The sequence below is a fragment of the Chenopodium quinoa genome, unplaced genomic scaffold, assembly GCF_001683475.1.
Source record: "Chenopodium quinoa cultivar QQ74 unplaced genomic scaffold, ASM168347v1, whole genome shotgun sequence".
Taxonomy (NCBI): Eukaryota; Viridiplantae; Streptophyta; class Magnoliopsida; order Caryophyllales; family Amaranthaceae; genus Chenopodium; species Chenopodium quinoa.
The window spans coordinates 1210781-1275441 of record NW_018744093.1 but is presented as its reverse complement, the minus strand read 5'-3'; the positions used below and the strand labels follow the sequence as shown (position 1 = coordinate 1275441).

Below are 64661 nucleotides of genomic sequence, written 5' to 3'. Positions count from 1 at the left end.
TTTTCAGGCCTCAAACAATGAGGCAGAATATGAAGCTTTACTAGCCGGAATCCGCATGTGCAAGGCGGCAGGGGCAAGAAAAATAGACGCCTGTTCCGATTCACAATTGATAGTGAGTCAGTACAATGGCGAATACGAAGCAACCCATCCGGCCATGATCAAGTATTTACAGGCGGTCCGACAAGCAGTCGGCTCCCTTGAGGATTTCCATCTGACCCAAGTGCCGAGATCAGAAAACAACCAGGCGGATGCACTTTCAAAATTATCATCATCCGCCTCTTGTGATACTCCTCGAACTGTTTTTTGGGAAGTAATGGAGAGGAGAAGCATTGAGGAAGAACCTATTGGAATCTTAGACAGAAGCTCAACCTGGATGGATCCAATCAGGGCATATCTGACAAATGGTACCCTGCCGGATGATCATCAACAGGCGGCAGCACTGAAAAAACGAGCAACCAGTTTTGAAATAATAAAGGGAGAACTTCACAAAAGGGGGTACCTTCAACCCTTCTTAAAGTGTGTTACTCCAGAAAAGGGGCGAGAGATACTGGACGATCTTTACTCTGGTTACTGTGCTTCCCATATAGGCAGTAGGACGCTTGCTCAACGGGCAAGGCGGCAGGGCTACTTTTGGCCTACTTTAGAAGCAGATGCGATGGTGATGGTGAAAAAATGTGACAAGTGCCAAAGGTTTGGCAAACTAATTCACCGTCCGGCTACTGACCTCACTACCATTCATAGCCCACTACCGTTTGCTAAGTGGGGCATGGATATTCTGGGTCCATATACGCCTGCTACAGGCGGAAGGAGGTACATACTTGTTGCCGTCGACTACTTCACTAAATGGGTAGAGGCGGAGGCTGTAAAGGGAATCAAGACGAAGGATGTAATTTCATTCATTTGGAAAAATGTCATCACTTGGTTTGGGGTTCCCATGTCTATGGTTTTTGATAATGGTCCCCAATTTGAGACGCCTGTTCTCAAAAGCTGGTTGGGTGACCAAGGAATTGCACACTACTTTGCATCTGTCGGTCGTCCACAAGCAAACGGCCAGGTAGAAGCCTTTAATAAAATCATCTCAAACGGTCTCAAGAAAAAGATTGAACGAGCAGGCGGCCTATGGGCGGATGAATTACCACATGTTCTCTGGGCCATTAGGACGACTGAAAAAGGGGCGACTGGAGAAACTCCATTCCTCCTAACTTATGGTGCGGAAGCTGTTCTTCCAATAGAACACTACGAGCCGACTCTTCGAGTAATGCTATATGATGAAGAGGCAAACTGGGAAGCCATGCGCCTGGCATTAGACTCACTTCGTGAAAGGAGGGGCAATGCCGTCTTGCGCCATGAAATTTACCGCCTGAGAATGACTAGATCATACAACAAAAAAGTACACAGGCGTCCACTCAAAGTGGGGGACTTTGTACTTAGAAAAATGGAAGCAGTTGGTAGGGCTAATGAGTCTGGCAAACTAACTCCCAAATAGGAAGGACCCTACCGAATCTGTGAAGAGGTCAGGGACGGTACCTACCGTCTGGGAACACCAGACGGACAACCGTTGCCTCGAACTTGGAATGTAGATAATCTTAAGAAATATTTCTTTTGAATGATGTAAATAGTCAAGGGCTACTTAATAAAAGTTTGCATACTTAATATTCAATTTTGTACTAAGAGGGGCACGCCTACTAACAAACAGTCGACTACTCTCCATACTCAGTTTTTATTCTTACTTAAGAGGGGCATGCCTGATGACAAACAGTCGGCTACTCTCCATGTTTAATTTTTATTCTTACTTAAGAGGGGCAGGCCGCCTATACATTTACAGTCGGCTACTCTCCATTGAGTATTTTACTCTATCTTCAGAGGGGCATGCCGCCTGTACCTTTACAGTCGGCTACTCTCCATTGAATATTTTACTCTATCACCATAGGGGCATGCCGTCTGGACATATAGTCGGCTACTCTCCATAGAAGAGGGCTGACTGGTTCCAAACACACAGCCACCCCCCTTATACTTAACTAAAAATGATCAGGGCCTGGCCGACTCTGTGCCTAAACAGGCGGCTACCCTCCTTTTACTTAGCACCTACGTTCACCAAGAACTAACCAAGGCCACAGGCCGAATGATCAGACCAGGCGCCAAGCCACCTGATCCAATCTTCAAAACTAATACGACCTGTCCCAACATCATAGCAGGCGTCCGGCGGCATCCCTCCGGATGAAAGTCGTTGTAGAGAGCAGCTCCCTTTTGGGTGGAACATTGCTCTATAAACTAATTACACGGCACCTATACGACTGCCCCCAAGGGCAACCACGTAGCCGTTTTTGAGACAAGGATAACTCTATCACTAACCAAACCAGTGGTAGCAGTTGACATCTGAGTCAGATGACCGCCTGTATTACTTGGGATAAATGCAGGGGGTACCTCTTGAGTTAATAGCCAACAAACATTGACGAATCAAAAGGTTCAGCCGGCCTCCGCCGCCTGGTACCTTTACTACTCAAGCAGGAGTGACGACGACTGAGTAACTCCAAAGTTAACTCATAGTCACTCTCTCAAACTTAGTATGGAGCCTAAAAGGTATGAGTCGTCCGCCTGTTTTTAGCAAACAGGGGCTCTCAACCACTACTCCTGCTAGGTTAACAACCTATGAGTTAAAAGCCAACAAACATTGGCGAATAAAGGGGAACAATCGGTACCAACCGCTTGATACCTCTACTACTCATTTGGCGACTAGGTAACAATCATGTTTACTTGGTCAAACCACTTTCCTACTTGGTTAATTTTACAAATGACAGGACCGCCTGCCTAAAGGGGATCCAGTCTTTAAAATGGTTCGAATACCGATTGGATAAATAGCCGACTGATCGTCTAGCCTGGAAACAGACAACCAGTCGTCCAGGGGCATATGTGGCGTGACTAACTATCCGTACCTGTCTGCAACTATCGGCCATGTAAAACAGTCGGTATAGTGTACAATTGGATATCAGAATATTCAATACTTAAACAAATTTGATGCAAAACAAAAAAATTCATTAAAAAGAAGCCGGTCATTAAAGACCGGAAAAATATTCAGAGCCCCGGCCCCCTCCGGGTAATTACAAACAAACGGCACGCAGGCCGTGACAAGAAGACATAAAGCTTAAGAAGGGGGCAGATCATCAATATTAGCAGCTGCCGCCTGGTCAGCACTCTTCTTGCTGGACTCGGCTTCAGCTGCATCCTTCTTTGATGCATTACCCCCAAGCGGCACAAGCGCCACTACCGGCTGCTTCTCCTCCTCCAACGCCTCTTCCTCAGCAGCCGCCAACGCCTCTTCCTCAGCAGCCGCCAGGATCTCCTGATTATATCTATCAGAACACTGGCGGTACGTTTTTTCCCATGAGGCAAAGTCGGCATTGGAGAAGAGGCGGCCCCAAGTCATGCGCTGGATTTGAGCAGAGTCTTCCATCATCTCCCGGACCAGCTCTTTCTTTTCTTGCTCGGCCTTTTCCGAGAGCTCCTGAGTAAGACTCTTCTCCTGGGTCACCAGGTGTACCTTTACGCTCGCCAAGGATTTCTCCAAGGTTTCGTATGAGGACATCTTTAGGCGAAGAGGTCTCAGCTCGGCCTTGAGGTTGTTGATGGTCGCCTCTAGCTCGCTATTCCTCTTCTGGGCCGCCTCTAACTGAGCCCGGATAGCGGCGGTAGCCTGCGCCTGATAATAAAGAATATCAATGGTCAGAACTTCATTTTGGGCAATTTGAAACATTTCCTTATCACAGTTAAAGGCGGTCATAGCTTTTGCAGCCTTTATGACAAGCGCACTTTAAGGCGCGCTTTAGAGCATATTTTAGGATGATTTTGGATGTATTTGGGGCCGCTTTGGCCGATTATTACCTTGTTATGCTTACGTTCCCCATATTACGTGCTTCACGGGTTTTCGGTTTGTTTTTGATGTGTTTTCAGGTAATATCAACCGAGTTTAATCGGATCCCGAGCCCTTGATGCGTAACCGAGCTAGCCTTGATCGGAGTCCGAGGAGTTAAGGAAGTTCAAGTGCCGTGCATTGATTACATAGCACAGGCAACACGGCCGTGTTACCATAAGCACACCCGTGCTGGCCTATAAGCAAGCAACCCCAGGCAAGGCAGCACGGCCGTGCAAGCCAATAGCACGGCCGTGTCAGTATCCACGCACCCGCACGGCCGTGCAGGCCATTAGCACGGTCGTGCTAGATGTTGCCCGTGCCCTTGTCAGCTTCAGTATGAGCCCCGTGCTAGAGAATATTCAGCACGACCATGTCATTTTCAGCACGGCCGTGCCAGGAAGCTGCACGGCCGTGCCATATATAGCACGGCCGTGCCAATTTGAAGAAGAAACCCGGTTTACTTACTGACAAGCTAGCACGGCCGTGCCAAATACAGCACGGCCGTGCTGATCCAGGGTTAACTGCGCGCTTGACTTCTCCGAATTAGAAGACGTATATAAGGCCCAACTTTAAGAGGATTCGAGAGACAGTTTTAGAGATAGTTTTGAGAGCCTTTGTAGAGAGTTATTGAAGAACGTTCTTAGTATTAGAGATTCATTAGTTTTCTTAGAGATATTTCTAGAGATTTTAGTTTTCTTGGATTGATTTGAAGGAAGATTTGCGAAGGTTCTTTGTATTATTCATTGACGACGGATATCAAAGTTCTGAACTTTTCCACTGATTCGCATCAATACAATTGGTATTATTCATTCTTGTTTATTAATCAAGCTTTATTATTCCTTAATCAGAATTCATGTTTATATCTATTATGCTTTTGGAATTCATTATTGCTTTGATTATGAATATGTGTGAGTAGTCTCCTAGCTAGGGTTTCGGGATGAAACCCAGCCTAGGTAATCTATGTAATTGAGGATTGATTTTGATAAACGGATTGTGATTAAATTGATTATATGCGATTGCATGTTAATTCATTATAATAGGAGTAGCTAACCTAGAATCTTGAATTTGATTGCATGATATCCTTGATTTGAACAAGAGATTGTGAATTGAGTATTTCATTATTGAATGTGGTTTGATTATGTATCGAGTAATGTTAAGTGCATGAGAAATCCAAGCTTAGTATTGCCTGTTGTCTTCCTATCACATGATATTGATCAGACATATAGTCTTTGCATATCCCGTTTGTCTCTGTGATTCCTTGTTGCGTAGTTACCGATGGTTTGGTGAATTCCCGTTCTCCCTAGTGTCTTAGTTTATTGATTTATTCCATCTTATTAGTAGTATTTTAGAACACCATTTTCCATTGATTTCGAACTAGCTTAGGTTTAAGATTGATTTGCAATTACTCTCGTTCCTCGTGGACCGAACCTTTATTTGCCATTGTACTTGGTTATAGGGTGTTCGTATAAGTATTGTTTGATTGAGAGTTAGATTGTAGCGACCGATTTAACCCTTGTCAAAATGGCGCCATTGCCGGGGAGCGGTGTTTGTTAATTGCTTTTTGATTTCTTGAGTCTAGTTCATCATAAAAAAGCACAAAAAGATTTTTCCCTTTTGGCTACACTTGTAGCCCTGCTATTTAATTGGTTTGGTTAGTGTGTATGCGCAGGTCTAAACAGAGAGAATTAATACCCTTCGATCTAGAAATCGAAAGAACTTTGAAGAGCAATCGTATATCTCGATTGACGTCATCAAACTCTCAAGGAAAGGAACACAACACACAACAAGTTCCAATGGCAGACATACCGCGCCAACCCAATCGGCCAGCACCACGACCCCTTAAGGAGTTGGGAACTCCTGGGGCGTATAGAGCTTCAAGTGGGATTGCTCCACCCACTACTGAGGCCAATTATTTCGAGATCCGGCCGGCTATGATCACCCTCATCGAGAGAAGGCAGTTTAGTGGTGCCAAGCATGAGAGCCCTTTGGCTCATTTGAACGAATTTGAGAAGTACTGCAATACCATCAAGGTTAATGGGGTGAATCAAGAATTCGTGAGATTGAAGCTTTTCCCCTTTTCACTTATTGGGAGAGCTCTCGAATGGTTAGAGAAGGAGGTGAAGCCGAACTCTATACACACTTGGGATGATGTCACGACAACATTCTTGGGAAGATTTTGTTCCCAAAAGAAGACGGCCGATGCTAGAGCTTTGATCCAGGGATTTCGGCAAAGGAGTGGGGAGTCAATCTACGAAGCATGGGAAAGGTACAAGGAGTATCAAAGAGAGTGCCCACACCACGGAATCCCAACATATCAAGTTTTACAGATTTTCTATGGAGGATTGAGTCCTCAAGGGAAGACCAGTTTGGATGCGGGAGCGGGTGGCCCCATTATGAACAAAACCGAAGAAGAAGTCATTGATATCATAGAAGATGTGGTACGGCACCACATGGATTGGCAAGATGGAGAGCGAGAGGCCATGAGCAAGAGTGGAGGAGCGGTCTATTCGGTAGACCATCTTAATGCAATCGGGAATTTGACATCGCAAATTGTAAATCTAGGTAAGGAAATGTCAATTATCAAAGAGAAGCTCAACGATCCACCGCATCAAAATCTTCCATCCTATTCTAAGGGAGCAGGTATGCACTCTAACTCTAATAATATGCCTGCTGGATGTATATTCTGTGAAAACTGTGGGTCTTATGACCATGATACCTCTGCCTGTAACGTAGATTCCCAATTTCAATCCAACTATAATGATGGTAATGAGTGTGATAATGAACAAGTCAATGCCTTGTCTTATGATAATAGGCCTAGGAATGACAATAACAAATATTTACCACCTAATCAAAGAGGGAACAATTATACTCAACAGGGTAATAATTCTGACTACCAACAGCAAAACCAGTGGGGAAACAGGACCCAAAGGGACCAAAATCCCCAAGGGTCTTATAATCAACATGGTAATTTTGGTAATCAGAATAATTACCAACAAAATGCAGGTAATCAAGGGCAATACAATCAGAACATGAATGCCAATAACAGGGGAAATTGGAATAACAACGGTAACAGGAAAAACTTCCAAAATCAAAATCCCCAACAGTCTAATGCGCGTGGCTCCCGAGCCTCTAATGACAACTACAATGCTCAAGGACCATCGCAAAGGACTAGTTTGGAGGAGATGATGGAAGCACAGACCAAAATGTTCAACACTTTCATGGCCACCAGTGACAAAAAGTTTAATGAAGTGATGACACATAATAAAATGCTTGAAACCCAGATTTCTTAGTTGGCTAGTGCTATAAAGGATGGGGTTGGAGTGTCAAAACTCCCACCTCAAGGTATTGACCCTAAAAACTCTGTAAATGTTATCACCACTAGGAGTGGAAAGACATTGAGGGGGAGCGATGAAGTAGTACCCCCTAGGAGTCAATCTGTGACTACACCTACCACTGATACTGTTATAGAGAGTGAGGAGGAGAGGACCGGAGAGAATGATAAAACTGTAGAGGTCTTAAATGAAAAGGAAGTAACACAAGTCAAAGAGCCCAATCTATTGCAAAAACTTCCTTACCCCCATAAGTTTGTGAGACACAAGTTGGATGTTCAATTCGGTAAGTTTTTAGATACTTTGAAGCAAATTCACCTTTCCATACCATTCACCGACGCTATTAAACAAATGCCTAACTATGCTAGGTTTTTGAAAGATATTTTGAGTGGCAGGAGGAATTGTGATGGGGTGGAAACTGTTAACCTCACCGCGAATTGTAGTGCAATCATCATGAACAAGATGCCTCCCAAATTGGGAGACCCAGGTAATTTCTCAATCCCTTGTGCTATTAATAAAATGAAAATTGATAATGCATTATGTGATCTTGTGGCTAGTGTTAGTCTTATGCCATATTCTGTATATCAAAGATTAGGGGTAGGAGAACTTCTTCCTACCAACATTACCCTACAGTTAGCTGATCGTTCGATCAAATTTCCTAAGGGTAAGGTAGAAGATGTCCCCCTACGAGTTGGGAAATTTGTGATACTTGTGGATTTTGTAGTTTTGGAAATGGATGAAGATAATCATATACCTATTATTCTTGGGCGACCTTTCCTAGCTACCTCTGGTGCTCTCATTGATGTGAAGAGTGCCAAGATTTCTTTAAAGGTAGGAGAGGAGGTCCTTGAATTTGATCTGAACAAAAGCATGCAATATCCTTTGTCTACTTCCGAAAACTGCATGATGATTGACACTATTGATTCGATTGTCTCTAGTATGCATACACTATTGCTTTCTACTAACCATGATCTTGAGCCAAGTGATACCGATGAGAGCAGGTACATAGAGGAGCAAATGCTAGAGGAAGATGATGGTGATAACGGTTTCAAGGAAATTACACCCATGTATGCACTTGCTAAGGCCACCACAAAAGAGGTAAACGAGGCCCCTAAAATAGAATTGAAACCTCTACCATTACATCTAAGGTACGAATTTCTTGGCCCTGATTCAACTTATCCTGTCAATGTGAATTCTTCTTTAGATGCGGATCAAACTCGGAAGTTGTGTGATGTATTGAGAGAGCATCAAAGTGCCATAGGCTATACCATTGATAACCTCAAGGGTATTAGCCCCGCTATATGTATGCATCACATAACTCTCGAGGATGGTGCGAGGCCTTCTATTGAGAGGCAGAGGAAACTCAATCCTCAAATGGGGGAGGTGGTGAAGAAAGAGATCACCAAACTTCTTGATGCAGGTATCATCTTCCCCATTTCAAGCTCTAGATGGGTTTCCCCTGTGCATGTTGTCCCTAAGAAGGGGGGAATGACTGTATTTAAGAATGAGAATGGTGAGCTCATCTCAACTAGAACGGTGACCGGCTGGCGGATGTGCATAGACTATAGACGTCTAAACGCATCTACCAAAAAGGACCATTTTCCCCTCCCTTTTATTGATCAAATGCTCGAAAGACTAACTAGGCACAAGTATTATTGCTTTCTTGACGGTTATTCGGGGTTTTTCCAAATACCTATAAACCCGGATGACCAAGAGAAGACGACTTTAACTTGTCCATATGGTACTTTTGCCTACAGGAGAATGCCTTTTGGACTTTGCAACGCACCGGGCACCTTTCAACGGTGTATGATGAGCATTTTTGGGGACATTTTGGAGGCCGAGATGGAGGTTTTCATGGACGATTTTTCTGTTGGGGGAGCCTCCTTTGATGATTTCCTAGTGAACTTGGGGAAGTGCCTACAACGGTGTGAGAGAGTGAATTTAGTCCTGAACTGGGAGAAGTGTCACTTCATGGTTGAAGAAGGTATTGTCCTCGGTCACAAGATCTCAAATGCAGGCATAGAGGTGGACAAAGCAAAGGTTGAAGTTATAGCAAAGCTACCACCACTGGTCAATGCAAAAGGGGTAAGACAATTCCTAGGGCATGCGGGGTTCTACCGGCGATTCATTAAAGATTTCTCTCTTATAGCCAAGCCTTTGACTGCTTTATTGCAAAAGGAAGTCGACTTCAAGTTCGACAAAGAGTGCCTACAAGCTTTTAACACACTTAAGAAAGCTTTGATTTCGGCACCGATTGTGCAAGGACCACGGTGGGATCTACCTTTTGAGTTGATGTGCGATGCTAGTGATACGACTATTGGAGGTGTTCTTGGGCAACGAGTTGAGAAGAGGGTTCACGTGATCTATTACATGTCCAAGACCTTAAATGAAGCACAAAGGAACTACACCACTACAGAGAAAGTGTTCCTAGCCGTTGTTCATGCATTTGAGAAATTTTGGGACTACCTCATTGGTTCCAAAACGATTGTTTATACCGACCATGTTGCCATTAAGTACCTAATTTCGAAGAAGGAATCCAAACCACGCCTCCTCCGATGGGTCCTCTCTTTACAACAATTTCATGTGGAGATCCGGGACAAGAAGGGAGCCGAGAATGTGGTTGCGGATCACCTTTCGCGCATGGAGAGGGAGCAACAAGAAGATGATGGGCTGCCCATTTGTGATGAGTTGAAGGATGATGTTTTATACCTCCTCAAGGAGAAGATTCTACCATGGTTTGCGGATTTGGTAAACTACTTAGCTTGTGCGGAGTTTCCCCCCGATTACTCCAAGAACCAACGGAAGAAGATTAGGAGAGATGCAAGGCATTACATATGGGATGATCCAATTTTGTTCAAGAGAGGTGTAGATGGTCTCCTAAGAAGGTGCGTTCCGGAGGAAGAAGTTCATAGTGTGCTGAAAATGTGCCACTCCGACCCTTGCGGAGGTCACATGGGGGCTAATAAGACAGCCCAAAAGGTTTTGCAATGTGGGCTATGGTGGCCCCATATCTTTAGGGACGCGTGGGCATTTGTGAAGACTTGCGATGCTTGCCAACGGAGTGGAAACATTTCCAAGAAGAATGAAATGCCTCAAAAACCCATACTTGAACTTGAGATCTTTGATGTGTGGGGCATTGACTTTATGGGACCCTTCCCTTCCTCCCGTGGGAACCAATACATACTTGTGGCTGTGGATTACGTGTCTAAGTGGGTGGAAGCAATTGCCTCCCCTACAAATGATCACAAGGTGGTGGTGAAACTCTTCAAGAAGATTATATTTCCAAGGTTCGGGGTTCCTAGGGCGGTTATAAGTGACAACGGGTTACACTTTGTGCATGGGGCCTTTCAAAGGATGCTTCGAAAGAATGGAGTACATCAAAGGTTCGGGACAACCTACCACCCTCAATATAGTGGGCAAGCGGAAGTCTCCAATCGACGGATAAAGTCCATCCTTGAGAAGACAGTGGCGAAGAATAGGAAAGATTGGTCCGATAAGCTTGATGATGCACTTTGGGCATACCGGACTGCTTTCAAGACCCCAATAGGCACCATCCCATACCGCTTGATCTACGGGAAAGCATGTCACCTCCCGGTCGAACTAGAGCACCGCGCTCAATGGGCTATCAAGAAGATAAATTTTGATCTAGCAAGCGCGGGAGAGCAACGGATGTTGGACCTTCATGAATTGGAGGAGCTTCGGATGGACGCATATGACAGTGCGAACCTATACAAGTCCCGATCTAAGGAGTTCCATGACCGGAAAATAGAGCGGAAGGTGTTCAATGTTGGTGACAAAGTCCTCTTATATAACTCTAGGATGAAGCTCTTCCCCGGTAAGTTGATGTCAAGATGGAGGGGTCCATTCACTGTCAAAGATGTTTTCCCTTCCGGTGCGGTTGAGCTTTATGATTCTAGTGGGTTGCAATCCTTCGTGGTTAATGGGCAAAGGTTGAAGACATACTATGAGGGAGCCCATGTTGGTGTGATAGATGTGTTCGAATGCGGTCACAAGAGTTGAATGTGACCACGTCAAGCTATCGACGTTAAACTTAGCGCTTCCGGGAGGCAACCCGATTTTCTTGCTTTTACTAGAGTAGTTTCTTTTGTTTTGTAGTTGGTTTAGCTCCTAATTTGTGTGAGTTTTGTGTGCTCTTGTGTGTTTTTGTGCAGGTAGAAGATTGGTTAAAATCGGAATGAAGAGAGTGATGAGTGCCTTGAAGGAAAAGAAAACCTGCAGACTGCAGCAGACAGCACGGCCGTGCCAGAATCTAGCACGGCCGTGCCAAATTCTGCACGGCCGTGCCAAACCTCAAAAGCCCACTGACATTCTAGCACGGTCGTGCCATTTTCAGCACGGTCGTGTCAAGTACTAGCACGGTCGTGCTAATTTTAACACGGCCGTGCCATCTGAAATTCAATTTCGCAAAAAGCCTGCCTAGCCAACACGGCCGTGCCAAATTCGGCACGGCCGTGCCAAACCTCAGTACGACCGTGCCAGTTATAGCACGGCCGTGCCATCTGAAATTCAATTTCGCAAAAAGCCTGCCAAGCCAACACGGCCGTGCCAAATTCGGCACGGCCGTGCCAAACCTCAGCACGGTCGTGCCAGTTATAGCACGACCGTGCAGCGCGGGTTCCGGATAGTTTTTCGTGTTTTTTAAACACGATTTCACTCACACTCTCTCATTATTCTCCAACTCTCCTACCCTTTTTCTCTCTAAACTAACCCAAACCCCCAACCTCCTCCCTCAATTCCTCAAATCAAACCCTAATTCCCCATACTCTTCTTTCAAGATCTCGGCACCCTCCTTGCATTGGAGCATTTTTCAAGTGATTGGACGCAAAATTCGGCCCTCTTTGAGCTCGCCACAACTCCACTTCGTGGAGTCCTCGGTGAATTCGTTCTTAAACTCATTGATTTTCGCAATTTTTGTCCAATTTCATTCTTTTTATTGAATATTTGTTGTTGAATTGTGCTTTATTGTTGCAAGTTTGGGTGAACTAGTAGTGTTAGGGTAGTACATTGCATGCTAGGATAGTTTCTTGCTTGTTAATTGGTATATTGTGCTTAATTTCTTGAATCAAACATGCCTAGAACAAAGACATCGACTAGGAGACCGGGTCGGGACGATGCATCCTCATCCATGGTTCCACCCACGGTGGACACCATGGGTATTGTTTTTAATAACCCGTCCTTTTTGGACAAATTTGTAGGATTATCCCACCGATCGATCCGGCCTACCAAGTTCTACGACCCTTTAGCCGCTAGGGCTCTAGGGATCGAAAGCGACATGGTTCAACTATTTTCATTTACCAATTTTGATTCTTTCCTTACCATGCATGCTCTCACTTACAAGAGGCTTACCCTCGAATTTTTGTCTTCTTTGTACGTGCATCGGGATGAGAATAACTCACCCCGGTACTTGTCCTTTCAACTAATGAACTCGAGCACCATTCAAATGTCGGTGGCCCAAGTTAATGCCGCCTTTGGGTGGACATCCGACCTGAAATATGGTCCTAAGGATGGCCACTCAAAACACTACAACTCCGGGTTGTTTTGGCGGCAAATCACGGGGAAAATGGATAGAGATCCCCGTAGGGATAAGGCGACTTCCATCGTCAATCCCGCCTTTCGGTTTTCCCACAGGACCTTCTCCTCTACTATCTTTGCTAGAGGAGATAGTTCGGGTGTAGTCTCCATTAGGGAGTTACAGTTTATTTGGCACCTCACCCGTGGGGACGGGCGTCTAGACATGGGAGCGTGGTTACTAGACCACCTCGACGGTGTAGCCCGGGGTAGGGGTGATATTACTATCGTTGGCATGATCACCATTCTTGCGCAATATAATGGGATTGATTTTTCTGAATTGCAGGCTATCCCAGGCACTACGAGGCTTGATATGCGCACCTTGAGAGCCATGCAGTGGCTTGAAGGGACATCCCAGCCGGATTGCTATTTGTGGCTCGTAGCAGGCAAGCCATACGCCTACTTGCCCGATCCGGAGAGGACGGTGGTTTACAACAAAGACAACTGGATCTTCGACCCCGACTTCGCCTGGCACGAGGACGGAGGCACGGAGTATGTAGACCGCAATCCCCAGCCTCACCAGGGGGATGAGCAGGCCCACGGGGGCTAAGGAGGTGACGATGCTGATGATGATGATGATGACGAGGAGGGTGGCCCGGATGCGGCCCAGCAAATCCCGGCGCAAGACTTCGCCTGGCTCCGCCAAGGAATGGAAGATTTGAAGCTCGAGGTAGCGGATTTGCGCCGGTCGAACGAGGATATGACCTCCGCCTTCAGAGACCTGAAGAGGAGTGTTGATGATATGGCCTCCTGTTTCCCTTATGGCCCGGGCGGGCCTAGCTCGTGATCCCTTTCCCTTTCCCTTTAGTTACCTCCCTCTCCTTACTATTGTAAGTCCTTGATGTGTAAACGTTGAGGACAATGTTTGATTCTAGCTTGGGGGGGTCTTACTTGTATTTAGGGATTTGGATTTTTGGTAGTTTAGTTTTTATTTGCTTTCGAAAAAAAAAAAAATAGAAAAACAAAAACAAAAACAAAAAGATTTACTGCTTTCCTAGACTAACCTTAACTTGTTTGCTAGTATGTCTTTCCTTTTTGCAGATTGGGAACATTCGAGACGCGGCATGAGTTTGAAGAACGATGCTATGGCCGTTAATTGGAGCTCCCGGGAAGCAAATTTGGTGAGATCTTTTCTTTTTTTTGTGTGCTTAGGATAGTTTAGTTTAGGAAGAAGTTGAATGGTTCGAGGATGTTTGATCGGTTCTAAGGAACCTGGGATCGTTGATGTTGATATCATTCGATCACTTGTTTGTCGATTGGGATTATTATGTGATTTTCATGCCTCTTTATGAGCCATTTAGCTTGTTTAGATTACTTAGTTGTTTATATATGTGTGCAATATAGGAAAAGCTTCTGTTATGAGAATGTGTAGTCTAGTTTATATGATTTGCCTCATAGTCTTTTCCTATATTTTTGGATCGTGATAAACTTGTCTAATTGCATAAACTTTTGGAATAATGCTCATATTTGGATTCGAAACGTGAATGAATGTGTGTGGAATATCTATTTCTACTTAAGCCAGTAATGAATGCACAGTTTGAGTCTATTGTTGATCAATGTAGACGAGTCTAGGCGAAGTTAGTTGGTTAGAACACTTTTGTCATGTGAAACTCTATGCCTTTGGGCTGTGGTAAGATGGAGTCGCTTCCCATTTGTGGATTTGATCCCCTTAATTGGTAGTTGCTTTGTTTTTTAGATCCCGTGAGGTTTATTTGTTCTAGCCTTCATCATTCTTGTTGAGTGGCATATTTGGATCCTTGATTACGCATTTTTCGATCTTTGTGTTGACTAGTAGCTCCCGAGACCGACTTGACACTTTTAAGGGAGGAAGAGGGCACCTTTTTCATTTTTCTTATTTTGTTCCTTTTGTTTTGTTACAAATTGATTTTCTTTTTACATCATCTTACTTGCTAACCATGTTGAGCTTTAATTCCATTCTTGGTTAACCGTGTTACAAACCCGATGGCCAATGTTTTACCAACCCTTAGTTGTGAAGTGTTTACCTAGATAGGTTTGTTGAGCTTATTGTTTACTAATCAAGAAATAAAGTTTGATAGTTGGTTTGAGCAGGTGTGAAAGTGAGCCTAATTGTAAATATGTAATGTGAAAGTCATTTTTCCATCAATAAAAAAAAAGAAAAAAAAAAAGGAAGAAGAGAAAAGCCGTCCGAATTGTGAAAAAGGCAAGGACACATAAATAAAGTTTTGAAGTATGAAAGAGGTCATTTGAGTGTGTATTATATGGATAATTCGGGATGTGTAAGAATGTGAATCAATGAGATTGTGGAAAGTGAATTACATCTTTTTAACTATTATTTTTGAGAATTGTGATTCTTGCGTTTCATTTAGGAATTAACCCCACTTTTTTAAATTGTTTTCACCTACCTTACCCATTGCCAATACATTACAACCCTTTTAAGACCCTTAAACTTAAGAGGTGTTCAGTTCTCAAACGGTGGAGGGAGATACCTTTCAACCCTATGGAAAGATTATGCGTAATCGAGATGTCGGGATACCTTTGTTATTTCCTCAAAATATCACTTTTTCCGGTTCCTTCGAGGAATCACGAGGGGCCAATTAGGGTGGTGATTTGAAGCAAAAGGGGAGGACGTGGCTGGGGTTTAGAGGGAAGCATGACTTCTTTGTTCTCTATGCTTGGTTTAGGTTTTGTTTGCATTTTGATCAACGATACCTTGGATTGTGTGTCTCGTTGCTTGTTTGAGTGAGTTTTCATTCCGTGCATGGTTGTTCTAAGTAGGATCCATTGACTTCATTCTGCGCTAAATTGGATTTATATGTAATGGCAATAGTTTATTTGATCCTGTGTGTGTGTGTATCCCTTAGTTTTTGCTCGAGGACTAGCAAAAGTGTAGCTTGGGGGGTTTTGACAAGCGCACTTTAGGGCGCGCTTTAGAGCATATTTTAGGATGATTTTGGATGTATTTGGGGCCGCTTTAGCCGATTATTACCTTGTTATGCTTACGTTCCCCATATTACGTGCTTCACGGGTTTTCGGTTTGTTTTTGATGTGTTTTCAGGTAATATCAACCGAGTTTAATCGGATCCCGAGCCCTTGATGCGTAACCGAGCTAGCCTTGACCGGAGTCCGAGGAGTTAAGGAAGTTCAAGTGCCGTGCATTGATTACATAGCACAGGCAGCACGGCCGTGTTACCATAGGCACACCCGTGCTGGCCTATAAGCAAGCAACCCCAGGCAAGGCAGCACGGCCGTGCAAGCCAATAGCACGGCCGTGTCAGTATCCACGCACCCGCACGGCCGTGCAGGCCATTAGCACGACCGTGCCAGATGTTGCCCGTGCCCGTGTCAGCTTCAGTATGAGCCCCGTGCTAGAGCATATTCAGCACGGCCGTGTCATTTTCAGCACGGCCGTGCTAGGAAGCTGCACAGCCGTGCCATATATAGCACGACCGTGCCAATTTGAAGAAGAAACCCTGTTTACTTACTGACAAGCTAGCACGGCCGTGCCAAATACAGCACGGCCGTGCTGATCCAGGGTTAACTGCGCGCTTGACTTCTCCGAATTAGAAGACGTATATAAGGCCCAACTTTAAGAGGATTCGAGAGACAGTTTTAGAGATAGTTTTGAGAGCCTTTGTAGAGAGTTATTGAAGAACGTTCTTAGTATTAGAGATTCATTAGTTTTCTTAGAGATATTTCTAGAGATTTTAGTTTTCTTGGATTGATTTGAAGGAAGATTTGCGAAGGTTCTTTGTATTATTCATTGACGACGGATATCAAAGTTTTGAACTTTTCCACTGATTCGCATCAATACAATTGGTATTATTCATTCTTGTTTATTAATCAAGCTTTATTATTCCTTAATCAGAATTCATGTTTATATCTATTATGCTTTTGGAATTCATTATTGCTTTGATTATGAATATGTGTGAGTAGTCTCCTAGCTAGGGTTTCGGGATGAAACCCAGCCTAGGTAATCTATGTAATTGAGGATTGATTTTGATAAACGGATTGTGATTAAATTGATTATATGCGATTGCATGTTAATTCATTATAATAGGAGTAGCTAACCTAGAATCTTGAATTTGATTGCATGATATCCTTGATTTGAACAAGAGATTGTGAATTGAGTATTTCATTATTGAATGTGGTTTGATTATGTATCGAGTAATGTTAAGTGCATGAGAAATCCAAGCTTAGTATTGCCCGTGGTCTTCCTATCACATGATATTGATCAGACATATAGTCTTTGCATATCCCGTTTGTCTCTGTGATTCCTTGTTGCGTAGTTACCGATGGTTTGGTGAATTCCCGTTCTCCCTAGTGTCTTAGTTTATTGATTTATTCCATCTTATTAGTAGTATTTTAGAACACCATTTTCCATTGATTTCGAACTAGCTTAGGTTTAAGATTGATTTGCAATTACTCTCGTTCCTCGTGGACCGAACCTTTATTTTCCATTGTACTTGGTTATAGGGTGTTCGTATAAGTATTGTTTGATTGAGAGTTAGATTGTAGCGACCGATTTAACCCTTATCACTTTACCTCTTTGTTCTTCCGGTCAAGCGGCTTGCGAAGGCCGTTCACTCGGAGCATGGCCTAAGTACAAAGGGGAACAGGCGTCAGTTTCCAAACAAAAAGAAAACAGGCGTCCTGGAATTCAAATACTTAAAAATATGCCAAGTATACCTCTGCAAGGACCCCTGCGATCCCGTCTAGGTCAAAGGTGCCGACACCCCTGACCGCCTCCCTTTCAGCTGGAGGAACGACCTTGACCATAGACTTGGCCACCTCGACCAAGTCAGGCTCCTGAGGGCCGGCTGCATCAAGCATAAACAAACGGATTAGACCTAGTAAAGAAGGGAGAAAGTCTAAAATTTACAAGGACAATTTCATACTTCTAGGTGGCCCAGCTGGAGTTTTAGAAGAAGTGGTCGGCTGTTTCTCAGCCGCCGCATGTTTCCTGGCAGAACCAGGAGAGCTCGCAACAGTCGTCCTCCGGGCCTTGGGGTCCGGCTGTTGGGAAGAAGAAGCTCTTGGAGCGCCCGTCTAAAAAAGAAGAAAAGAGTCAGTATATGTATAAACACAACTCCAAAAAGAGGGTGAAAGGTTCGAAGCCCACTAAGGGTGCCCCCTTGTTGGGGGAGTCGGTTGAAGACTGTTGCATGATGGAGGCCCGCAACATGGCCGCCGCAGTCTTGGAGGCGGTAATTTTGCTCATGGCGTCCGCTGCAAAAACAAATAGCAAAGTTAATAAAAGTCATAACAAGAAATGCATGGAACAACAGAGTATTCAACAGGTCGGCTACCTCTTGAGCACCGACTGCTGAGGCCACAGGAGGCCAAAAAGTACTCGTCGTAGAGCCATTTGAAGCTCGGGACGCAGTGCAGGGGTACTTGCTCTCGTACCCCTGAAGTAGAGTTCACCTTCGACTCTACTTTGAAGAGTCCTTTATCTAGGATCTCTTTCTTAGCCTTGGGGGGAACAGGCGGCATGCTGCGGCCGCCTGCAAGAAGGGGCGGATTCCTATTCCACCTGTTGAAGCGCTTGTTCAGCTCTGTGTCTGAACTCTCAATGATGAGGAAGGTGCTCCGCTAGTCCTTCCATTTGTTTGCTTTACCTCTCGTCATGAGGTAGCCCCTGTGGCTCGTCAATTGATACCAGCCGGTACCGCCTGCCTTAGGGGTCCGGCTGAGGTAGTTCATGTGGGCGAAAGCCTCGAAGCTCGGCTCCACCCCGTGCAGTTCGCACCCGGCCACATAGCCGAGTACGTTGACCTAGGAGTTCGGGGCTAACTGCCATAACCGCAACTCATACCCATCCAAGATCCGCTGAACAGCTGGATGTAGTGGGAAGCGCAGCCCAGCCTTGATGGCCGCCTCGTAGCAGCCAAAGTAGGCGTCATCATAACTGGTACCAGCCGGCCATACGACTGCGTCTTCTGGATCCGGCACGAACACTAAAAAGCCGGGGCCCATTGTGTGGTTTGCGATAAAGCTCTCCACTTTCTCTTGCATGGCCGTGATCCGGCCCCGAGGTACCGTGCAGTAGTAGGGGGTATTTTGCTCTCGGTGAGAGGCGGATGGCTCCGCCCAATCGTCCCCCTTCTCAACTGCGTGAGAAAGCCTCGCCTCTTGTAGGCGACTGTTTTTATCTTCTGTGTCCAGGGAAGCATGGCCAGAAGAGCTAGACTCGGAATCGTCCTCTGACGAGTCCGAAGAGGACGACTCCTCCCCTCTCCCGGAGGGGCCCGCCTCCTCTCCTTTAAAAGGAGCAGGAGAGGATGTAGAATTGTCAACTGTAAAATGGGAAGGGGTCACTTTGACTCCTCCCTCAGAACTGCCGGCTTTCAAGCCGCTTTGTTTCACTTCCACATCTGGCGCCTGGTCAGATGTTTCACTAATCGGCACCCTGTGGGAGGAGCCGTCTGAGTTTGAGATCCTGGCAGTCTTTTTTGTTCTGGCCATCATGCTCTGCATAGACACAGATACAGTCGGACTTTGTATAAAGGGCAAAGGGCAGGCGGCACTCCTAGTCCTAGATTCAGCCGTCCCCGGTGACCGGCTGATCACTAACCTAGGTCGTGTCGTGTGCTTCCGTGGTGCCATTTCAAAAAAGAATAAAGTAAAGAGAAAATTAAGAGTAAGAGAACCGACGGTTACCTGAACGAGTGACGATTTATGAAGTTCTGAAAATCCTTTGCAGTCGGCTTGTCAGAGTAGGCGGTAGGCAGAAAGGGTCCAAAATGTCAGAGCAAGTTCAGGGGTTCGAATGTTCTCTCACAAAGTTTTCAAGTGTGAAAATGACCGAAGTCAACACTCCTTTATATAGGCGAAGTGAGAAGGCGAAGGGTCACTTTCAGAATTCAAAATTTTGGCGGGAGAATCTCTCGGCCTCTCGCCGAGTGACACCTGTAGCAGGCCGTCGCCTGTTACAGGGCGAGACCTGTCACAGGTAACACGTGACCAGTCACGTGCCACCTGTGAGGGGCAAATGATTAGGGGATTTTTTCCCCACCAATCACCATCTGACAAGTGGACCAATCAGGTTCCGCCATGTGTCCGTCACATGGGCCAATAGGAGCCTGCCACGTGTCAAGCAATGATCCGTCCACTATGGACCAATTACGACACGACACGTGTCCTTCCCATGACACCTGGGATAACCGGTCACCTAGGCCCAACTTCCGAGGGAAGCCCAATCAGCCCAAGGTTAACCTAAACCTAGATTGACACGTTTCCCGAGGTTATAAATACCTCCCTTAATCCTCATTAAGGGAGATAACGCTAAAAACGCAAATTACACACATTAAACACTCTCACCTAGAGAGACCCAATCACTTTAATTTCCGCATTAATTACTCCTTAATCAAGTACTAACTTGACCGTCGGAGGCGGATCTCCAATCATCCGGAGCATCCGTTTGTTTTGCAGGTACAGGCGTCCGGTTCCAGTCTCGGAATTGTAACTCTCCCGCAGGACATCAGAAAACCCCGAAACAATTGGCACCGGTTAACCGATGCCTATTCTGCCCTTAAAAAAAATTGCAATATTTTACACTTCAAAATCAGCAGAAACATACACCAAAATCGTTTCCCTCAAAAAAAAAAAACCAAAATCGTATCAGCATTAATCACGAATGAACACCAAAATCGTATATACATGAATATATATATATCAAATAAATTGTTATTTTACAATTTATAAAAAAAATAAATAAATAAAAATGTAACAATGAACAACAAAACACCAAAATCCTTGAATCTTGAATCCTTCGTCTATGAGAAATCGCTGCAGTTGTAATACTATCTGCATCAATTAAATTAAAACACCAAAAATCAGAAAAAACTATATTAAAAAACCATGAAAAAACCAACAAAAAACTAGAAACAAAAAAACCCAGAAAAAACCAAGGAATTCGAACCTAGAAAACCCAAAAAAATCAAAAAAAAATCGAACCCAGAAACCCATAAATTTAAACACAAAAAAAACCAAAAAAATTCAAGAAACTAAGAAACCGAGAAAAAAACAAAAAAATAACCAGGAATTCGAACCTAGAAAAACACAAAAAAAGTCGAAAAAATTCGAACCCAGAAACCCAGAAATTTAAACACAGAAAAAACCAAAAAAATTCAAGAAACTAAGAAACCGAGAAAAAACAAAAAAGAAAAAAAAAACTAAGGAATTCGAACCTAGAAAACCCAAAAAAATCGAAAAAATTCGAACCCAGAAACCCAGAAATTTAAACACAGAAAAAACCAAAAAAAATTCAAGAAACTAAGAAACCGAGAAAAAACAAAACAGAAAAAAAAAACTAAGGAATTCAAACGTAGAAAACCCAAAAAAATCGAAAAAATTCGAACCCAGAAACCCAGAAATTTAAACACAGAAAAAACCAAAAAAATTCAAGAAACTAAGAACCAAGAAAAAACCGAGAAAAAACAAAAAAAAAACCAGGAATTCGAACCTAGAAAAACCCGAAAAAATCAAAAAAATTCTAAACCAGAAATTTAAACACAAGATAAACAAAAAAAATTCAAGAAACTAAGAAACCAAGATAAACCCGAGAAAAAATTCAAGAAAATACCTTGCATGGTAGTTATAATTGACGGCGGCGTTATAATTCAAGAAAAATTCGAACCCAGAAATTCGAACCCTGAAATTGTTGTGTTGGTGTTGTTGATGAACGAACAGAAGAGATGATAGAGAAGATTAAAAGAAAAAAAAAAGAGAAGAGAGTGCGAATAAGAGAAAGAACAGAGATAAGAGAAGAACAGAGAGAGAAGGAGGAGATGGAAAACTAAAGGCTGATGAGAGAGAAAGAGGAGGTAGCTTAGGTTATAAGGGTTTATAAAACTAAATGGGCACTGGTTAACCGGTGCTAATCTAATATTTTTTTTTATTTTTTTGTCTTTTTAATTCGCACCGGTTTGAACCGGTGCCAATTACAGGAGTTGGCACCGGTTTAAGTTCGAACCGGTGCCAACTCTCAATTTTTCAATCCCGCCCATTTCTTTTGGCACCGGTTTTCAAGAACCGGTGCTAAAGGGGCGGTGCCTATTTCATTTTTTCTACTAGTGTCAGAATATTCCGGTTGTTCTGGCCTAGTCATTTCAACAATGAAGTCGGCAAACGCCTGACCTTTCACTGCCCGCCTAGGTTTGAAAGTTATCTCCAAGCTTTGCATTTCAACAGCCCACTTGATCATTCTGCCGGATGACTCTATAGTAGTCATTGGACGCTTGAGTGGCTGATCAGTATAGACAATCACCGGATGAGCCAAGAAGTAGGGCTTCAGCCGCTTGACTACTTTGTAAAGAGTCGGCCCATATTTTTCAATCATTGGGTACCTGAGTTCAGCATTTCTGAGTATATGGATGATGAAATACACCGGGAGCTGTTTGTCGTCTCTCTCAGCAAGGAGAACAACACTAAGGGAGTGATTTGAAATGGCTAGGTACATATAGAGAACCTCCTTAGGTAGCGGGCTCACTAGCCTTGGCAAAGAATGCAAGTGTTGCTTTAACCTCTGAAATGTTGCCTCAGCCTCTTCTCCCCATTCAAATCTAGACCTCTTCCTGATTGCTTGGAAAAGGTAAAGGCACTTGTCACCTGACCGGCTAAGGAATCTTTCCAATGCCGCCAGGAAACCGGTTAGCTTCTGGGCCTCCTTGACAGTACGAGGTGACTTCATGTCAATCACCGCCTGTACCTTTTTCGGATTGGCCTCTATGCCTCTTTGATCAATCAGAAATCCGAGAAACTTCCCAGACTCAACACCAAATACACACTTCTTGGGATTAAGCATGACCTTGTGCCGCCTGAGGGTGGTGAAGGTTTCTCGGAGGTCGGCTAGGTGATCCGCCTGTAGCTTGGATTTGACTATCATGTCATCAATATACGCCTCCACGTTCCTTCCGATTTGATTGATAAAAACCGTGTTAATCATTCGTTGGAAGGTAGCAGGCGCATACTTCAACCCAAACGACATCACCGTGTAGCATTACAACCCCTGATCAGTGATGAATGTCGTCTTCTCTTGATCTTTCTTCCATAGGGGGATCTGATGGAAGCCTGAGTAGGCATCCATAAAGCTCATCAAGGCATGGCCGGCTGTGGAGTCGACCAGGCTGTCGATCTTAGGAAGTGGGTAGCAATCCTTCGGACATGCCTTGTTCAGATCTGTGTAATCTACACACATCCGCCAAGTACCATTCGGCTTCTTGACAAGGACAACATTTGCTACCCAATCCGGGTAGTAGCATTGCCGAATGAACCCGGCATCAAGAGCTTTTTTACCTCAGCGGCTGCCGCCTGAGACCTCTCCTCGCCATGATCCCTCTTCTTTTGCCTAACCGGCCTTATTTTGGGATCAACGGCTAACTTGTGGACGGCTAGATCCGGGCTGACGCCAGGCATCTCCTCCACTTCAAAGGCAAAAATGTCTTTGAACTCTCTCAGAAGTTGGAGCAGGTCCCAACTTTGACGGTTCTGTCAGGGCGGCTGTCGTCCAGGACGACATCAATGCTTTCACCAGCCGGCTGGGGTCGGGAGTCATCTGGCCTTTCCCCGGTCAGTGATTGCTATTTTTTTTTCCAGCGGGGGCCAATTGGTCCGCCTTTCGCTTTTTGTCAGCTGCCTTGGGAGCAGGCACGGCTTCCTTGTCATCATGGTCAGTGAGTCCCTCGTTATGACCGGCTGCAATTGCAGTTGCAGTTGGCCTGACGTCTGAGAGATAGCACTCCCTAGCCGTCTTTTGGTCCCCGCTCAGGGCACCCACTAATCCGTCATCCCTTTCAAACTTGATCAGCATAAGAGAGGGGATGATGACTGCCTTGGACTCGTTGAGGGTAGGTCATCCTAATATGAGATTATAGGCGGTCAATTCCTCGACCACTAAAAATCTGACGACCATGTGCCGCCCTTCCCCCTTTTCCCCTAGCCGGATGGGTAGGTCAATCCTTCCCACCGGATGCACCACTCCTCCCCCAAAGCCGACTAGATGGTGGGGAGCCTATTGCATACTGCTAGGTTTGTACTTGAGCTTTGTCAAGCACTGGTAGCTGATCAGGTCAGACGAGCTCCCGATATCGATTAAGATCCGGTCAACTCGTTGATTGGCAACTTTGCATTCGATGACAATGGGGTCATCGTGAGGCCGCCTGACCATACCCCTATCCTTATTAGAGATGAAGACCTCAGGGAAGGTGTCTTTCGACGCCTGGCCCTCGTCTTCTGGGTTGGATAATTTTCGGATGTTATCCTTGGCACCCCGGATGGTAGGACCTCTGCTTGCGAAGCCGCCTGCTATAGTGAAGATGTGCTCTTCATCGGTTTCAAAGCTAGCAATCAGCATCTTGGACGGTTGTCCACCACTTGATTTGGGGTTGCCATTGGATTTTACCAGATAGGACTTCAGAGTCCCCTCATCAGCCAGACGGTCCAATAGTTGCCTGAGGCTATAACAACCATTGGTGTCATGGCCAACGTCCTCATGGAACTAACAGTACTTGCTTTTGTCTCTGTTCTTGACAGAGCTTTTCATTGCAGCCGGTTTTTCAATTGTCATCCGGTCTTTTATATCTATGAAAATAGAGGAGCAGTGTTTGTTGAACTCGTACTTGGGGACGTACGGTACCAACTTCCTTTGCTTCTTCAGGGACGGCTGACCTGGGCGGTCTGCTGCCTAGACTTCTTTTCTTTTCTTTTCTTCTTTTTTGGCCGGCTGGGCTGGTCGACTGTCTCTCCTGTCAGACCGCTTGGGCTCGGATGGATGCTTGATGGCGTAGAGATCAGTTGCCTGTATATAGGCCTCCGCCTCCATCAGCGCCTCTTGGAGGGTGGCTACCCTCTTTAAGACAAGGTCAAATTTGAAAGTTGACCCATCCTTCAGACCCTTGAAGAAGTCTGTATATGCAACTTCGCCAGACAGCCCCTGAATCTGAATTCTCATCAGATTGAACCGCCTGACATAGGACCGAAGTCCCTCCTTGTCACCTTGCTGGATAGCCCCTAAGTCGAGACTTGTCTTTTTGGCAGGGATGTTCATGAAGAAGTTGGACGTGAACAGGTATGCAAGCGTCTTAAAGTTATTGATGCACCCAGCCGACAAGTTGTCAAACCATCACTGGGCTATGCCCTTCAATGTAGTCGGGAAGCATCTGCACCATGCGGCATCATCCAACCCCTATAGGTACATGAGGTTGGTGTATGCCATTAGGTGGTCTTCTGGGTTGGAGGTACGTCGTAGGCACCAACCAACACATTTTTAACCTTGGCCGGTTGTGCTGCCTCGGTTATTTCCCGGGAGAAAGCCGAAGGCTGTTCCTTAAGGTTTAGCAGCCGAAGCTGCCAATCCATAGGCTGGACTTGGTATGCCGCCTGACCCCCAAAAGGAGCCGACTGCATGAATGGAGATCCGTACGGGGCGTATTGCTGTTGGGGCACATACGGAGCCTGCTGGATCACGTGAGGGCCAGTACGTGCGGACACGCTGCGTGACTGACTCCCTTGCTGCGTCTCCGAATGCTTCATTGAAGCATTTCGGAAACTGTCTGAGTAGGTCAACGTTGAAGCCGACTGAGACATGCTTTGACTTCTCTTCTCCTGGATGAACATCCGGGCGTTAGAGAAAGTCTTCTTTGACGCATCCGGCTGTGTATGCCGGATGACCTTCCTTTGCCCTGATTCAAGGAAACGAAGTTTTGAGAGGTCGATCAGGGGTCCATCTGTCCCCTTGGGTTTGGGGTGTGAGTTGGCACCCGGTCTTTAATTTGCTTCTTCTCGGAGGGAGAAGGCTTCTTTGCCGACTGACCCTTGCTTGAGCCAGCTGACTTCTTGCTTATATCTTTGATTTCCCCCTTGAAACTAGTCATGAGATTCATGAGCTCGTCTCTAGTGACGGGGGCAGACTCTCCGCCGCCTGGGGTTGTTCTGGGTGCTTGCCTCCTGGGTTGCGGGGACAAGCTTTGTCTTGGCCCCGTTCCTTCTTTTCTTTGGAACGGGTGCGTCTTGAACGAAATGACCCGTCTTGGGCCATATATGTGTCGACATCATAGTCGTCACCACTGCCACTTTCATGGTCCGTATGGGCCTCAGGGTCAACCGTAGGCCGGCTACCCTCTGCATTCGGTACAGCATCAGATGCCATCTCAGTAGTACTCTCCCCACAGACGACGCCAAATGTTTCAGGTGTTTTTGGTCCCTCGGGAGAGTTACAATTCTGGATATGAGCGCCTGCCTCCTGTACCTGCAAAACCACGAAACTTCGGTTGGGTGGAGTTCCGCTTCCGAAGATCAAGTTAGAATGATTTCGGATGAGTAAGCGTGCAGAAAGTAAAAACGGTTGTTTATCTCTGATTCAGAGAGATTCCGCAATAAATAGCTAAGGATTTGTGTATGTATTTATGAATATTTGTGAATACCAATAAATGAGGAGGATTCCTCTATTTATAGCAGATGAGAATCTGCTCCCCCATTGGGGGTTCAGTGCCACGTAGCATCCTTGGAGTGGATCCCCTTGAGCCTGTAAGAGGGTGACACGTGTCATGCCCTCATTGGACCACGTGGCAGGGGTAATTTTTACCCTAATCAGTAGCCATTTCGAGAATGTTGAGCGTAACAGTAGCGGTCGTGGAGGGAGAAGGTCGAGTCAACATGGTTCAAGGCAAAACCGTCAAACTGAATCCGGTATGTTTTATTATTTTGTAATAATTTTTTTTATAACATACATATCTATTAATTGATGATTTATTTTCTACCAATTACGAATGTGTATTTTTTTAGGAGGAAATGGATTCAACATCGAACAATGTAGGTACGCTCACTTGCTCCCCGGACTTATATTGCCTTACATAACCTGGTGGAATGATGTCATTGGTGATGGTAATTGCGACTTTCGTTGTGTTGCCGCCTTCTTCATGGGTGATCAAGAGCAATGGAGATTAGCTTGACAATTCATGCTAATGAGATCACCGGTTATCCACACTTATACAAGAGGATTTATTACGACCCAGGTGGTTTGGATTTTGAGATACAACGTATTTGTTGGAGCGGTGGCCCATGTGGGGAAGGACATTGGATGGTAGCCTTTCAGGATTTTTATGTAATTGCTACCTTTTACAATGCAACTGAGATTTGTTATGGCATTAAATTGACACCGACGAACTTCTATCCTTGTCTCACTGTGTTACTGTTGCGGGCCCCTGATAATGCTACTGCACTAGCTTGAGAGTTTGTTATAGGTACTTTGGGTGGGTCGCATTTTATTCTTTTACAGCTTGATCAAGACCATCCAATTCCCCCAATTGCAGATGTTTGGTACCTGACTCGTGAACCTAGCATTATTGGATGGGATCAACGATACAAGCGTAGAATTAGTTTGTAAGAGAGATTAGTTGCGTCATGATGGATGTAATGCGTTGTTCAAAACTTAAATAATGATGTTTGAACTTTGTTTTTTTTTTATTATTATTATTATAATTATTATTATTATTATTATTATTATTATTATTATTATTATTATTATTATTATTATTATTATTATTATTATTATTATTATTATTAGTAGTAGTAGTAAAAATGCCATAAGAAAAAAAAAATACACAAGTAACAATTGCAATAATTTAAATCAAAGTGCTCATGTCCATACGAATAATAAAAGTGTCCCATTACAATTACAAAAACAAAATAATAAAAGTGTCAGACCAATAATTAAAGTGTTCAACTAAGAATAAAGGTGTCTAGCTAAACACAAATCATAACCCTCGCATAGCATCCCAATCACGAAGGGCCTGTGCAGCCATGGCCTTAGTTTCACGGGACATGGGCCCATGCGACTCGGCAAGTGCACGCTATGTGAACTCAACGAAGCGACCAACCCACTGCAAACATTATAGAATGTTAAAAAATCAATAAAATTTCCAGATAATAAATACAAAACTAAAGGAAAATATACTTACATAATCAGTGTTGGTCCTCTTGGGGAGACCGCTGACCAGAGGTACGTCAGGGGGTAATACACGAGGGTGAGAGTATCTCACCAACCATGGAATGTAATCGTCCGTGTATGTAGGACTGCCGCGACTGAGTCTAGTGTAGCGAGCCATTGGTAGACAATACGCAGCAAATGGAATAAATCTCTCCCACATGTGTACGGACGTCTTAGCCGGGAACTCAACACTATACATCTTGACCTTCTTCGGTCTCTTGGCCTTCTTAAGCCTAATGGGGTACCTAGGTATACCCTATACGAACCCAAGTTGTCTGACAACTCGATCGGGCATGTATGGCTCGATGATGTTGCGGTACCGTATAAATCCCAAGAACAAAGTCGTAGAAACAACACTGGCTGGGTCAGGTCCGTAAGGCAGCCAGTTAACCTGCATAATCAAACAATATATTAGTCACATAAGAGTAAGGCGATACGAAACACAATAAATTAATGAATTTCATATTTACCTCAATGTCAGTCAACACGTCAAGTCAAGCACGGAAAGCAAAAAGCCGATCTGAGGTCTTCGATGGCGAACCAACATCCCATAGCAATGCACGCACACGTCCAGGGTCCCTGGTCAGAGTGCCCTGCTGAGGGCGAAAGCATGGAAAATACTCATAAATCCACTCTTGAAGAAGCATGAGACAACCAGAGATGGAATCACAATCTGCCCGCGAGGCTTGCCCCAACTGATGGTACAAAAACGCTAAAGTAACAAAGCCCCATGAGTAGGAACTAGTGACAAATGTACCATTGACAAGCTGAAGCTCATGGATGAGGGAGGGATGAAGTATGTTACCACTCTTGTCCACAAAGAGTGATGAACCCAGTAAAACCCACATAAATGCCACCACGGAAATCTCAGGGGGCCTCTCAACATTGAAGGTCGTCTCGAGGACCCTCGAAGAACGCGCCAGTAAAAACCATAGTACCAATACTAGGCGCGTAAGTGGGTTTACATAACTCCTCAACAGGCAAATCCATCATGAATGACCAATACTACCGTAACTGTAGGGGGTCCATAACAGTAAAAACCATAGTACCATCTATAGAGATTTCAAGGATATGATACACGCCATGTAACATGATCATCATCTCACCGAACGACAAATGAAAAATGTTAGTATCTGGCTGCCATCTCTCCACGAACGCTGAAATCAAAGGCCAGTCAAGGTGCTGATACATAATACCAAGAAGATGTGATAGCCGCTCTGATCTATTGGGGCTAATGTCTCTGGTAATAATGATTGTCGCAACTGATCCAGTGTAGTGCACATCTTTCTCCTACTCATACATCTCAAAACACCTCGCTCCACACCACCCCAAATTGCAGCTGCGACATGACCACCATAGCTAGGAATGACGATTCCATCCTTTGGACCGCCGGCCATCGGCGTAGACACTAACCAGCTATCCTGTATCGAAGTCCGACTACGACCAGTCTCCTGAGTACTAACAAATATCCCACCGGCACCCCTATACGTATGAACAATGTCATCAGGCTCCTCCTCGTCATCGTCGTCATCGCCTGATAAACCCTGTCCTCCTCTGTACCAGTACTCGAGGCCCGGTGACTAAGTCTCCTCATGCTCAGACTCGAAACCCGACAAAATCCCCTGAGACCCCGAATGATGATCCTGTGCCTCGGATGTCGAACTCGCCATGCAACCATCGGGGACTGGTGTCGTCTCGGTACGAGGCTAAAGACGATTACAATCTCTCTCCCTCCTAACCGAGGCGTTCAAGCGTCGTGATAAAGCGTGTCGTGTTCCCGAACCCTCAATCTTATTTTTTTTTTCAAAAGAAAATTAAAATAAGTCTAACTTTAGTTCAAATTAATATGTATAACAACAACAACAATAATAATTTCATTGGATCAAACTACCCTCTCTTAACAACTAAATTTCAATCAATCAATTTATTAGATTAGAGAAAGAAACAAAAAGGCAAAAAAAACGGGGGGGGGGGGGGATAAAAAGGAAACAAAAAACAGTAAAATAAAAATAAATAAATAAAAATTTACCACCAAATATATATAATATGTCGCATGTCACATGTTTATAGTTTAGGCCAACAAACTTTCATCATTGTCTGACCACTTCAATATGTTTATGTGTGGGGGCTTAAAGTATCTAAGGTTTGGATACTCTCTTATTAAATTATGTTTACTCTAGTTCTTAAATTAGCTTATAATTAAGGTTTCATAACTACTAAAACCCAACTTGCATAACAGAGCATTCATGATAAATAAGCAGGCAATTGAAAATTGAACTCTCAAAACTTTCACGATAAATCTGAATGTCTTGAGTTAAATAAAAATAATAACTAAAACAACTTACTTTAAATTCCATGAACCATATTAAATTATAACAACTACAATTTATAACATCAAATAAAAAACAATCAAGATTAATAATAATAATAATAATAATAATAATAATAATAATAATAATAATAATAATAATAATAATAATAATAATAATAATAATAATAATAATAATAATAATAACAACAACAACATTTACAACAACAACATCAAGAAAAACAGTACATTTAAATTAAGAATAATATAAAAAAATAAAAATAAAACAGGAACGCCTGATCTACAGGCTACGAACGCCCTGAAATTTCGGATCTCCGGGGGTTCATTCGAAAATTCCAGGCGTTCGTGGTTTGCTTGGGATTTTCGAATGAATCCCCGAAGATCCGAAACTTTCGGGCGTTCGTAGCCTGGAGATCTCCTCCAGGCGTTCCTCAAAATCGACGGAAAATAAAAATAAAAAAATAAAAAGTCGACTCACCTGCTCGCCGGTGACGACTCCCTTGTCTTTGCGATTTCCCGACATTTGCGCCTCCCTTGTAGCGTCGACGCCATGATTAAAAAAAAGTTTTCTTGGTGGTTGAATTTGGGTGAAAGAGAAAGGTAGGTGAAAAGGGTGAAGAGAGAGAAAGGTAAAAGTAAAAAAAAAAAAAAGTTTTGATGGGTTATTTAAGGGAGGGGTATATTAGTATGTTTATTTTAAAATACGGGCATTACTCGGTAAATACCGGACGTGATTTAGTATCCCTTTTCATCTCTAAAATCTGAATTACTGCCCACCTCGACTAGACGACCACCCTCTTAACCTCTTCAATTTCCAGCCACCGAACGTCAAACCCTAACCGCCCTCTTAGCCACCGAAACCACCTTCCCACGACTTCCAAAATCACATTCTAGCCAAGCTTATCTACTGAAAACCACCCTTTTATCCATGCCTAGCCACCGAAACACCTACGAATGGCAGCAACAACAATACAACATATCACCAATGACTGTAATTATAATGAATTAAAATCTTAAGTACTAAAAAGGGGATCCAAAGTAGTTGAATCCACCTAAAACAGTAAAAGTCAGCCAATGATTAAAGCCAGGAGGCCCCATAGCAAAACAAAACCAACACTTCCAAGTTCATTTTTTTTTTTTTTTTGGTTAAAGAGGTAGCATAAATTAAATAATTTCAGCACTTCCAAGTTCATTAAAGTAAAACAAGGCAAAAATTCTCCGATCAGCTTCTAATAACAATGGAGAATTGGAGATTCCTTTTGATATCATTCTTGAAAGCTGTTAAGGAGATGGCAGGGGGTAATTGATAAAGTAGACTATTTTAAAAAGAGTCACCTAATAGTTGGGATTATTCTAGGTTAAACTATAAATGGGATTAAAATGAGAAAAAGAACAATAGTTTGAATTATTCTTATTAATTTTTCCAATTAAAAATGAACATAATATTTATATATTCATATAGGTTCAAAATTCATTATATTGTGTATAATTATTTATAAAAATATAAAGATAAAATATATCGTGAAATATGTTCATTTTAGTGTACAAAATGTTTATACAAAATGTTCAATTTTAAAGTATTAAGTATAAATTCTTTTTTTTTTTTTTTTTTTTTTACTGAAATTATATACAAGTTCGATTGTTATTATTTTAACTTGAAAAATTTAAATATCCACCTTAAATCTAATCTTCATTCATCACATAGACAATAATTATCGATTTATAACATAATAGATTAGGAATCACAATGCAAACAATGCGTCTTGTAAAGGCGGGTATACGTAAATTTTAATGTAAGACGGTCAGTTTGAGGGTAACTTTAACTATTTTTATGGTAATTTTAACCTCTTAAAGGGTAACTTTTAATTTGTCGTTGGTTTGAATTTTATTATAATGTGTAATTTCTTATAGATTCATAATTACATACTATAAAAGCTAATATGATTAATCTAATACATTATAAGTTTTTTGTAAGATAAAATTTATTGTTAGGAAAATAATAACTTTTGTAGTATAAAGGGTAACTTTAATAACATGTTTGGTTAGTGTATTTTTTGGATTGGAAACGGATTCAATTAAACCGTTTCTGTTATCGAGTGTTTGGTTAGATGGTTGGATGATCATTATCATTAACTAAGGGTAATGGTTACCTCTCATTTGTTACCTCTCAAAAACTTAGGATAACAAAAACCTTTACCCTCCTCAAACACAAACAAAGGTTAAACCCCCTCTTATTTGTTTCCTTTCCATTTCATTTTCATTATCTGAACCAAATGCCCCCTAACGGCCCTAAGTACTTTTAAGACAACTTTAACCCGTTTTACAATGAATTAATATACACTTGCCTTATTGGAGGTTTGTGCAACGCAAAATTTAAATTCAACAATATTATATAACATTCACATATTTAGAGACCAAAAAAAAAAAAAAAAAAAAAAAAAAAAAAAAAAAAAAAAAAAAACCCCTCAAAATTACTTCAAATTTCACAATTGTGACGAAAATGATGACGATAGAAAACACTACAATGGTGACGAATTGGAGAATATACGAAGTAGTAGAACAAAGATATTTAAAGATTGAAGGAGTGAGATTAGAAAGAAAGAAAAAAGAGAGAATTTCGAATTGAAAAGAAAACAAAGGAAAGAGAAAATTAATAGAGATAAGAAAGAAAAAAGAGAGTTAAGATTATTTTTTTTAGTTAGTACGGAGAAGGGTCCTTACCGGGCTGAAACCTCTCACAAGTCCTCCCCGCCCGGATTAGAGGACTAGGCACTTTGGGAGTGGCGGGGAAGGGTAATGGAATCCCCACCCTAAAGTGCCTCTAGTGAGGATTGAACCCCCAACCTCAAGGTTGGAAAGTACAACCCTTTCCACTAAACCAAGCTTAGCTTGGTGAGAGTTAAGATGTGAGGAAGAGAAAAAAAAAAATGTATGTTTATTTTTTAAATACTACCTCGATTTCATATTATTTGCAACGATTTGACATAAAATAAAGAGGAAAAATGTCTAATCGCTGCAAATAATATGAAACGGAGGTAGTACTATATATTCATATATATGGCTGGTGCAACTAGCTTAGTTGCACAAGTGTGTAACTAAAATTTTGCAAAGTTAACATACTCAACTCGCTAAACGCATACCAAAATAGTCAAAAAATAATACAAGCTCGAAATGGTCAAATAATAAAAAATTTAGCTTAATACACAGCCCAAATAAGGTGCGCTATTACTACGAAGTATCATCTAGTTCACGACCAGCTCCATCAGAACCTTAAAGTTTAGTACAAATGCTCTGGAAAGAATGACTTCTTTATCATTTGCTACGGTACAAAAATAAAATATGAAAAATTAGCCCTTCCATTTTCTACGTTACAGTGAGAAGAAGACGAGTCGCCTGAGTTTTCTCAAAAAGAATCATTCTACTTAAGAATTTTAAACCAACTACGATGTACAGAAAATAAGCTAAGAATTACAAAGAGACATTTATCGAAAGGAAAATTTGACTAGTGGACAGGAAGGAAGAGTTTATCCTGTTTGCGCTGATTCTGTAGTTTTTCTAATGTACAGCTAGTTTCCTGCTTGAGCCAAACCAGGTTCCTCATGCCCGTCAGGGTTTGAAATCTGTTCTGCTTCAGGCAGCTTAACTTCATCCTGGGAAGAATTTGAGCTTGAGCTGGATAATGGTTCACCTATATTTTCAGCCACACCAGTTTCGCCCGACAATTGTTGCACACCTACATCCTGGGTAACACCATTACTCTCTAAACCATCAACTGTCGAGGATGACAGCTCAGGTGCACTTGGGCAATCCTCCTCAACCTTGTTCCCTAATTCCTCAAAGTTTTTTGGTATTTCTTCTTGTTTATCTGCTTCATCAGATAAATCACTCGAATTAGATGTTTCCCTCCATTCAACCCAATCATTTTGCTCACTTGTAGCACCCCGTCCCACTTCCTCCTTAGCAGGAAGAGCAATAGGCTCATTAGTTATGGATTCTACTTCAGGCACTTGTGAAGTCGCAGTATCCATGTCATCATTGGCGTCCAAGTCATCACTACTTCTACTAACAGCACCAGGTTCCTCATCAGCAGGTGATGGAGAGGCAAGTGTATCAGTCAAACGCTCATTGTTAACGCGGTCATCCTCAAAAGCAAACCAATTAGAATTAGTGAACAGCGATCCACTGCTCACAAGCAAATAATTACAAGCAGTCAGTCAAATGATAACTTGACATGATATATGACCACCATAAATCAATCATCCAAACCTAAGAACCCCAACACAAGACAATACAATGCCAATCACTGACAACAGCTCTTACAAAATATACAAATCATTCCAGCAAAAACATCAAGCCAAGCATTGGCACAAACAGCATATTGTGCAAAAGCTACTAAAATTTGGAACTGCAAGCAACATGCACAAATGCTGTAACTACAGCCATCAATACATCACAGATACAAAGCAATATGTATTTCTTACACAGAAGACCACATCAAAATGGCTAAAAATTCAATTGGAAAAAAAATGTTAGATAACAAACCTCTCTTGGTCATCTCCAAGACGCAATGAGGATATAACCACTTCAGCGGATTCATCATCAAAGTAAACATCCTAGCAAACGCAGCAGTGAAAATCGCAATTCGTTCATCAGCAAAAATCAATATTGCAAAATAATCCATGGAAATTACCAATCAGATCTACAAATAACCCATGCAGAAAACATGTTTTTACGCTTCCATTTCACTGAAGATATTCAGTGAAATGGAAGTGTACCGGTGCCAAAGAAAACATGTTTTTACGCTTCCATTTCACTGAAGATATTCAGCCAACAAATTCAATTATTATAAGATTTATAACTACTTTACACTTCATATTGATACTGTTGATTCCGCTGGGAGAACTGTTATTAGATAAGCACAATTCTGTGTATTCTACTTTTCTATTCTAACTTCTTTAATTTCAAAATGGATCCAAGACACAAACCAAAACATTACAAGTTATATAATAACCATCAAACAGTTTGGGGTGCGGGAATAGATGCAAAAAGTTTCCAATATTATAATAGCTAAGAAATCAGTAACTCGACAGCCGAAGAAAAACATTAACCCTTGTAGATGCTCTGACTAGACCATAATAATCGCTAAATGATGGTAAGAGAATATGCTTTAAGTTTTCTATCAATCTAAAATATGAATTATCAAGCAAACTCGATTTCAGAGTAGCACATGAAACTACGCAGGAATAAATCAATAGAATATGCCAAGGGCACTAAGTATGCTACTACTAAAGCTCTTTCACAAAGTAAGATGTACATTGACACAAATTAAAGCATCAGAAGCCAATAGAAAAGCATACCTCCTCATCTCGTTCAAGTGATGCTTGAACCTGCACAAATCAAGAAAAAAGATTCATCTACAGTTCACAGAGTTGAAAAAAAGAAATTAAATGGAATAACTGAATAATATCAAACTCAAGCAAGACATAATTTCATATAAAGAAAATTAAAAAATTATCTAGGAGAATAAAGTTTCTAGTTCCTTTTTCTTCTTTTCTTTGGCAACTGGGCGGTGGGGGAAAGGTGGATGTTGGATAGGTTGCCCAATTTGGGAAATATTTAAAAGGTTTTGACGCTTTTAGTTCTTACATGACTGGATAAAGGGCTTTGTCATAGAAGGGTCATTATAGGGTTTTTATTTGGCAGCACAATTATCTTAGAGGAGTGGAGAGGGTCTCCTCTCCACTCCTCCACCCCTTTTCAGGCCTCCCCACCCCATATAGCTCATTGCTCTTGACTTAATAAAGATTTCTAAGATTACCATCCTCTCCCTTATTTGCTTACTTCTCAAAAGATCAAACCAATTACTAGATGTTATCTTCTAAAATTAATGTAGTGGGTTTTTTCATTCTTATTTCTGCTTATATGTGGTTATATACTCTCACATCCCTTTTTACAAATATTATTAATCTGATTGTTTAAAAAAAACAAAGGATGGAGTATAAACAATATCCAAATTGTTAAGCAGAATTTTAGATTACAATCTTAACAAATTGCTATATTTTTCTAGCCCGTAAGAGACCCTTATTAATCAATAAATCTCTTTTTTACAGACTGGGTAAGTGTCAATATGAAAAAAAAAAGTTTTTTTTTAACAAAAATTAATCCAGATCCCTATTCCCATGCTTTTGAACATAAGGCGGTTGAGGCGCTGCGCCTTGTGCCTAGGTGGAGGCAGTCTGAGGCGCGCGCCTTCTGGAATGCGCTGCGCCTGGGAAGCCCAAGGCGTTTTGACCTGTGCCTCGCTTCGCCTGTCGCCTAGGCGCTCTTTTTAAAACTAAGAACCAGCCCCACTAATAACCCATACCGACCCGCCCAATAACCGGCTCTAGGTTGGGGTAGCGATTTGGGAGTCCCCACAAGAATCAAGTGGTTCTCGTTGAAAATCATACACTTTATGTGAGAAAACATAGCAAGAATGAAAAACATAAAAAATAAAAAATAAAAAAAAACAAATTAATTTAGAAGATTATTGATTCCATATAGCTGCTAAAGGACGAATAAGATGACATTACTTTCACGGGCCCACAATCCAATACCAAAAAACTTCACATGCTCGTACTTCTAGAATCTAGCGGGACATGAGGTTGGAAAGGGAACGGGGGCATGCGCCTTGAAAGAAAGGTGAAAGGAATACAAGATACTCCCTCCGTTTTTTTAAGTGTTACTTTGACCAGCACATAGATTTAGACAGTTTTAATTTGCTTTTATATAATAAGAGCTAGTTGGGGTATTAAAAAATTATAGAAAAAGATAGTGAATTAATAATTGAAAAGTAAGGGATGTGTGGGAAAGAAATAATAATAATAATAATAAAAAATAGTAATGGGTGTGAGTGGGGATCATACGAGGAGAGATATAATATTCAAATGTAGTTGTTTGCCCAAATGGATGTATAATACTTAAAAAAAATGTTTGCATTTGGCAAGTGTAACAGTTCAAAAAAACAAAAAAATGGAGGAAGTGCAAGAAATGAGAAGCTTATAATTTAGCCAACAAAAAAAAAAAAAAAAAAAAAAAAAAAAAAAAAAAAAAAAGAAGACAGGGAAAAAACAAAAAATGAAAGTAATTAGAAGAGAACAAAAGACCATTCAGCAGTATAATTTAGCAACCCACCTCTTCTAATTCATTACTATATATGCCATAGTGGAAGGCCTGGCTTAAATTGTTAGCAAGAGCTGCAACATCATAGTCTCTATCCTGGTAATCATCATCATCACTATCCCTGGTGCGATCTTGTAGAGCAGTTGGTCTCCTGTTACATGGAAAAGAAATTAGTCATAACAAAAGTATTGTTTAGGGGACAAGGAGTGACATGAAAGACTCCCTAAGTACTTAGAATAGGCTAGGGTAGTCAGATCAAATTGATTTTTCAAATCAGGCCATATAAAGTCCATTGTCAATAATTTTATAATAATCAATTTAATATTAGTCACAACATTTTTGGATCAATTTGGGTCAAGTTTAGTTCAGGCCTAAAATGTGGAATAAAATTTTGGGTACATTTCTGGTTTAGGTGGGGTAATTGACTACCGTTCTGTTTATCCAGGTCTGTTATTGGAGCAGCCCTACTAATATCTCAACCAGAACAGCCACATACATTATAATGCAAGGGATATCTAATACTTCTTAAGACATATACAAAGGCATGTTTAATTGGAGGTAGTACAGATGGTAAATTTCCATTGTGTCTGTGTGTGTGTAGGTGGAGTTATATACACTAAAGTACCAACAAAATGAAACATAGAAAGGATCTGGTACAAAATAAACAAGCTACCTGCACTAATTTTAAAAAAAGTCAATGAACAAAGTCAGTAATCACAAACTCTTTCTGACAACATCCAGCAATCAGGGTTGTAACTATAAAAATAAACTTTTTTCACAAGCAAAGAAAAATCAAGACAGGCCTACCCGCAGACCCATTGATAAACATTTTCCACAGCATTGCGCTTAGATAAGACATTTGAACACCAGTCAAGCCATTCAGTATTATCCTACATTGTTAAAAGAAAACAACAATATGTATCAGAAAATCATAACTCAAGTAGATCACTCAAGATCAAAATCACTAGAGACCCAAGTAAATCAAAACCTAGGATAAGGCTTTGTAAATGTTCTAAATTCTACCACATCACCCTAGCAAATAATTCAAATCATCCTTACCCACTATAAACATAACGCAGAGATGGTTCAGCCAATATGCTATATAAAGTATTCAAAGCCTGAAGGCTAGCTTATAAATCACAAAATATCCATTGTAAACAGGCCAAACCAATAAAATGTTTTCTTGAACACATCTTTCCACATATGTACATTCGGATGACACATGCATATGTAAGCAAATGTAAAATGACAAGCAAGAATTAAAAAGATGTTGAGAACAAAGAAAATATTTCATAGGGACCAGAAAAGGTTGTTTAACCATCAACAATCTGAAATCTCAGACAGAAGTTGTTGTATACAGAAAATATTCTCTAAGCTATATATATCCTAGTCTCCATAAGTGAAAAAGCATACAGATTTATAAAGTATGTTTCCCTTGAATCCTAGGACCTTTGGCTGCTTAATTGAACTTCTGGAAATAATATTAAGAGATAATTCAGCAAAATAGAACTTATGATTGATGCACAAGTAAAAAATAAATAAAATAAAAAAAAATCATATAAGAGCACAAAAGTAGTCCTTTGCGTAGGTCAAGGAAATCAGTAGCTAAAATACAGACCTGAAAAAAGGCCTGAATGTCAGAGTTCGTGTTACTAAGATGGACAAGTTTGTTAGATATGCGAGTCAGGTGACCAATATTTCCCACTCTAGGAGGGTCTCTTCCATCCATACACACTGTGGGCTGCTAGAAAATTCGCAAAACACGTCAGTGCTTTAGTAAATTACTCATAAAGGGATACAAATGCAACTTATCAATTGTCAATCACCTTGCTTGAATCACTTGATAACAAAGGACTTTTTTCAGCTTCCAATGTCTTTCCAACAAGATCACAATCATTTAGTAGATGCTCGACAAGGATAGAACTTTTGCTCTCAAAGCAAGACAGAATAACGTTTTCCACATGATGATGCAAAAAATTATTGTAAGGGTACCTGCAGCGCATGCAAATATATGATTTTCTGAAGCAAATTAATTCCATATATTACCATATCAAATCCAACTTACTCGAAAAACATATCTAAGATTCTTTTCACTGCACCAAGTCGAATGACTTCCTTTTCAGCAGCTTCATTTCCACTTGAGAGTAAGACTAAAATGAATTCAATGATCTAGAAACAACAAAAAATACATAAGTAAAAGATATAGATGATAAACATCAGATAAAAATAAAAGGCAACATCATGCATAAGCATGCATTGTTACTTAAAAATTGATTTAATAATTCATTGATAAAAATATCAGTGTTGGGCTCATCATTAGCTTAAACTCAAAACACAAGTCCATATGTACTCATAGAGTTACAAGAGTATTTGAACCTTTACGTAATACTTTGCTTCTATCAGACCCCTTATCCGTAGGTCAACTTAATTAATTTCTTTACATGGACATTTAAAATACATAAGCTACCTTCTTCAAGCTATTACTCTTTTTGACATTCTTCAGAATCCCACCCAACAAAAATTTCAAATAAAACCTATTAACTCTGTTTATTATTGATCTTAACATTTAATATTTGCACAAATTTTAAGAAAATAGGGAGTTGGTGGGTAGAAGTTATAAAAAGGTGGCTATGGTAAAATAGAGATTGAAAAAAAACCACTGGTGTAAGAAAAAGGTATATGAAGTAAGAAGAGTGAGACAGTGAAAATATGGTGGGGAAAGAGGAATAATGTAATAGAAAAAAAAAATGTTTGCCAAAAATGGAATAAAGAGAAAGCATAGTAAATATTCGTAACAAACCAAAATGGAAAGTTTAAACATCATTCAGAAATTGTGGTAGTGTTAAATGTTCCTCTTAAGTTCATAAAAAAATAAAAATAAAAATAAAACAAACCCACAGAACTTATGAGTTACAAAAATAAAATAAAAAAAAATACAGAGGGAGATGCATCGTCATATCGGAAGACACCGGAAAATGCTTCCGTATTATTTTTAGAATGAGTTAAAATACTCCCTGTCCCATAATACTCGACACAGTTCATTTTTGTCTGTCCTACAATACTTGACATGTAACTAAATATGGAATGGGACCACTAATAAAAATAAATATTTTCCCACATTTTCTCTCTCCTCACCTACCCCACTTCCACCCCACTTGTTCTTTTCTTACAATATAAAAATACAAAAGAGAATGTTAGCCGACCCCACTTATGGGATTAAGGCTTTGATTGATTGATTGATATAAAAATACAAAAGAGAATCTTTTATATAAAAAACAAATGTTTTTAATGGATCCACTTGTAGTTTTCTTAAACTACGTGTCCACCCCAAACATCCCAAGTATTATGGGACGGAGGGAGTAAGTCAAAACAGTTCCAGCCATTTATAAACATAAAACCCAAAGATTTAATTTTAAGGTACGGGAAAATGATAACGTTTCCAACAATTTTTGTTTTAAGTTACAAATTTTAGTCTCTTGTGATTTACCACATTACGAATCAATATCAATCACTTTTTCCTTCGCCAATCAATCACTCTATTACATCACCAAGATTGTCAATTCCAGCCCTATCTAAGAAACTGGATCATTCGGAGTCCCCGTTATTAGTCAAAATATAACAAGGAAAAAAAAGGTATCCATGAGACTCAGACAAGCATTCATCATCAGAATGTAGCATTAATTTAGCTGTGCTTTTGCCCCCATCTCCACAACACCCCTCCCAACACAATTTAGAATAAGAAACTATAATTTTTTTAAAAAGGGAGAGTACGCTACTACAGGAGGCAGCCCGCAGCCCGCAGCCTTAAAGCTGTGCCCTCTTGCTCTTCCTTCTTTATATCCAAACTAATGTATAAAAGAACAAAAATAAAAATAAAAATATCAACAAAACCCACCAATCCACCACTAGTTGACTCCTACACACGACACACCCAACCACCCCCCCCCCCTCTCTTTTTCAAGATCATTTTCTGAAGCATGCACTTCAAATCTACCCCTTTTTCCAGCTTTCTTATATATCTGATTTGTATTAAAATGTATCCATGTTCAACTCTGCTGATTTGATATTAGTTTTTAAAAGCAAAGAGCCAACGCATAGGCCAGAACGTCTTGGCCTTGCCGGGCATTGTGCAATCCAGCGCCTCAAGTTTTAAAAAGCGTCTTGGCCTTGCCGGGCATTGTGCTGATGTGATATTAGTTTTAAAAAGCGAAGAGGGCCTATACCAAATCATGAGGCGCAGCGCCAGTTTAGACGTGAGAGAAGATGAGATCTGAGTAAAATATTTTTAAAAAGACCAAAAATTCTTCAAATTACACCATACCCAATTTAAAATGTGCAAATTCGATCCAAAGCCTTCATTTAATTGAATAGTTTAACTTCAATTTTGTCCCAATTAGTTTGCCCTAATTTTTTAAAACCCTAATTTGCAGATTGTGGTGCAGTTGAGAAACTGGTGATTACTGCTATGACAGAGGTTGCCTGCAATAAATCCCCGGTGGTTATCAGCACCAGGTCTCGCACCAATCGTCACCATTCAAGGCTTTTAGGTTAAATCTGTTCAGTCTCTTCTTCTTCTTCTTCTTCTCACTTCCATCTACTATTCTACTTTCTTCCGCTCTTCATGCTCTCTCTCCTGTTCAGCCTGTACTACAAACATTTAAAGTGGTACCCCCCCCCTCTTATTTTGCAGTCACATTAGCCCCTCTCCCTCTTCTGAATTTTTAAAATGTTTCACTTTTGTTTAAAAGTAAAATTAATTCATTGATAAATGAGTCATTTGACATCTACAATAGAAATCAAAACTAGCAAATACAACATAAGCACCCATTAAACTTGTTTTTAATTTTCATTTTTTTAAATTAACAATCTAGTCAAAAAAATCCAGTAAATTAAAGATAACATACAAAAAAAAAAAAAAAAAAAAATAAAATTGCGAACTAAGGATGTGATGCTTTCACAACGCTTTGGATATTAAAAAGGAAATTACACAACATAAAATACCTTCAAACGCTGTTTTCCTAGTGGTGGCTGCAATTTACCATACGTAGTAAGCAAGAAACTATCGTCTGATGAAACATCCAACAACTTAAGTAAACTACCTGCATAACAAAAGAAATCTCATTGGGGCATCACATATTTGCTAGTTGCGATGAATCCAACAGCATTAATGAAATAGTAGGCGAACATTTGTTTATCATGAAAAAAATTTATTGTAAAAATAGAAAAATAAATACTGAGATTTTTAAAAAAAAAAATTTAGAAAAAATTACTTCAAATGGCAACAAAGTATACACAAAAATTCACAATGAAAAAGAGAGTATGAAAAGAGTATCATCCTGGAAGGATACCTTTGTTCATCTATATTAATAAAAAAAAAAAAGTAATATTAAATAAACATACCATACCCTATAGTCCGTCTAATCCATATTAAAAAAAATCTACCATTCTTTTTTGTGGCTTAAGTTCAGAAAATTAGACCGTTATTAAAATATAATGGTGTAGTACATGTTCATTCTTTACATCAGATAATGGTCTAATTTTCTGAAATAAAGAAAATTACTGCTACAAAAAAAGAAAATGAGCTTAACATAAAACTATAATGAACGGGTAATATAATGAACAGGTACTACATCATTATATTTTGTATCAGTAATTTTTTAATGAACAGGTAATACATCAGTAATTGCTAGATCTTTAATCACCCTTTCCGATACAAAAAAAAAAGAAAAAAAAAAAAAAAAAAACAAGAAATTTAACAGGTACCTAAAGCACTCACAGAAAATTACTGAATCTGTGACACAGATGTGAAATTATTTCAGTGTAGAATGATTATTCCAAGATATTTAACAGCTAAATACAGAGTCTGAGCTAACCATTTATGTTCTCTTTAAAACTACCACCACCTTCCCCCACCCTCCAACCCCAAAAAAAGGTATTTCACAGGAACAATAATTATTATAAGATATATTAACAGCTCAAAAATAGATTCAGCTAACAATCTTTGTTCTCTTAGACTTACCCCCCCCCCCCCACCCTTTCTTCTTTCTTTCTTTCTGATAACAAATGTAACAATAAAACTATCAGGTAGCCCCTTTGACCGACCTATTAGCTATTATGGTATCAGGAAACCTCCTTTAACCTATTATGGTATCTATTACGTGGTCTACAGTTTTCATTTATTCGGCCTATTTTCAGATTATTACGCTTTCTGAATTGAGAATACTATACAAACTCCCTAGGGTTTAACCTAGCATCTACACTATCCTCGAGATCAATATAACTCTTCTCTCGCCTGCAGACATAGCTAACTCATTGTTAGTGAACCACGTAAATTTTGCGATGGCTGTTAATTTTTTTTATTAACTTTCTTGCATCTGTTATTAAGAAACACAATGATCCAACAATACACTTACAACAAAGATTTAGGGAAAAATTTACATTGCTTTAAACTACTGTAAAAATACAATCCAATGAACACAGAAGATCAAGCCTACTTAATCCAACAATGAATGAATCACCAATAAGTAATAGGAGCTTAACATAAAACTAAATCATCTTACCCAAACTCCCAAGCATGCCATCAACAGTTTCATGATTAGCAGCTATTGAGGGTCCTTGAGAAAATTGGCGATTGTATGCATAGTATGTACCAAAAGTTAGCCTCTTTGGATCTAACAAGGAGATGCATACAGAAAGGGAATTAAACAAAACTGATTTTGGCCGAGACTCTTCCAGAGCATTGTGGAACAGTCTTCCTATCAGCCTGCAAATATAAAAAAATCTTTGTAACAAAAAGCAGACAACATTTATGTCTGGAATAAGTTTATCTAACATCAGGTATGTGCCCCAACGGAAATTCAATTGAGCCTCAAATAGGTAAATTAACATAGTCCAGCATATGTTAAATCTGTCCCTAATTGTTCTCTTTACCTGTATCCTAGAAGCAAAAGTAATTATTGACATTTTCCTAAGATATTTTTTCTCTGTTAAACAGCCCACATTAATAATACTCAAAAGAGCCAAAACAGTAAGAGAAAGCTTGAAACTACCTTGAACTAGTAATTTTAGCTGATATGCCAGGGGGAGCATATCTAGTAATGGCACACAGCGTCTCTGCAGCATTAGCATGGACTTCAGGAGAATCCTGTAAAAACCACAGCATTAATTCTTCACACATCAATCGAACAAACAGTAAACTTTCCAAATCTACAAGCATGAGAAGAAATCACTCACAGAAGAACTAAATTTATCCACAATCATCTCCAAGACATCTGTATCTTCCAACCACCGCATAGCTTCTGCATAGTTCGCATATATATGTTCATCAGCACCAATAAGGCGAACCAACACCTGTAAAGACAAAAGACAAAATGAACTCAGCTAACTTAATCAAATATCATTATGCCAATAAGTAATGCGCAAGGAAAATCATTTCCAAGTACTTTTCCTTGTCACCATCCACACAGGGAAATATCTATCCAAACATGCAAAAATAAATATTGGGTTAGAGCATCCACAATGGCTAGCTTTTGGGTTGCCACATCATAAATCTCCAAGCTACATGATTTAAGCTACAACCTCTACAATGGTAAGCTACATTCTTTTGTAATAAATAAACCATAAAAAAATAAAATAATAAATAAATAAACAAACAAACAAATACATAAAATATAGTAAACAAATAAATATAATAGCATTGGGTGAAGTGAAACTACATAGCTCTATAGAGCTATGTAGTTTGGCTTAGCTATAAGAGGTTGTAGCTCCACAATGGCTAGCATGTAGCTAGCAATTATTTAGAAATTGCTAGCAGGTCCTTGTTTGTGGATGCTCTTAGGGATAATTGACAAGCCTACTACTCCCTCCGTGTTTTAATAAGTGTTACACTTTCACCGGCACATAGTTTTAGGCAATTTATTTGACTTAAATAAAATAAGAGGTAAGTGGGGTAGTTGGAGTATTAGAATATTGTATAAGAAATATAGTGGGTTAATAGTTTAATGATAAGTAATGAATGTGAGAGGAAAGAAATAATAAAAAAAAAAAAAGTGGTAGTGGGTTTGAGTGGGGACCATGAAAGGAGAAAAATATAATATTAAAATATAGCTTTTTGCAAAAAAAAAAGGAAGTGTAACACTTATTAAAACAGGGTTGCATTTGGTAAGTGTAACACTTGTTAAAACACGGAGGAAGTATTTTTAAACAATAACTTGAAGATTGATACTATCACTTTAATCAAGGAAACAAGGGAGCATAAGATTTTGTAATAACATGCACGATTCCACAAAAAAAAATTCAAAGGAAACTAATTAAGGGTAAAAATAAACTATCAAATAGTTTAAAGAAATGAAGTCAATAAGTTGTGTCCCAAAAACAATGGTGAAACAGAAATAACTATATACTTGAAAATTAACATTATTGCTTATATGAAGGCACTGATAACTGAAATAGATGGGAGTGAGAAAGCTTGTAAAAAACAATGCACAAAATCCCCCACAATGATATTAAAGAATGCAGAAGAAGAGTGAAAATAAACTATTGAGTACATGCTGTGATTTAGACAATTAAGTATATAACCTCAAAGATGACTTAGAAGACTGAGTAATGCAAGCAACAAGATGATATTGGCTATAAGTGCAGATAACAACACCAACCTCCATAATAGACGTAATTCCAATAAGATCAACCAGTTGTCTGATGATTTCTTGATGAGCCTGGGAAATTTTCATAGGTAGCCAAAGGAACAATTTATTAAACAAGACTTCTCAACCAAAAAAAAAAAGGCATTGGCATTTTGCATACTCACCTGAATATATTCCATAAGTGAAACAGTCTTTCGCATCAAAAGGCAAATCACGACCTGGATAAAAAGAAAAATGATACGCTCAATTAGAAAGTTCGTAAGCAAAGGATAACAGAGGGAAAAAAAAATTAAAAATAACAAAACAAATATAAACTGAAGTTTTTTTTAAAAAAATATATGGATAAAGCACTACACATAAAAATAAGCATCTACCTTGCTAAAGTATCCCGCCAATAAGGTGCTATGTGAGTGTTCACGATCCAAGAATGAGAATAACAGATTCATCAGCTGCCAAAAGGATAAAACAAGCATAAATAAGGGATTAAAGGCAAATAGAAATGAAAGGAAAAACTATAACTTCAGAAAATTAATAATACCTCCTCATCTTCTACCAATGTTTTAAGAATAATGTCAACTTCACATGTAAAAATCTCACAAGAAATGAAAGGAAACCTAACACAGACAGAACAGAATACTAATGGATCAAAAAAAAAAAAGATTGTAAAAATTCTGCAGAAAAAAGTATTCTAAAAGAAAATTGTGAAATCGCACTTAAAATTTCTCTGTCTTTCAGCATCCTCTGGAGCTTCCTCTACGATATAACGAATAAGTTGCTCAACCTGTGGTCTCTCACGCAAGCTGTAAATAGGAATAACATTAGTATAAAAGCAGATCCATCTGTATGACTAATATACATGCACATCTCAAGCTCAAATAGCAACTTAGTATCTCGACCTTTTATTCCTTTATGGGAAACCCAACATTTAAGGAACAACAAGTCATATGAACCTACAATCAAGTTGTCATTACATAGCAAAAAGTTCCAAAAATAAGTGAGCCGTGAAGCAAGTACTGAAAGCATTTTTAATATGGGCACTTTTGGATGTTTAATATTTTTTTCCCTTTTGGTCATGTGTATTCAAAAAATCTTGAATCATTTGAACAAAAGATAGAAAAGGTATTTAAATCTACATTTTCATATAACCATATTTACTAAGCCAGAATTTTCTTATCCTAGCTCCTGCAACCACTTTATCACTACCTTACTGTATCATGTGTATTGCTTCCACTTCAAAAACCACAAAAAAAAATAAAAATAAAAAAAATAAAAAATAAAAAAAGATAGCATGCATCTACTAAGATCAAACGCATCACTTCCTGTAACAAGTAGAAAGATCATTTTTAAATACTAAACTCATACAGGAAAATTAATAAGCAAAGAGGACGATCCAATAAGTGAAAAACAGAACGACCCAGCTGACTAACATATACCAAGTTAAGGGATAAACAAAATTATTTCAGCAAGATATCCTATCAGGGAACACTAAAATAAAATGGAAGACAGACGCTAGAAACTGTGGGAAACACAGCACAAAGCAACAGATCCAAGCACGGGAGCTAAGTAGAGGTATACCAAAGCATTTACCATGCCATGGCCCAATAATTTGTCTGGCAACGATGTCCTAATTTGGACAGGGGCACAGGGACAGAGAACAATACTAAGGAATAAGGCTGCATACATATTTGAAGTTGTTGCAAGGACACAACATTAATTTCAGGAACTTTTAAATTTATCAAACTAGGGATTTCAACTCGCGCGATGCGGTATAGCTAGCCCTTTGAAAAGAATTATTACTGATGTTCTCAATGCCCTATGCCTGTTTGTTTAATATTGTATCAAAACTATTTGCATATAAAAGATAAATGTGTTGGATATAGTGTATTTGTGCAATGTTCTAAACTTTAGTTAAGCTACTTTGGTTTAGTGAAGGTGAAAAAATATTGAGTTTGATGTACAAATATAAATGTCTAATAAATTCTAGATAGGAAAAATTAAACAAAAAGAAATAGAGAGAGCAATAGATGGATTTAAATATTGAAATAAACATAACTTTTTAAATCAATTAGGAAATTCAAGAGACAATTAAAAGGTTTTTGAAATCAAATGGGGTCAAATATGTTTTCAAAAGAACATTTTTAGGGATATAAATGTCCGTGCACTATTCATAAGAGTTTTCTTAAACTTTTTATAAGGTTGGGATTCACACTAACGTTAATGATAAAATGAGGTGATATTGAATTTCTTTCAGTTATGTAATAAAGCAAAAAATAAAACACAGCACATATTAAGGACTTGTTCTCTTCAGTTATTTTTCGATACTTTTTACTTATTCTTCACAAAATCAAATCAGATCATATCAGATAAAGAAAAATTCAAGTCATACCAGAAACAGAACTTTTAATTATTGTTTACTTATTACTAAAAATCTTTAATTGCGTGTTAAATAAATTTATGGAGATTACATATTGAAAAGTACACGATAAGACCAATCTAACAAGATCCAATTTGATAACATTTTTTTTCTCATAGAGTAGTGTTAATATGCAGTCAAAGTTCAGTCAAATTAAGCCATCAAATCAGCCAGAACATTTCAGGCAGAGCCACCAAAACAAATCTTAATAGAATCAAACCAGATCACCTCATTTCAGGTAAAGAGAACAAGTCCGCCTCATAGTATTTACTCTATTCAACCTTTCTTATACCAATAAATATAAGAAAAGTAACCACAATGAAGCCCTTTATTCTTTCAATTTCGAAGTGCACTTCCCAAACCTTTTGTTAACCAAATACAATGTGCTGAATGAGAAGGGAAAAAACATAGTTGCTTATAACCTGAATATATTTATTCTCCCTTAAACCTTTAGCATCTCCTATGTCTCTCTCTTTGACCCTCAATTAACAAACACAACTCAAAACACTGGAAAAGGTATGGAATCAATGGTTGCAGCTTCAATTTACTTTCCTCCACCTCTGCAAAGTTTAAACCAGCAATAGCAAGGGTACACAGCCTGCTAGCAACATCGGCATCACGTGCTTTCCAAATGTGACTACCAGCATCAGAAATCAGACTCTAACGGCCAAAAGTTCACTGGAGATTTACTTAACAAGTTGGCTACAGACATATTATGTCTTTCCTCCATCTCAGTGATACTGAAATCAAACACCAACGGACCAGCAGTATAGAGAGTACACAGCCAGCTAGTATACAGGCTATACCTATGTCATTCCCAGCAACAAAAATTAGACTCTAACTGCCAAAATTCACTGGTGTCGGGAGATTGATCCCAAGAGTTGGCTACAGAGATTTCAAGCCTTTCTACCCCATTCTCCTCCAGCCTCTTCCTTTGCCTCTCTGACTGCCATATCCAGCTGGAAATTTAAAGGATCAAACTCGGATAGGCCAGGACTCTAATTTTAAGTTCACAAGGGTAAGCCTGGGGAATCTACGAGTCTAGACCACATAAGCACACGAGAACCATAAATAAACCATTGCTTTCAAGCATATAGAAATACGACAATGCTAATATAACAAATAAAAGGTAATTTATTAAACATCAAAGAGGAGATGGGTGACAACATGAAAATTAAAGCAACCAAGCCATGAGCACTAAAAAAACCTAAAAGGAGTAGAAGCTTTACAAATTAATAAGCCGAGCATTCAGAGCTTTGCATTCTTGTATTATTTCATCCTCATCAAGAAGCTCATCCAGTGTAAAGTTATCCTTGTCCAAAATGGTCTCCACCTGGAACCACATGCATGAAAAAAAGCTCTTCCTTTCAGCTCAACCAATTACATATCTATGCTGATGAAAACAAAAGGAAAGCAGAAAGCCTAGTATAGGATATATATAATAAAATGCACAAAAGAACTCACACACAACTTATCCTTCCCCCTTTCAAGGAAGAGAATCACAAGGGTGGGGTGTAAAATCTTGATAAATGAAAACAAAAGGAATTATTTTAGTTTTTATAATTAAAAAAAAAAAAAAAAAAAAAACCCGCAAAATTGCCAGTATGTCTTCTTCAATCAAAATAATCAATTGCAGACTGCAAAAGGCTATAATTTCAAAAAAAATATTCTATCAAAATCTTATGAAGGTTCTACAAATAAATGCTTTCACCTAAAGAACATTCCTCTTGACACGCTAATACAACTGTGATAATAGCATCAATCTAAATTGCTTCCTATTGCTTTCAAATTTCAAAGTTGAGTTCACACATGAACAGTTAAATTACACTCGCAACTTCTAGACAAACTTCCTTGAAAAAAAGGTTTTCCGCACATGCAATATATTGGATGTACAGACTAACATAGGAAGCCAAATCCTCACATGATTGCAGACTAACTCACTAGGAGAATTCATAAATCTGAATAATTTGGCGCAAAGAAGTACTTACATATAAAACACTCTAAGTTATTTTGGGGTCACACCATGCCTAAACCCTCAATTGCTCTATAAATAGGAGTTCCACAGGTACCCTTGGTCACCAGCAAATTCCATAATAGCTATTAATACTCTTCTCACCAAGAGCATTTTGACGGTGGTGATGGTGTATGTTGGGGGGGGGGGGGTGACTAGAAAGTAAAACTAAGTCCCTTCAACAGCTCATGGATCAAACCTGACAAATTTTTTGTCTTCTCCAAATGGACTACTTCAAGAACATATCAAAGTGGAAATTCCTAGAAAGTAACATTGTAACAAGCTTCTCAATCAGATTATCATGCAACACCTTAAAACAGATTGAATTGACATGTACACAAATTATTTCTACAGATTTACCATTGCTCTAGATTCTAGAAGACTCCCAAAGTCACAAAAAAAGGAAACCCATTAAAGATATGATCATGCTGCATCAAGAGTCCCACAACAGCTTAAATAAATAAAAGTTGGCCCTAGGTAATCTTTAGTGTCACTACCACAGTATAGTTTCTACAAAAAAATATAAGCCATAATTTAGGCATTCAAAACACAATAGCAACAACGAACAAAAGGAAAGTCCAGCATTAAAATAATTTATTTCAAAGTAAATAAGAAGAAGAAAAGAAAAAGGTAGCGCCTCAGAAATGAGTAGCAGCTAGAGTTGAAGTTTGCAAAGCAGTTTTATGAAAGCAGAAGATAATCTCTTGCCATGAGTCACAAGATCCCAAGGTAAAAAGTAGGTAAATCATTAACTGCACTCTCCATCCAACTCTACTGAGAAATAAATTAAATTTTCTGCAGAAAAGCTATAATGAGAGGTTTCTGAAGTGCACGAAGATGATAAGAATTAGAGGTTAACCAAACTTTACAAATATACTTCCTACATATTCCTTATTTGATTGTTCCATAGCACAACGGTCCTGATTAACTGATCACATTATGCAGATATATACTGCATTGTGGAGCAGGCCGATTACAATGGAAATATGTTCAGCTTTTGATTGAAAGGAAACCATAGCAGAACGATCTTAATTTACTAATGCATTCCCATAAAAATTGGGAGAACCGAAAACATAAGTCCTAGGTCAACAAAATGAACAAGAACCAGCTGGGCAGGGCTACTGGCTACAAGCCTACAATTCAACTGAGTCCTGCGAGCAATTGATAAATATGAACCGAGTAGTTGAGTACCGAACTTCTGACAAATTTTAGCAAAATTATACCACATAACCACACAATAGAATTATTTCGGGATAGCGACACGTTGCTTCGGCAAGCAAAAGTAATTCACATTAGAAATTCAACCACAAGAATAAGGTGATCAGAAATACACTAGGTCATCTGATTAACAGATTCAATAAGTTTATCAGCTACTAGCAATTCACAAGAATCAAGTACAAAAAATTATGAAAAAATACAAAATTTAAAAATTGGATCTAAAAATAACTCACCGGAGATGCAGTGGACAAACCCGCCATACGCCAAAACATCTTGAATTCGCCTTTAAAAACGCGGTTCCCAAATTCAGATCTAAAACAACTAAAAACCCTAATTAAATTCCCAAATAACAAGTAAAAATTAAGAAATGAATTCATACAATAGTAATTGAACCCTAAAATCAATGAAACTCCTTCTCCTAACCAAAATTAAAGCCAAAAAGATCAACAGATACGTATCAAACCTGCGAAATCAGATTACCTAGAATTGGCAGTAAAATCGAATACAATCAACTATGATTTTGAGGAAGAAATTGAGGGAAACAACATAGAAATGATTCAGAAAATTTGCAGATAAAGGAGAGAGAGAGAACGAGAGAAGGGTTGCTAAGCGCCGATCTCAAGAGCGCCTTGCAAAATATGAACTTTGGTTTTCGTTGTTGTTATGATTGCCATTTTTTTTTTTTTTTTTTAATAAATTTTTTGGGGTCTGTTTTTCTCAATCACAACTTGTTCGAAAAGAATTTTAAGACGAAAAGGAACGATGAGTTAACCTCTCTCACTAGTTTTCAAAAAAAAAAAAAATGGCAATCATAACAACAGATTCATTCAAAAAACATTTATTATATTAAAATTCATTTCGAACAAGTTGTGATTGAGAAAAACAGCACTAGAACCACCATGAACCACCACATTAACCACCACGGGCCATCGCTTCTAACCCCTTTCTCATTATGAAGCCCAAATGTCTTGTGTTTGATATATATCGGCCTAGAAGAATTTATTTTGACTGACATAAGTCCGATTTGGACAAATAAGGAAATTAAACTTCAAACCACACACAGATTCATTCAAAAAACATTTATTATATTAATAATGTAAGTGTTATATACATCATTTTAGAAAATCCGGCTACAGCAAATAAATCAGATAATACTATCCCGACTCATTTATTCAGGGTAATGGTTCTCTATCTTGTCTGTCAACCCTTTGTCTGACACGATGCCGCCTGTAATGAGTAATGGTGGTGAATGGGTCTCGGGGCGGTGGGGGAGTCTGCTGGCTAGACTAAGGGTCCTCCTGGGTAGGGTTGGGCGTCGGACTGTGGATGATGTAATCCTCTGCGTCTCTGGGTGACGTAGGATCACCTCCACCGCTACTCTGGCCGAGCTCAAACTGTGAATGGACGGAGTGGCCATCATGAGCGTCCCATTAGTGGACGAGATGGCCGTGACCATATCTCTGTAAGGAAGCCACGCCCATATCTCGCACCCGCTCGACCTGGGGTCAGGTGGGTCCGTCTGCAAGGGCGATTGATAGTGCATCAACCATCGCCACCATATCCGCCGCCTGCAGTAATCATCGATTAGTTAGTTATATGATATAGAAATTAAAAAATTGATGAAAATAAGTAGAATAAAAGAAACTCACATATTCGCTAATGACGTCATATGCTGGATGGTAATGTGTTGGTGATGTGTAGCTGGGGTTGATGAAACGCCGTGTAATCCGCCTGTACCAGACCATGTACGGATCGTGAGGATCCATAACGCCCTGCATCGGATCACCTTCTACGACGAACTCCAACCGTCGCTGCCATAAGTCAATGTAAACCCTATACCAGTCTGTCTCCCCCTTTCCCCGACGGCCAATGCCATGCAAGCAGATACTAGTATCACACTCCATAGGGACAGGCCGGCGTAGTCTAAACTGTCTCATGACTCGGTCGGGTAGGTGACTCTCCACAACCTCAAAACAGATCAGGCGGGTCCTGGCACGCCACTCTGCCTGATGATCCAGCAGATGAGCAGGCATGGCATCAACCAAGTCAGCTACATACGGATCCCATGTCACCTGCAAAAACACATCAAAAGTAATACTGTAAATAGGTTAGTGCACTGACAAGAATCATATTAAATAAATGTTTACAAATTCCTTTTAAGTTACCACCTGATCCTCGGTCAGTCGATCAAGGGCGTCTCGGTAGTACGGAAGACCCCTCGCCGCATGCGCAAGTGTCAGTCTGGGGACCACCCACCTAATACCAAAAACTGTTTTAGTTTGTCAACTAGCAAAATAAAACCGTATGAAGTCTACAGTAATGACAATTGTAACAAACCTGTAACCGTACGCCTCTTCAGGTGTAGGGAGCAGTGGAGCATCGTACGGCTGGTACTGGTCGTCCCGGTCCTACTGCCCCTGACGATATACAACAGGCCTATCTGGTCTGCCTACATGGATATGCTCCTAAGCCCATAACTGTAACACAGAAATACAAAACTAGGTTAAGTATAAACTAGGTAAGTAATAGACAAAATAGATTATTGATAATTAGGTGAGTTACCTGAAGCACAATCAATGGACCTCCGATCTCGCCAGAACCGCGGTGGGATGCTCTACACAGCTGGCGATACAACGTCGCCAAACAGGGACTACCCCAGCTGTAGCCACGGATATGATCCCAGTCGTGGTTTAACAGTTGTAGGTAAATAAGCTGTAGATGGCTCCCGCTCTTGTTGCTAAACAACACGCCCGAGATGAGCAAGAATAAGTATGCCCGAGCGTGTCTCTGAACCGTGGCGTCATCAGCGTCCGCAGGCAGCACACGAAAAGTCTCGCGTATCTAGCCGGCCCTCAACCCGGAACCCTTGATCTCGTCGAGACCTAGTTGAACCCCGAGAACCCGAGCTACCAAACCAACGGGGTCGACTAACGCATGTCCTGTCACCGCATCCACTCTATGAAATCTGGCTTTTGCAATTTTCTTCTCCAGAATAGGAGTGACCTTTGGGGGGGGGGTATGCAAGTCCCTGCTCAAACCTAGCCTCAGAAGACTCCCTTCTTAAAGTGAAATACCTGTTAACTCTATGGAAAGTTAACTCGGCAAGGGACATGATCGGTAGAAACCGAGCTCCCTTCAACACATTGTTAAATGTTTCAGAGAAGTTTGTAGTACATATCCTGTTTCTGCGATCAGCGTCATGGAAAAGAGACCACATAAGAAACGGGTCTTGAACAATATACTCCATGGCCTTGGTACATGCCTCACCGATGAAACACAGATCAGCTTAAATTTTTCTTTCTTGCCTTTGGTACGCAGCAGCCTTGAACATATCTCTCATGTCGTTGCTTCGCACGTGAGTCTTCAAGTTAGAAGCTATGTGGCAAACACAAAACCTGTGATAGGCTCGCGGCTCGGTGAATCCAACGTTAGGATCATTCATTGCTGCAATGATCCCGGGATGTCGATCAGATATAACACAGAGGCCATCTCGTTGCGTGACATGAACCCGAATGCAGCCTAGAAACCAAGACCAGCTGGAAGTTTTTTCCCCTTCAACCAACGCAAATGCTAGCGGAAATACTTGGAAGCTTGCATCCACACTTGTAGCAACCAACAGTGTTCCTTTATACTTCCCGTAAAAGTGCGTTCCATCGATACAGATAACAAACATACAATGTTTAAAACCGTCGATAAAAGGACCGAAGGCCCAAAACACTCGTTCAAACACTTCCACGTTGCTATAGTATACACCATCCACCAGAGCTTTGTGTTTTCATACGACAATGGTTCCCGGGTTTGACTGTTGCAGTGCTTGCATGAAGTGCGGAAGTCTGCCGTAAGAACTCTCCCAATCCCCAAATATTTCAGCTATAGCTTTCTCCTTGGCATACCATGCTCTTCGATACGAAACTTCGAAATGAAATTGCTTGGAGATGAGTTCTTGTATGAATTCAACTTTCAAGGACGGATCTTTCTGCACAAAGGACTTCACATACTCTGATATTATGGACGAATCCAAGTGTGGGTGATTAGTAGATAGTACTTCAGTGACACAGCTCTCCCAGTGCGGGCCTTTGTACGTGACTAGGGTAAAGCCACGCGAGTGCTCACTTGATTTGGTACCCCGTAGCTTCCAACCACATTTCTTCTTACACCGCAGATGAAGGACACTCTCATTCGATGTCACTGTGGTGTAGAATTGATTCCTCTGTATAGAATACATCTTCACCATTTCTTGAAGCATTTTCTTACTTTCAAAATACATTCCCTTCTCAAATTCTCCCCCGGGAACAAACGATGTATGGCTACCTGATTCAGCCCAATACTGATCAACTTCATAGTTCTCGTTTACCTGACTGAACCAAGGTACGGGAGTTCTAACTAGGGGCTCACCAACTTCCATTTGTGCAGCTTCAACATCCATGTTCTAAAGTCCATCTTTCTCCTCTCCGCTCTCGGCCTCATCATTTGTATACACATCATACACAGACAATTCGTTATTCATAATAGTTTCAAGATGATTTAGCACAAGTTGAGACGGTGATGCTTGAACATCATCTTGCATAGGCGAATAACTATGCAATTGCATCAGTGAAGGTGTGACGGGGTTTGATGTCGAAGGACCAGGTTAGCCGGTTATTGGCACATATGCCCCCCATGTACAGGTGAAGCTATATGAGAACTAAACGACATGTGAAATTGATCGTCGTGCAACATTCGACCGAAAGATCCCATCCCATATTTAGTTGATGGAATGTCGTGTGAGGACACTTGGAAGGACTCTGTGTTGTAACTGGAAATATATGTAGATTGTTTCTCTGGCCGAGTAGTTTGTTGGGTACATATAGGCACCAATTCTACATATATCTCAGTGGGAACACCCTTCATTACAACAACGCTCCTCAAAACTTTCAAATGTTTATTCGTAGAAACATGTAACACTTGAACCCCATTGCCAGTCTCAAACCTCATTTTAATGTTTAGTTCAACATTCCTTGGGTTTGAACCAATACTACTATGAACCTCGTTCATCAAATCATTGAAAGTCATGTTCGGTTCAAGTGTTAGTGGTTCCATATTTCCTCCACTATACTCGACACAAGGTCCATCAAACAGAATTTCACCTCCCCACTGGCATAACAAAACTACATTTTATGCAGCCATATTCTACGTAACAACCAAAACACATTTTAGGATAATTGAAATCTAGAGCGAGGTAAAAAAAGTTGAAAGATCCATATTATTTGTTCATTTGTTGACAAGATCCACATTATTTGTTCATTTGTTGACAAGAGCCTACAAACTAAGCATTAACTCCATTTATAAACTCTTAGTTTAGGTTGCAATGCAAAACGATTACTAACAAACTAATATTATAAACATTACACTAATATAAATTGATAGATAAATTATCAATAACGAAATAAGAGTCTTCTCACCAATAATCTATAGATAAATTATCATATTTTAAACCACACTAATATATAAACATAATGCCCTTAAATTTCACATATATGTGCCACATTACCATCTACAATTTCAACAATTTCATTAACAATGTACCACATTACCATCAATAGTTATCAACAATTTACCACATTTTCATTAATAATTAGCAACAATTTGATACAATTTACATTAATTAACCACAATTAAGAGTAATTTTCAACATTACACTAATTTGAATTTAGGGTTTACCACAAAATTGAGTGAGTGAGTGAGTGAGTGAGTGAGTGAGTGAGTGAGAGAAAAAGGGGCAGCAGCAACAGCAACGGTGACAGTAGCGGTGGCGGCAGCGGCAGCGTCGAGCCCGGTGGTTGAGTGTGAAAGTGTATGGGTCTTCTACGTTAGTGAGAGAGAGTGAAAGTGAGAATTTGAGGGATGAGTGAAGTGAAAATGTAGCAGCCTGCGAAACCGATTGCCTGGAACATAATTACCCAAGAAACGCTGACTGAGGCAACGTTTCATTTAAAAAGAAAAACACTTTAAACGTTGTCTCAGTCAGCGTTTTATGTCTAATTGATTTTTTTTTCTTTAAATTTTTAAAAATCAGAAATTACAAAAAAAAATTTTAAAAAAGGTCAACAACTAAAAACGCTGTCCGAGACAGCGTTTTATACTTTGAATTTTTTTTTTTAAAAAACCAGGGTATAAAATACTGTCCGAGACAGCGTTTTATCCCAAAAGCTTAGTTTGCTAAATAGTTTTGCCACGCATCCTCTTTGCAAATTATTTTGCCAAAAAGGCTTAGTTTGGAAAAAAATCCATTATATTTTGTACTTTTTTATGTGTTTTTTTTAAATGTATACCATTATCGTGTAAATTTTTTTACTAACGTATTAGATTTGATGCACGTGTTTCCTAATGCAATTCAAAAATATTAATAAATTAACAAAAATAAAACACAAAATTTACATATGTCCAAAATATACGTACCCGTGCTAATACATACTCGCAGTAAGGCCCCGTTCTTTTGGATTGAAATTCGCTGCGCTGAATTGAACTGAAATTTGTAGAATTGAACTAAATTGAACTGAAATTAGCATAACTGAATTTAAATTAGCATAACTGAATTGAAATTTGCTGAAGTGAACTGAATTTAACTTAACTGAAATTAAATATAAAATTTCATAGTGTAAATCGGTTAGATCACTATGTAGTGCGAAGTGGTCGTTCTCCAACTCCTTCACCATCTCCTTCACCTGCGAAGAACATGGGTAAAGCTACTGAGTCCCCTAGTGAACGTGCTTTTCAAGACTCCCAGCCTTATCATGTTGTTGAGCCCGTGGAAGAGGGGAAGTCTGATTTTTATTTGGACGAGAGATGTATTGGCCCTAAGAACTATCCGCTTGACTCCAACTTGCGTAAGGATGTTGAGAGGTTAGATCTGGCAAAAGTGGCCTAGGATTTCTATGGATTTGGGTCAGACTACTAGTTCAAGGCTCAAACTTGTCTGCCCCTCCTGACACGCACATCGTTGTATTTGCCTCTCAGCTGGACTTGGATTTACGCTTTCCTTTGGACCTTACTTTGACCAAGGTTTTTCGTGCCTTCAACCTTTGTATTGCCCTGCTTCTCTACACACATTGATTTTCCTGCTGTAGTTTTTGCGCTTTAGGCGCTACCGTGAGTCGTAGAACCTGTTCAAATCCTTGATGAGCCTGAAGCGGACTTCATCCAGCTCTCCTGAATCTGGCTGGTACTACGTGACTCCCAAAGATGGCAGGGTGTTGTCTTACCCGAAACTTGGTCGGTTTAAGGACTTGACTAGCATGTTCTTTTGGTTGTCTGTTCCCTCTTCTTTTATTGTGATACACAACTTTAGGATGATTCGTACTAACATGGTTGGTGTTACCATTGCTGCTTCTAAGACTACTAGAGAGACAGAGGCTTTCAATGCGATGTAGGGAGCTGAACTGGTGATTACAGGTTTCCCAATGCCTGTCTACCAAACTCACTTTATATTGTTGGTAACGCACATGTCATGCGTTTATGCTCTACTCATGAGTCTGGTATGCGTTCCTCTTTTCAGTTTTTAAAGTTTTTCCTTTCGTCTTTGCCTGCCCTTGTCTTATCATCTTTTGTTGTTTTTCACTACTATCTTAGGTTATGACAAGTTGGACAGGCGGCTTCTTAGTCTGAAGGATAATTGGAACCTATTCTTGCCACTCCTGATAACCCCACCCTGAGCTTTTTAATACTTTGGAGGTTCGTGCTGGCGTGTTAAAAGGTGAAATTCGATTGCTCCAACTGAGCTGAGATCTGTCTTTGGACCATTACTCCTGCAGATCTTGCTAGTTCGAGCATTGCTGAAGTTGAACCTTCTTCTTCTACCGTGGGAAGCTAGCGGGCACCTCGGAATAGGCTGAGGGAAGTTACTTCGGGATTTGAGGCGTTAGTAGTGCAGGGAACTTTGTCTATTATGAAGGGTCCTGCTGCGGCTTCCGGCCAGGTGGCACCTCAGTCCTCCTAAGTGAATCAGCCAGGGAAACAAGCTTCTATTGATGGTAAGATGTTAATGTAGATGATTTTGCTGATAGTATTCTTAACTTCCCCCTGAAACGGGGGTTGAGGTTGACACTGCGGTGGGTGAGAAACTCACGTCTTCTGTTGAGCATGTTCTGCTCTCTACTACTAGTATTGGCACTTCCATTGCTGCCAAAGAATATGTTATTCCTCCTGCTCAGACTGCTGAGTTTGAGCTTCCTAGTGACGTTATCAAGGAGCTTCCAAGAATTGCTCCCCGTTCTCTTGGGCTTCCAAGTCGTTTGCGAAGCGCCAGTAGGGGTGGTCATTCTCAGTCTGCTGGGACATAGAAGCGGGCTCCTCAATTCATAAACTTGGAGGATTTCTCTATCTTCTCCACTGTTGACGATGAACAGCCAGCTGCCAAGAGGGCTCGCACCTTATTCTTGCTAAGCTACTCACTGATCATCATGATGGGGGCTGGGAGGTTACAGCCCGCTGTGTGAGCCGTTTATATGGGCCTAGTGATGAACAATAAGCTCGCTTTCGGACCTTCTGGGCTATGGTTGACAGTGCTGGGGATGCTGAGTAATACAACTTTCCTGCTGATTATCCTCGTGTTGTTCATTGCAAAGTCCCCAACCAAGTTGTGCTGAACCTGGTTGTGCTATTCTGCCTTGATGTTGTTGCTGCCATTGGAGTTGAGACTCTGACTGTTGAGCAATAAAGGCTTTGGAGGTTGTCCCCCCCATCCTCCAGCGGTTCTTCGGAGTTTCCTTCACCTAGGTATGTAGTTACTAGGTAGTATTTGTTTTTAGTCGCCAAAGATTCTATTATATGTGTGCGTTTGTACTTAGCACTTTTCATTTCTCCTCTGCTTGGCTTGTCAGCTTGACTTGGTTTTCTTTTGTCTGTACTTGCTGGATATCTGCCAACTCAACTTGGTTTCCTTTGTCTTTCAACTTTGGCTGAATGTTTCTGTATAGGATAGCTCCTACCGAGCTATCATTATGCTCCCAGCCTCGCTCATGGGGTGCGCGCTCATCGCTAGAAGAACACTCAGAGGGGCTCACCAGCCCGATAGAGCCAACTCACAGGATGACCAGTATGACTCTGCCCAAAGGAGATCGTACACTTATAAATAAGGAACCAATTACAACGGAAAAGAGGTTAGAGACACAAGTTATTATACACACACACACACACTTTCTCTCTCTCTCTCTCGCTCTCTATCTAAGTATACTTTCTCTCTCTAAACACATTCTAACTTAAGCATTGGAGGGGGGTTCCTCAAGCCACCCCTGAGGGAAGTTACGTTTGTCACCCTGTGCAGGTTACCCAGCTGGACCCAGCCTGCTCCGGTTAGAACCCCAAATCCATACCTGGAACAATTGGCGCTAGAAGGAGGGGTAAGGATCATCTTAACCTTAAGTTCGCCAACTAAGCAGGGACCGGCTGGTTAACCGCCAAGGCCGGAGAGGAAGCGACGCAAACACCAACCTCAAAAGCAATTGAGAATAATCAGACACCATAAAAAACAACTTCAGTAACCATAAATCCTAAGGGATCCACCGAAGAATCCAAATCAAATGTGACACAGAAAACCAATCCCGTCGGATCAACACCTGGTGTATCGAAAGCAGTGGTGAAACCAATAGATACGGTGGGATCCAAGTCTTTTTTCAATTTCGGAATGCCAGTAACAGGCCCGAACAATGAACCCATCATCCAAACACCTTTAACCCAGAGATCTCGGCTTGTCAATATGCCAGCCATCCTCTAAAATATTTCCAAATGTAGCAAAGAGCAACTGGCAGCAATGACGGCAATACTTACTAACTTTAGAAAAGGAACAAGCTCAGCATCAGCTGCTGCTACTTCTGAGCCAGTAGTCAAGAAACCTGCATCCCCAGCCTCACCCCGGAGTAGAAGGAATTAATCCAGTTGAGGAAGAAAGTGCTAGAGTTAGAAGCTCGTAATCTGAACCAGGAGTGAGGAGAGGATGCGGCAGCAAAAAAAGGCAGCTCAAAGGCACGAGCCACCTACAACAGATCTCCAATCTCAGTGCTAAGGCCAAGCTAGGACAGAGGGAAGTGCGCGCGGCTCCAGGTGATTCCCCATTTTGCAGGGAGATTTTAGAAGAGCTGATGGAGAAAATCAAGATGCCCAGCTATAAGTACAATTGCACCACACCACCTAAGAATCACTTCTTAGCGTTTGAAAACCACATGGTGTTGTACACCATGATAAACTCAGTCTGGTGTAAGGCATTTCCCCTAACCTAAGAAAGACTGGCTGCTGAATGGTGTGGAGCCATTCTGAAGGGATCTGTTTACTCCTACAACCAGTTGAAGAGGATTTTCATGGAACACTTCGTCATGCTAGTAGATCACACTAAAATGACCATGGAGCTGATGTCATTAGTCCAGGGGAAGGAGGAGCCCCTGCGGGATTTCATTACCCGATTCAACAAGGAGGCAACAACAATCCCCGATATGAGCCAGGAGCTGCTGAGAAGAAATAAAAACATCTTTGCATTCTCAGCAGACGAGACGCCCAGAATTGATCCAGAGGTCATGGTCCACAGGCTGAACGTGAAAGAAGAAGTCAGGCTGGTCAAGCAGAAAAAGCAAAGTTTCTTTGCGGAAAAGAACTAAGCCATACAGGAGGAAGTGGATAAGCTATTAGAGGCTGAAATCATCGAGCCGTGTGATTACCCCGAGTGGTTAGCCAACGTAGTCATGGTAAAGAAGGCAAACGGTCAATGGAGAATGTGCGTTGATTTCACAGATCTCAATAAATCATGTCCAAAATACTGTTACCTGTTGCCACGAATTGACCAATTAGTAGATAGAACAAGTGGACACGCATTGCTAAGCTTCATGGATGCTTTTTCAGGATACCGCCAGATCAGCCTACATAAGCCAGATAGGCAGAAAACTGCATTCATCATCGAAGGGGGAATATACAATTACATCGCCATGCCCTTTGGGTTGAAGAATGCAGGGGCCATGTTCTAGAAAACAATGGATAGGGTGTTCATCCACCAGAAAGGGCGAAACATAGAAGTGTATGTCAACGACTCGATCGTCAAAAGCATCACGCAGGCAGGACATATCTTAGACCCGGAGGAAATGTTCGCCACATTGAATAAGTATCACATCAAATTAAACCCAAAGAAATGTGTCTTCAGGGTGAGCTCTGGAAAATTCCTCGGTTTTATGGTGAGCGAGACGGGAATTGATGCCAACCCTGAGATGGTAGAAGCAGTTCTCAGTCTCCCAGAGCCTAAGTGCACTAAGGACATTATACGCTTAACGAGGAGGATGGCAGTGCCGACCCGCTTCATCAGTAAGTTAGCGGACGAAGCCTTATCGTTTTACCAACTGCTGAAAGGAAATAGAGAATTCAAGTGGGGTGAAGCGGAAAAGAAAGCTTTCACAGGGATTAAGGAACATTTAACCAAGCTCCCCACAATGATCAGTCCGTAGCAACATGAAAAACTCCACTTGTATATTTCAGCCTCGATGCAGACCATAGGAGCAGTCCTCTTGGTCGGAAGGAGCAACCACTAGTGACTAGTTTATTTTGTAAGCCACATGCTGACCAAGGCTGAACAAAGATACTAGCTGGTGGAGAAGTTAGTTCTGGTCGTGGTAACAACAGCAAGGAAGCTCAAATTGGAGAAAGTCCTGCAGAAAATGGATGCCTCTCGACGATTGCCGAAATAGGCAATTGAACTCTCTGAGTACGAACTGGAAGTCAAGTCTAGAGCAGCCATAAAGGCCCAAGCTTTAGCCGATTTCATAGTGGAAGCCTCGTACGAAGAATAGGAAGATGAGGTGGGAATCTTGAAAGTAGCAGTGGATGGATCGACAGCTCAAACAGGCAGCGGCGCCGGAATAATCCTGACCTCACCTGAGGGCAATGTGTTTGAGAATGCCATCAAGTTTAAATTCAAGGCATCAAACAATGAGGCTGAATACGAAGCAACCTTGGATGGGTTACGAATGAGCGTAGCAGCCGGAGCAAAGAAAGTACACTTACAGATAGACTCTTAGTTGATAGCTAGTCAGCTAAACGGGGAGTATGAAACTAGAGAGCCTACAATGTTGAAATACACAACCAGGGTGAAAGATTTGGCAGCACAGCTAATGCATTTCAATGTAGACCTGGTCTCGAGAGTAGAAAACTCCCAAGCTGACGCACTGTCAAAGTTAGCCAGCTCCACTCTTCAAAGCCTCACAAGAATAGTCATGGTAAAAGTCCTAGAAGAAAGCAGCATCACTGAAAGTAAGTAGGTGAACTGCACCACCCAGCAACAAGCATGGCTCTCGGACATATTGGCATACAAGATGCATGACATATTGCCTGATGACACAGTAAAAGCCAAGAAGGTCAAGAGAGATGTCAACTGGTACGTAGTGATGAATGGAGAGCTAAACAAGAAAGGGTTCTCTAAGCCGCTCTTGAAGTACTTCGAAGAGGAGCATATTGGCCAACATTGACACTAGATGCCTAGCATATGTTAAAAAGTGCGAGAAGTGCCGGAAATATTCTCCAATCATCAATCAGCCAGCAAATGATTTGACTCCAATTCTTAGTCCGATCCCGTTTGCTTAGCGGGGAATAGACATATTAGGACCATTCACCACTAGATCAGCGGGCAGGAAGTACCTCATAGTGGCAGTGATTATTTCACAAAATGGATTGAGGCCGAGCCCACAAAGTACATAAAAGCATCTCAAGTCAGAGTGTTCATTTGGAAGAACATTGTCACAAGATTCGGGGTGCCACAGTGTATAGTCTTTGACCATGGCTGCCAATTCGACTGCGATACCATCAAGGATTACTTGGAAGAGCTGAACATCAAGTATGCAGGTGCTTCAGTCTGCCACCACAAAGCAATGGCTGGGCAGAAGCAGCGAACAAGCTGATCTTAACAGCCTTATAGAGAAAGCTAGAGGAGCACAAGGGACTTTGGGCCGACTTGGTGCCAGAAGTACTATGGGAAAATCGAACAACAGAAAAAGAAGCTACTAGCAAGAGTCCATTTGCCTTAGCCTATGGAGCAGATGTTGTTGTTCCGGTAGAAGTGCAAATTCCCAGCTGAGAATTCAACA

The 64661-nt window shown here is 40.7% G+C and overlaps 2 protein-coding genes and 1 long non-coding RNA gene across 6 annotated transcripts; all 3 read right to left on the bottom strand.

The window, feature by feature from the left end:
• Positions 1–27430: 27430 nt before the first annotated feature.
• Positions 27431–27905, bottom strand: LOC110692220. The gene is made up of 2 exons (XR_002505424.1): positions 27768–27905; positions 27431–27689 (listed from the first exon to the last, which is right to left on the bottom strand). It is a non-coding gene; the product is annotated as an uncharacterized LOC110692220 (long non-coding RNA).
• Positions 27906–28290: 385 nt separating this feature from the next.
• On the bottom strand, positions 28291–30677 carry LOC110692192 (protein MAINTENANCE OF MERISTEMS-like). The gene is made up of 4 exons (XM_021869192.1): positions 30604–30677; positions 29097–29350; positions 28806–28953; positions 28291–28702 (listed from the first exon to the last, which is right to left on the bottom strand). Exons 1-4 carry the CDS (start codon positions 30675–30677, stop codon positions 28291–28293), a joined length of 888 nt encoding a protein of 295 aa, XP_021724884.1.
• Positions 30678–33281: 2604 nt separating this feature from the next.
• Positions 33282–52472, bottom strand: LOC110692118 (serine/threonine-protein phosphatase 6 regulatory subunit 3-like). Of its 4 annotated transcripts, none has more exons than XM_021869108.1 (20): positions 52034–52472; positions 51804–51882; positions 49571–49674; positions 46642–46728; positions 46467–46542; positions 46303–46377; positions 46093–46146; positions 45941–46000; positions 44520–44636; positions 44336–44430; positions 43847–44049; positions 42288–42385; positions 39352–39455; positions 39113–39278; positions 38905–39030; positions 38094–38176; positions 37299–37437; positions 35483–35512; positions 34668–34738; positions 33282–34307 (listed from the first exon to the last, which is right to left on the bottom strand). In XM_021869108.1, exons 2-20 carry the CDS (start codon positions 51840–51842, stop codon positions 33692–33694), a joined length of 2343 nt encoding a protein of 780 aa, XP_021724800.1. In that variant the 5' UTR covers positions 51843–51882; positions 52034–52472; the 3' UTR covers positions 33282–33691. The 4 variants fall into 4 exon arrangements, with proteins under 4 accessions (XP_021724800.1, XP_021724799.1, XP_021724798.1 ...); XM_021869107.1 differs by having other exon boundaries at positions 51804–51891; positions 52051–52472; XM_021869106.1 differs by having other exon boundaries at positions 52051–52471.
• Positions 52473–64661: the final 12189 nt, after the last annotated feature.

Coding starts and splice junctions, on each gene's coding strand:
- LOC110692118 (XM_021869108.1), bottom strand. CDS start 51,842: ATGTTTTGGCGTATGGCGGGTTTGTCCACTGCATCTCCG. Junction 46,147..46,302: donor TGGCGGGATACTTTAGCAAG/GTAGATGCTTAT, acceptor CTTTTTATCCAG/GTCGTGATTTGCCTTTTGAT. Junction 34,308..34,667: donor CTTGGAGATGACCAAGAGAG/GTTTGTTATCTA, acceptor GCTTGTGAGCAG/TGGATCGCTGTTCACTAATT.
- LOC110692192 (XM_021869192.1), bottom strand. CDS start 30,677: ATGGCGTCGACGCTACAAGGGAGGCGCAAATGTCGGGAAATCGCAAAG. Junction 29,351..30,603: donor GAGTCGTCACCGGCGAGCAG/GTGAGTCGACTT, acceptor GTACTGGTACAG/AGGAGGACAGGGTTTATCAG. Junction 28,703..28,805: donor ATGGACCCCCTACAGTTACG/GTAGTATTGGTC, acceptor GCGTTCTTCGAG/GGTCCTCGAGACGACCTTCA.